The sequence below is a fragment of the Prionailurus viverrinus genome, chromosome B1 (assembly GCF_022837055.1).
Source record: "Prionailurus viverrinus isolate Anna chromosome B1, UM_Priviv_1.0, whole genome shotgun sequence".
Classification (NCBI taxonomy): Eukaryota; Metazoa; Chordata; class Mammalia; order Carnivora; family Felidae; genus Prionailurus; species Prionailurus viverrinus.
In genome coordinates, this window is record NC_062564.1 from 119,694,139 (window position 1) to 119,746,609 (window position 52,471).

Here is a 52,471-nt window from a genome sequence, read left to right on the forward strand (position 1 = left end):
AACATTAAACCTCGTAATTGGCTGTCGGGCCTGCACTCCCGACTCCAGAAAAGCCAGCGCTGCGCGTCCTCTCCAGAGTTCTCGTCACCGCCGGGGTCCGCGCTCGCTGGGCGGCCTTTCCTGCGAGTTTCCCGGGGCAGACGCGCTCGTCCCGGCACCGGGAGCCGGCCGCCCAGCCAGAACGCACGACTGAAACACGACGGTGAGGCGCGACATCTCGGCAAGCGGGCGGGTGGCCCGCCGGGCACCCCCGCCCGGGAAGGCCGCGCGCCGCCAGACCCCGACCCGGCGGAGGGCACGTGGGGCGGCCGCCTGGGGCCGGGCCCCTCCCGGGCTCGCTCACGGTATTACTCAGGCGCCGCCGGACCAGACGGCCCTCCCTCCACAGGGCCGCCCCGCGCGCGCAGAGAAGGCGGAGCCTCGGAAATCCGCGGCGCGCCCAGGGCCCAGATATAAGCGTATTTCACAGCCTCCGGCTCCGCCTGGGGCGATGCGCGCGCGTGGCTGGACCAGGCTCCCCCGGAAGATATTTTAGCCCGTCTCCCACTCTAACGGCGCTGGAAACCGCCAGGTGAGTAGCCCTCAGAGGACACTGAGTGTCCAGAGCGTGTTTTTCTTGTTTGTGTTTTAGTTCTCGAACACCAGAGGCTGTGGCTACTGTGGGCTACGTTAGCACCACCAAGATGCTGAGAACCATCAGATCCCACTGGCTGGAGAACCACCACATGCTGAAAGTGCACACTGCCTGTGGCTTTTTTTTACTTACCAGGCGGCAGCTTGTTATCTCATCCTTGTTGCATCCTTGGTATCTCACCGAAGACTTTGGTGATTTGTTGCCCTAAAAAATTGATATCAGAAAGCCACCATTGACTTTAGCCTCCCTTCAAGAAATGGACAACACCAGTGGACAGAGAAGGCGGTACCTTCCTTAGCCACATTAACCTCTGTTTTCACTGAAAGACAGAAACCCTATTCCCCTACTCTGTAATGGGGCCTCCACCTGACATTGTTGCTGCTACAAACTGCTGTCATGAAATTCTGGCTTACTGTTTCTAAGTTCAGAATGAAACATTTAACTTTAGCAAATATCTGTTTGTCTTCTCTGGGCCAAGCAGGCATGGGGACAGGAAATACAAATATGAACTAACTACAGTTTCTGCCATTCAATACCTCAAAATCCAATGGATCAGAATATACTTAACAAGTTACTAGGTAGAGTGATTCATGCTGTACTAATGACGTGAGCAAAGTGACTGATTCACAAATTTATATTTACTAGAATATTAAGATCTTTAGAATTCTAACCCTATTGAGTAGATGTTTGCTTTTTTTAAATTTTAATGTTTATTCTTTTTTACTTTTTTTAAATGTTTTTATTTATTTTTGAGACAGAGAGAGACAGAGCATGAGCAGGGCAGGGACAGAGAGAGACACACACAGAATCTGAAGCAGGATCCATCCAAGCTCTGAGCTGTCCGCACAGAGCCCAAAGCGGGGCTGGAACTCATGGAGTGTGAGATCATGACCTGAGCGGAAGTCGGATGCTCAACCAACTGAGCCACCCAGACGCCCCATAATGTTTGTTTATTCTTGAGAGAGAGAGACAGAGTGTGAAGAGGGGAGGGGCAGAAAGAGAGGGAGACATAGAAGCTGAAGCAGGCTCCAAGCTCTGAGCTGTCAGCACAGAGCCCGACACGGGGCTCGAACTCATGTACCGTGAGATCATGACCTGAACCGAAGTCAGATGCTTAACCTGACTGAGCCACCCAGATGCCCCTTGCCCTTTTTTTTTTAAAGGATTTCTGAAAAAATGGGAAGAACTCAGTGATACAGGTCTGTCTTGGAGTCTACTCCAAAAGTTGCTGTGCTGGATATAGAAGGTTGGCACTCATATCGATCCCTACCTGCTTCCAGCATGCCTTATTGTATAGGAGACACTGGAGAGCTAAAAACACTTCCTTAGACTCCAATCCAGCCAAAGTTCTAGATGTAACATTAGTGTCTGGCAAGTAGATGAACTTGTCTGAGCTTTTGAAGGCAGAGGTGAGACAGAGGCCATCTCCTTGCTACTTTTTGCTGTTTTCTCTTGGCAAGGAAGGTCCAGGATTTGCCAGTCCTAGTCTCCACAACTGTGGGTGTGGGGAGGGACTTACAACAGTGGTGACAGCCAGACTCAGCATCATCATATTGAATCACCAGCTCTGTGGCCATCAAGAAGCAATTGAGGGAAGTGGTGAACATAGTCTGTGTTCCCTGCCCAGGCAGCTTCCAGATCCCAGCTTCTCGGACTCATAGCTACAATGGTGTCCTTGAACTCTGTAGTCCTTGTGGGGCCTTCTGATTGTAGCAAAAATAGTACATTCCTCAACCGTTCATTTACTACTGTTCTAGAAGTCATTCCCGGAGGCCCAGTCTAGAACCTACTCTTCTAACCCTTTCAACAGTCTCTAGCCTTTAAACAATTCACTTAATTCCCTGTGTAAAACCTCTTCCTGATTAAAATACCTGAAGTGGTTTCGATGTTCTGCACTGACTGATGAGTATGTTTGCTATGTGGCCTCTAAGAGTCACATAAACCTAATCCCTTCCATTTCTTTTTTCTTTTTTTTCTTTTTTTTTTTTTTTTGAGAGAGTGAGAGAAAGCACGTGCATGAGCAGGGGAGAGGGGCAGAGGGAGAGAGAATCTTGATCCCACAACTCTGGGATCATGACCTGAGCCAAAATCAAGAGTTGAACACTAAATAGACTGAGCCACCCAGGATCCCCTAATCTCTTCCATTTCTTTAGAAGGGAAATGAAACCAAGAGATTAGATTCAGGGGCTTGCAATGATGTGAATGCTTTCATTTGGGCTCTGCCCTCAGCAGTTGCCGTAACTATCTGTTATAACAGATAAACTCCAAACTCTCAGTACCTTAACATAGTAGAGGCTTATTTCTACTCAGGTAAAGTCCAATCAGGTGTTCAGTGGGTGTCATTCTACTCAGTGAGGAACCCAAAGTCTTTATATTATGGCTTTGTCATCCCCTAAAACCTTAAAAGTTCCTAGTTTTCAGACATTAGACAGGGTATGTTGTAGAGGGAGGTATGTTGTAGATTGCATGAAAGTTTCTTATAGGTAAAAAATGGAAGTGGCAGACATTACTTATGCCCACATCCCATTGGCCACACCTCAATGACTTGCCACACTAACATGTAAGGGAGACTGGGAAATGTCTACTATCTGTGTGCCTAGACCGCACAGGAAACTGGTTTGATGAACATGTATCAGTCTCCTTCTGTCCCTCAAGAACAGACTGCATCTCAGTAATCTTTGTATCTCTTGTGCTTTACACACCACAGAAAATCAGTAAAAGTCTGATGAACTTCACCAACTGTAAAGGGATAGAGTTGTTATCTCATGTGCCTAATATCGAAACTTACCACCCTTTACTATGGTTGTTTAAGGAATGAGCTATCATTCTCTGACTACGTTACAGCCTTTGAGTGTGGGAACTATGTCAGACTGGTCACTTTTTTGTGTGTTTTTTTTTATTGAAGTATAGTTTACACACAATGTTATGTTAGTCTCAGGTGTACAACATGGTGATTCAACAAGTCTCTATGTCATGCTATGCTCACGACAAGTGTGGCTATATCTGTCACTGTACAACATTATTATAATCCCATTGACTGTATTCTCTATGCTGTATCTTTCATCCCTCAGACTGTTCATTCTTGAATCCCTGGAACAAGGGCTAAAATCTGGCAAGAGTTTAATAGATGTTTGTTAAATAAATGAATGAATGACTCCACAGAGAGAAAAAAGAGGTACAGAGTTAGTCTACATGAAGTTAAAAAAGTACTAATTGAGAAGGTGACATTTGAGTTAGATCTTGAATGACTAGTAGAATTTTACCAGATAGAAAAAGCAAAAACTGAAACCTCAGGCGGTAATAGCAGTGCTGTTTTGTTGTGGTTGTAATTGCTTCATGAATAGACATTTAGAAAACCATCTTGTTTATAAGCCCAACTTGTTATTATTCACTATTCAAATATTACAAGCCCAACTTGTTATTATTCACTATTCAAATATTTATAAGCCCAACTTGTTATTATTCACTATTCAAATATTACAACCAAACTTCAGGGGTAGGGAAGGAAAAATATATAACCTTACAATCTCTGTAATCTCTATTGACTAAAAGAATGGCACTAAAAACCTTGGCACTGATTTTTTTTAGCTACTTAAATATTCTTTTCTGAATATTTTTGATAAATAGCAACACAGAGGCAGTATTCTGATTGTTCATCCTCCATGAAGATTTTGCACCATGTCAAGAAGCTAGGGAAACACATATGAGCCAAAGGTTCCCATTACTGCTCATCAAAGCTTCTCTGAGCTGGCTCTGCATCAAAATCACCTGTTGTATTGGTTAGGCTGCTTTTGGCTGCAGGTAATAGGAAATTCAGCTAAAATTGTCTTCAAAAATACAAATTTACTTTTCTTACACAAGGTGTGTGGAGGTAATTGGATCCAGGGTTTGTTCCGTAGCCCAATGATATCAAGATTTAGTTTGCTTTCCATGAGCTAATTTTGTCTTTTTCTTCATGGTAAATGATGGCTGCTAGAGTTCTAAGAAACAACAGTTGTCATCCTTGGCCCCATCCCCTCCCCCCGCAAACACACACAGATACACAGTTTAAAGACAAAAAGAAGAGAGGAAAAAATAAATAGTAACTAAATAAATAGATAGATGCAATTTTAAAAATTAAAATTTTGGAGCACCTGGATGGCTCAGTCGGTTGGGCATCCAACTTCGGCTCAGGTCATGATCTCATGGTTCGTGAGTTCAAGCCGCACATCGGGCTGTGTGCTGACAGCTCAGAGCCTGGAGCCTCCTTCAGATTCTGTGTCTCCCTCTCTGTCTGCCCATTCGCTACTCGGTTGTGTCTCCCTCTCTCAAAAAAAAATAAAAACATTAAAAAAATTTAAAAAAAGAATAAAGGTACTGCGAAATTGTTAAAAAAAAATTAAAATTTTTAAATTAAATAAATATTTTTTAAAAGGAGAGGGTTCTTGCCTCTTTTTGGGGGCTGAGGGGGGAGGAATATCATATCCAGTGGTCCCCAACAGCCTTGCCCACAGATTTCATTGATGAGAAGTGAATCATGCCCAGCCCTAAACCAACAGCTGGCATGAAGGAATGGTGTTACAGAGATTGATTTAGACCAATAATGATTTATCCCTAAGGGTGGGGAAGGTACACACTGACATACCTGAGTAATGGCTCTTAGGTAATAGGTTGGGTTGCCCCACTTGAGGAGATCGAATCTTTGGAATCAGATTTAGTAGGCCTAGAGGTAATATTTTAAATTTTAATTAAATGCATTTGTCCTTGGGAGAGAGATTAGAAAGGAGAGAAGCAAGTATTGGGTCCCTTCTTACCTAGGAGTAATTTCCTTATATTTGTATCTCATTACATAGTGTTTTACTTCACGATGATTCAACCAAATCACTGTATCAGTTAACCAAATAGAACAGTACTTGTTTTCCTTTGATTGCTTGGTCTCATATGGTCAGCACACCTAGCACTTTCAGATAAGGTTATTTTGTTCAGGGAAACATTCTTAGTCATTTCAGTTAACTAATTCAAGGAAATTTTAAGTCCCACCCTTCACTTGACCTGAATTCCTCACTGCTGGGTGGGTCTCCTTTTGGGGAATGAGCATTAGATCTGCAGTTGATTAGCAGAATCCAGAAACTGAAAGTTTTCTATATGTTCTACATAGACATATCAGACTGAGCTTCCACTTCCAACACATGAATGGTTGAACACCAAAGGTAGGAGTTTTTGTTATAATCATTATAGAGTACTTAATGGATAGTCATTGAGATGTTCTTTCAAATGTATAAATAACACATACAGTACTCCAGCCATATGTGTAAATTCTCATTAAGATTACCCCATTAAGTGTTGGTCTGTCCCTACCTCAGACAGAAATAAGAATAACCAGCCTTTATCTATGTAATGATCCTTTAGCAGTAATTTGATAGCAGTAAGCATATTTTACTTGACCAAGAGTCTATGGACATTCACAAATTGAGAGTTCTTTTATTTCCTCTGGAATATTACAGAAAGCACTTTTAAACATTTAGATTAATAAGATAACCTGAAAAAGAGAAGGCTGATTTAACAGCCTTCTGTATATGAGAGCATATTTACAAAAGTGATTTTCAAAGTGTCCTTCACTTGCCAGGAGAAATAGGGGTTAGTGGACACGGCTCCTGCAGTCCCCTTTATTTGTCCCATTTGTTGGATTTCAGGGTAGGGTTTTATTTGATGAAAGATTCTTTTTTGACCTAAAAAATATTTGAAAACTGCTGTAGAAGATGCTAGGCAGTTCCCCATCATCTCTGAAAACCCCCAAAACAAAAAATTAACTTAAATTGTAACAATGGGATTAAGTTATCTAAAGGGAAATTACCAGATTTTATCTCTGAAAAATATTATTACTGAGGAAAGCTGTATCATTTTCTTTTCTCTAAAGCTTTAAGAATTACATAACGTTGTTTAAATGTATTTTGAATTGCATAAGAAAATCTTATTGTAAAAATCCTAACTGCAAAAATACAGAGAATAAAAATGATATTCCAACCACTCTGATTCCATTTCCCTCCCCAAAGGCAACTACAATTTACAGACTTTTTTTCCTATTTATTTACCTGCAAATGCTCATACATAATGTTCATATTCTTTATCCGTGATTCTTCATCTGCAATTTTCTCTCAAATTTGGAGGAAAGACTTAGGAGACTGTTCTTTTCAAGTCCACAGCTCTATGATTTTGGTGGCATATGTTCCTAGTATTGCAACATGAAGCTCAAATTAAGCCAAGATGGTTTCTAAGCATGTAGATCAGTCCTGTAGGAAATTCTGTATACTGGGAATGCTAAAGAGAGGCATGAATGACCAACAACCTTTGAATATGTTTTTAGAACTTGATCTACTAACCTTCTAGCAAGTGGGTAATCACAACAGTCATAACAGCCACATCCTTTGGCTTAGGTCAAACCACATTCTTCTGTTGAAATCTATATTTGAGTCACATAACTTTGATTAAATTAACATGATTGAATTATGAAATCTGTAAAATTCCACCATTTGATGTGAGATAAATTTGTTTAATGTAGTTTATTGTTGTGTATCAATCAGAATAATACAACATCTCGATTGAGAAGCAGAAAAAAAACTGTTGCTTCTGTATATAGGCACTTTTAGTATTTATCTAAAATGTGCTTTGCCTTCTTATTTCTTAGTGTCGTATTTTTATATACAAAAATCTCTCAAAGCATCATAGTCTAACTGGATTTTTTATCAGATAAGATCAGGAGTGTTCAGGGTGGTATGACAGTAGACTAACTGGATTTTTTAAAAAGAGAGCTCCTTAATCCCTAGAATCTTAAGGCATATTTAAATGGCAAGTTGTTGCTTAGCCAATTAACTAATAATTTCAGAATATATAAGCAATATTTGTCATGAGAACAGAATAAAATTCTTGTTTCATTTATTTTGTCACCAATGTTGTGCAACCTAAATGGACTAATAAAATATTTTGTTTATAATAAACTCTATCACAATCATAACAATGGGAAAGAATAAAACTGAAGGTGATACAAGATAGAAAATAAAAATATTTTCCAAACTTATTATGAAATGTGTTTTCAAACTTATAGTTAATTATGACTATATGTGAGTGGGATTTTAAACAAAATATTACAGCAAAAATATATAAAAATATAATGCAGTGATTTGGTAGAAATAACCTGAAATCAAAGATATAGATTAAAGAATTCTCTCATTTCACAAATATTTATACAGTTTTACTATGAGGCTTGCCTGATATTGGCTATGTTAGTTGAAAACAGTCATTTAGCTTCTCTAGGCTTTAGTTTTCTTATGTGAATATTAAAGAGATTGTACCAAGTAATTTCTAAAAACCTTTCCAACTTTTATTATTCCATTAAACTATAATTCTTAATTACTAGGAAATCAACTAGTTTCTCCATATTTCCCCACTTTTTAATTTCTCCATTCCAGACACCCAGTATCTCAGTTTAACAGCCTTCATGAAGTTTTACTGGGACAAAAGATTTTAAAAGACTTTTATGAACACAGTAAAAAATTATTCATCTCATTTAAATACATTTATTACTTAAATAGCATTATTAAGTAGCATCTTGGTGGCTCAGTCAGTTAAGCATCCTAGTCCTGATTTTGGCTCATGTCATGATCTCATGATGGGCATGAAGCCTGCTTGGGATTCTGTCTTTTCCTATAAATAAATAAATAAATAAATAAATAAATAAATAAATAAATAAATAGATAGATAGATAGATAGATAGATAGATAGATAGATAGATAGCATTGTTGAAAACAAAGCATTTCACTTAACTTTCTGGATAACTGACATCTATTTTATTGAATGCCACATTTTCTTTAACATTCTTTTTACATTGGTAAACCATGCTATGTACTTTAATGCCTCTTAAAACCAAAAGTATTAGTACATCAGTTTTTTTTTTCTTTTCATTTTCTTGGAGATGTAAAATCACCTTCCAAACATTTGTTATTATACAAGAGATCCTTCAGGGCCAATTCAGGTATGAAGGTTCTTACTGAGGATTCATTTGGTGGCAAATGACAGAAACTCAACTCTAACTAGTAAGGACTTTATTAGCTTACCTATAACTGACAAGGAGCTGCTTCCTGTTAAATCAACAATGTGGTTATTAATTTGGGACTTTCCTTTTTTCTCCTTCCATATTAAGGATCTGCTTTGCTCTGTGGTCACTTCATTCTTTGGAAGGCTTTTCTGTATGTCACAAGGGTTGTCAATAGTGAGTCTGGGCTTAGCAACCCCAACAGAAAGAAAGCTCTTTCTCAATGGTTCCAGTGAACACCTTAAAGTTGACTTTCACTGGCCAGGTATGGATCACATGCTCATGCCTAAAACAATCAGTATGACTGGGGAAGAAGTTCTCTCATTGGCCAGGCTTGTCCTCATCTCCAGAGCATTGGTAGAGCATGGAGATAAGGAACGTGAGGAGGACATGAGTCTCATATGAACCACATGGATGGAGAATAGAGGAGATGTGGATTCCACAAAAGAAAATTAGTATGCTGTTATCAAAAAGCTTGTTGGGGGGGGGAGATGTTTGGGAGGGCAAAAATACAAATATGGAAAAGATAGATATCCCCACATTTTATAGCCTTAAATTCCTATCTTTCCATCTCCTTCCTGTCAGCTGTCACTTATGGTGCTTTCAGTTTGCCTCTATCACAATTTCTTCCTACATGTAACTTTTAACATCTTTTCTTCTGAGGGTTTGGAAACCAGATGAGGAGAGTCATTTGAAATGTTTTTATTTTTGTTTTTTTTTTATTTAATTTATTTTTTTAATTTACATTCAAGTTAGCATATAGTACAACAATGATTTCAGGAGTAGATTCCTTAGTGCCCCTTACCATTTAGCCCATCCCCCCTCCCACAATCCCCTCCAGTAACCCTCTGTTTGTTCTCCATATTTAACAGTCTCTTATGTTTTGTCCCCCTCCCTGTTTTTATATTATTTTTGCTTCCCTTCCCTTATGTTCATCTGTTTTGTATCTTAAAGTCCTCATATGAGTGAAGTCATATGACATTTATCTTTCTCTGACTAATTTCACTTAACGTAATACCCTTTAGTTCCATCCATGTAGTTGCAAATGGCAAAATTTCATTCTTTTTGATTGCTAAGTAATACTCCAGTGTGTGTGTGTGTGTGTGTGTGTGTGTGTGTGACTTGATATGTATCAAGTCATTTGAAATGTTTTAAAAGTTAGTGGGCTCTGAGTGAGGACTTGAGAGCTTCTCTACAAGAAGTATAAACTTCCCACTTTTTAATGGACTTCATGATATATCTTATCCCCTTTAAAAGGTAATTTTTGTGTATGTTCTGATTTATTTGCTGAAACCAACTTACTGGTAGGGGATATACTATTGTAATTTCAAGACTCAATGACTATGAACAGTAAGTGCCATGAACATGGTTGCTATTAGAAATAGTCGTTTATACTTGTTGGTTATTTTAAAATATTCTTCATAAATGGCAGAATTGGCTGATTTTAGAAATTTGATAAAGGAGATGATTCTAGTAACACTGCTCAAGAGTTCCTATATGATTCTACTAATGAGCAAGTGAAGAACTGACAATGGTGAGTGTTCCATCCACCTTATCAAGAAGTTGGCCTTGAAAGAAAGAGGTAAAGGGCATTATCAAAGAAAATCAGTGGGATTAAGTAGTAAATTCTTCAACATGGGGCTGGGGGTACCTTGTCTTGTTTAATAAGGAAGGCAAAAAGAATCTTAGAGATTTATGTTAAGTAAGGAGAAGGAACAGGAGTGGCTCATAACCAACACTATTGAATGTTTACCAGGTGCATGGTTGGAACCACTCTTATCTCTGTTTTATAAATAAGGAATTAGTTACAAAGAGGCTAAGAAATTTGGTATATAATAGAACTAGACTACAGACCCAGCTTTGTCTAACTCCAGACCCAGCAGATCATCACTTACTATATGAGGGGGTTATTCTCTACATAGGGTAAAGGGCAAGTGCCATGGTTTGGGAAATGATATCCTAGCTCTCCCACTTCATTTGCCATTGCTTTCAGCCTTACACCTCATGCTCCAACAAAGTTTCCCCTGACATCCCACTGGATTCCATGCCTCCATACCTTCAAGACAAGGGTTCTCTGAGCCCAACATTTTTCCTATCAAATGCCATTCTTTCTCATTATGAGTCTAAATTTTGGAATAAATTTATAAACTTAAAAAATTATATCTACATACATACACACATATATATTATTATATGTACATGAACTTATTATATGTAGTATAAAAACCAAACTGAAGGTTTTTTGAGATACCACCCTGGCCAACATTGTATTTTGTAAGGAAGAAAAATGGTGATGATGGTGATGGTGAGGGTGGTAGTGGTAGAAAGGATATAATTTTCTTGGAAATATTAAATGCAAACATCTTGGCACTTTTTTTAACATTTATTCATTTTTGAAAGTCAAAGAGAGACAGAACACGAATGGGGGAGAGGCAGAGAGAGAGGGAGACACAGAATCAGAAGCAGGCTCCAGGCTCTGAGCCATCAGCACAGAGCCCGATGTGGGGCTTGAACCCATGAACCGCAAGATCATGACCTGAGCCAAAGTTGGATGCTCAACCAACTGAGCCACCCAGGTGCCCCTCTTGGCACTTTTTTAAACAGAAAATTATTCCTTGAGGCAGGGGTCTTGTCTAATTAATCCTTATCTTTATAGCCTAGCATAGTGTATGGCACATATTAGACACTCAAATGTATTGATTTAGATTTTCCCTTCTCTCACATAATTTTCCCTTTGCTTATACCAGGGTTTGTAGTTCGTGCTTCTATTATAATATCATTATACTTGTTGCATTAGAAGTAAGTTTGATTACTAGTAAAAATAACACTTGACTAACAGTAGCTTCAACAATTAACTTGAAGCTTGGCATCCAAGACTGATGGAGCAATTAAAGGGTATCGTCAAGGAACAAGCTCCTCCTATCTTAATTTTCTACTCTCCTTAGTATAGGGCTTTTTCTTCTCATGGTTGAGAGATGGTCACTGGCCCTCCAGGTAGTGTATCTACATTCTAGGAAGAAGAAGAAGAAGAAGAAGAAGAAGAAGAAGAAATGTTAGAGGACAAAGAATAAAATATGATCTTCAAAAAGCCTTGCCTTATAGTCTGGGAATGAAAGTTCTCCCTAGGGACTCTCACTTATATCTCATTACACAGAACTGTGACACATGGCTATCTATAGCTACAGAAGTGGCCAGGAATTGGAGTATTTGGTTGTTCAGCCTATATAGCATGAGAAGCCAAGAGAGAGGAGATTGAAGTAGTTTACAGAGTCAAGCTATAGGTCTGTCCTACAGGTTTTTTAGTTACTTCATGTAAGTTTATTTTTCCTGGTATATCGTCAGCCTATAGAGAACAAAAAATATGTTTTTGTAATCTTTGAATTACCTACAGTGACTACCAACATGTCTCAGTTGTCTAAGACATTGTGGCTACTCAACCAATGTTATTATTTTAACTTTAATTTATAAATATGAACCAGACAAGAATTAGTGATTCTAATTTCTCTGAAAATGATGGAATCCATAGATTTTTCTTTGGCGATTCATTTTAACATTGAAAAATTGCCTAGCGCTTATGAAGGAAATTGAAGAAGACACAAAGAAATGGAAAAACATTCCATGCTCATGGATTGGAAGAATACACTTGATCTTAGCCAAAAGGCCAAGAAGCAATGGATTGGAAGAATAAATATTGTTAAAATGTCAATACTACCCAAAGCAATCTACACATTCAGTGCAATCCCAATCAAAATTGCACCAGCATTCTTCTCGAAACTAGAACAAGCAATCCTAAAATTCATATGGAACCACAAAAGGCCCCGAATAGCCAAAGGAATTTTGAAGAAGAAGACCAAAGCAGGAGGCATCACAATCCCAGACTTTAGCCTCTACTACAAAGCTGTCATCATCAAGACAGCATGGTATTGGCACCAAAACAGACACATAGACCAATGGAATAGAATAGAAACCCCAGAACTAGACCCACAAACGTATGGCCAACTCATCTTTGACAAAGCAGGAAAGAACATCCAATGGAAAAAAGACAGCCTCTTTAACAAATGGTGCTGGGAGAACTGGACAGCAACATGCAGAAGGTTGAAACTAGACCACTTTCTTACACCATACACAGAAATAAACTCAAAATGGATGAAAGACCTAAATGTGAGACAGGAAACCATCAAAACACTAGAGAAAAAAACAGGCAACAACCTCTTTGACCTCAGCCACAGCAATTTCCTACTCAACACATCTCCAAAGGCAAGGGAATTAAAAGCAAAATTGAACTTTTGGGACCTCATCAAGATAAAAATCTGCACTGCAAAGGAAACAATCAACAAAACTAAAAGGCAACCTACAGAATGGGAAAAGATATTTGCAAATGACATATTGGACAAAGGGCTAGTATCCAAAATCTATAAGAGCTCACCAAACTCCACACCCAAAAAACAAATAATCCAGTGAAGAAATGGGCAGAAGACATGAATAGACACTTCTCTAAAGAAGACATCCAGATGGCCAACAGGCACATGAAAAGATGCTCAATGTCGCTCCTCATCAGGGAAATACAGATCAAAATCACACTGAGATACCACCTCAGACCAGTCAGAGTGGCTAAAATGAACAAATCAGGAGACTATAGATGCTGGCGAGGATGTGGAGAAACGGCAACCCTCTTGCACTGTTGGTGGGAATGCAAACTGGTGCAGCTGCTCTGGAAAACAGTGTGGAGGTTCCTCAAAAAATTAAAAATAGAACTACCCTATGACCCAGCAATAGCTCTGCTAAGAATTTACCCAAGGGATACAGGAGTGCTGATGCATAGGGGCACTTGTACCCCAATGTTTATAGCAGCACTTTCAACAATAGCCAAATTATGGAAAGAGGCTAAATGTCCATCAACTGATGAATGGATAAAGAAATTGTGGTTTATATACACAATGGAATACTACTTGGCAATGAGAAAGGATGAAATCTGGCCATTTGCAGCAACGTGGATGGAACTGGAGGGTATTATGCTAAGTGAAATAAGCCATACAGAGAAAGACAGATACCATATGTTTTCACTCATGTGTGGCTCTTGAGAAACTTAACAGAAGACCTTGGGGAAGGGAAGGGGAAGGGGAAAAAAGTTACAGAGAGGGAGGGAGGCAAACCATAAGAGACTCTTAAATACAGAGAACAAACTGAGAGTTGATAGGGGTGGAAGAGAGGGGAAAGTGGGTGGTGGGCATTGAGGAGGGCACTTGTTGGGATGAGCACTGGGTGTTGTATGGAAGCCAATTTGACAATAAATTTAGAAAGAAAGAAAGAAAGAAAGAAAGAAAGAAAGAAAGAAAGAAAGAAAGAAAGAAAAAAGGAAAGAAAGAAAGAAAGAAAGAAAGAAAGAAAGAAAGAAAGAAAGAAAGAAAAAGAAAAAGAAAGAAAGAAAAATTGCCTGGAGATTTCCTGTTTCATCAAGCCAGACCATTAGAGAGAACGATTTAACAGTAGTATTGCTTGGAATATTTGAAATATAACTCAGAAAACAAGGTGGGAAAGACATCATATAAAAATATGATAAACAAGGGCTTTTTCAGGAGCAGTAGAAAGTAAATAAGAATTAGTATAACATATTGTAATCAAAGAAAAGGTTAGCAATTGAAAGTTAAGAATAGTCTAATTTAAAATATTTTAGACATTCACAGTTCCAAGGGAAAAAATAAGTACAATTCATTCATTTAAATTGTTCAAATTGCTGCTTAATTCAGCAATGCTGCTGAATTATCTGAATTAATGCTGCTACATATCTGTACTATTTCTCCTTCAAAACAGTTCCCGTTCCTCTCCCTTGTGTCATCTTATTTTTAATTATAAATCATGGGAGATGAAGATAAAGCAATTGAACATGAAGATCTGACACCATCCACAGGAATGGCCCACACAGCCTCTACATATCAAGAAACACAGGTAAACCTACGGTCAAATATAGAGCATTCCAACCATTTCCTTAAGAGAGGGACTATATATTTCCAAATCTCTGATACAGTTGTGTTCTCTTCATGCTCTATCACTCAATTAACAGTTCTTCCCATTTTTAATCCCCAAATTTGTACAGTAGGTGTGACTACCAGTTTTCCCAGATTCATTAGCAGCTGGCCCTACGTGAGGCTGGAAAAATAGAGAGCCTGTGAAATGCTTTGTGTTCCCAGCCTCACCCCTAGAATGGTTGTGATTACTTCCCTCCCTTTTTATTGCTTAAATTCAAGTAGATGAATGAATCTGAATTCACTTTTACCACAAATAGTTATTTTTTCTGAACCACTTTAATATATTAACCAACTATTGCCTTGAAAAATATCTTAAGTAGGCTAATTTTTAAACCCAGTATTGTAAAACAAAATGAAATAGTATGTGTACCCCAAGGATTTATAATGCTACAAATAGTGACTCAATGGTAAATATTCCTCTAACATAATTCTTGTTCCAAGCATTCACTGATTAGCTATTAGTATAGCTCTGCATTTCCACTATAAAGTGTTAGCCTTGATTCTAGCAGTAAAAATTTGATTTGTGATTTGATGACTCGATAGCTATAAAAATGTACAGCAGATATAACCGTTTTAAGTATTCTTAAATTGTTTTAAACACAGGAGGAAGCAGTTATGAACTCTAAAGGAATAGATGCAAAAGAACCAACAGAAGGAAGTAACCTCCTGAATAGCAGTGAAAAAAAGCTACAAGAAATACCAACTGAATCAAATAATTTGCGAAGACTAGGACAAACATTTGCTTGCCCTCCACATGGCTTGCTGGCTAGAGGGATAACAAATGGTATGTAAATGGTAAAAAATAATTCAGAAAGAGACGGTAAAAGATGAAATTGTTTTAATGAGAGATTCCAAAATAATATGGTTTAAAGAACAAAAAGAAGTTTACTTCTGTATACATAAAAACTAGAGTGCTATTGCTACTACCATTCCAGCTAGCAGGAAAAGAGCAGAGATCAAAGATATTTTCCTTTTCTGTCTGTGAGTAATTTCACAGGATTACATTAGGCCTCCAATGAGAAAAATGAGAAATCACCTGTAAACAGAAAGGCACTACATAAATGTTGGGTTTAATCGTTATTAAGTAATGCAACTAATGTTTGAACAAACAGCTTAATTTATGCTTCCAAATGAATCCATCATTTTGTAAGAATCTTGGTTTCCAATCCAACTTACTCCAGTACAACTACTATTACCTAAAATATTTGGAAGATTTTTCTTTTTTTTAATGTTTTATTTATTTTTGAGAGAGAAAGAGCACATGAGCAGTGGAGGGGCAGAGAGAGGGACATAGAGGATCTGAAGCAGGCTCTGTGCTGACAGCAGAGAGACCACTGTGGAGCTCGAACTCACAAACCATGAGATCAACAAACCATGAGATCATGACCTGAACTGAAGTTGGACACTTAACCAACTGAGCCACCCCGGGCACCCCTGGAGGACTTTTCTTTGGGAGTTTATCTCAGCACTATTTCACATACTGTCTTTGAGGAACGGATTTGGTTTTTGGAGGGAGCCAAACATTATTATGATATCAATTTGAAGAATAGATGGATATTCAGATTCAGTAATCCTGTTTTTTTGTTCAGAAAGGAAATTGTGTGTGTGTGTGTGTGTGTGTGAGAGAGAGAGAGAGAGAGAGAGAGAGTGTGTGTGTGAAGTGTATGTATTTTGTACATTGGAGGAAATGTAGTAGGAAAAAGAAGGGCTTTGAAAATTGCCTATAAATGCTGACTTTTTGTTAATTTTTTAAGTTTATTTATTTATTTTGAGAGAGACAGAGACAGTGCGAGTGGGGGAGGGGGGAGAGAGAGAGAGAGAGAGAGAGAGAGAGAATCCCAAGCAGGCACTACATTGCCAGCACAGAGCCCGATACAGGGCTTGAACTCATGAAACCATGAGATCATGACCTTGAGCCAAAATGGAGAGTTGAACACTTAACTGACTGAGCCACCCAGGCACCCTATAAATGAGAATTTGAAGACAATTTCAAAATGATATTGAGGAGCAACAGCACTACTAGAGTAAATACATATCTTCTCAAAGTAAATATGTTGAAGAATATAATACAGTTGATCTAAAAGTTGTGTTTACTAAAAAATCAGACTCAGTTATTGTTATACTTCATTTGTGAGCTCTGAAAAACATTTTTACCATTCTCAACTGGGACAGTTGAAGCCCAGTTATACTCTAGGCTCTACATATGTTTTTAATAAAATTAGGTAAGTCTGTAAACTAGCATGAGAAAAAAATCTCAAACTTTATTTAAAAAATGTAGAGAAAAACAGGTTCCAAAATATATACCAGTTGATAAGACAACATATAATTTAATACCTTTTCTGTCCTATTTATTTTTTTGAAATTTCACCATTCAAATCATGGCACATTTCTAGTTAAAACATTTACAGTAAAACAGATAGTGATTGCATTAGGGAAAGGGTATAAATGAATGATGTGATTTGGAGACTCATTTTTTTTTTTTTTTTTTTTTTTTTTTTTTTTTAGAGAGAAAGGGGGTGGGGGACAGGCACAGGGAGAGGAAGAGAGAGAATCTTTTTTTAAAAAAATTTTTTGGGGGGCGCCTGGGTGGCTCAGTCGGTTAAGCGTCCGACTTCGGCTCCAGTCACGATCTCGCGGTCCATGAGTTCGAGCCCCGCGTCGGGCTCTGGGCTGATGGCTCAGAGCCTGGAGCCTGCTTCCGATTCTGTGTCTCCCTCTCTCTCTGCCCCTCCTCCACTCGTTCTCTGTCTCTCTCTCTCTGTCTCTCTCTGTCTCTCTCTCTCTCTCTCTGTCTCAAAAATAAATAAACATTAAAAAAATTTTTTTTAAATAGCCAAAGGAAAAAAAAATTCCTAAAAGACACTAAAAACAGCAATAAAAGCCAGAAAACCAAGGGACAGTATTTTAAAGGAACTGGAAGATAGTAACTCTCAACCTAGAACTGTATACCCTGAAAAACTATCTTTTAAGAATGAGAATAAAGATAATTCCAGATCAATAAAACTAAGAATTTGTTACCAACAGATCTTCATGAGAAATATAGCATGCTCTGGTGCACTGTTTCTGAATTATGAATTAGTTCATATATGATGGTAAATGAGGAATTGTGTTAGTGTAACATGAAAATTTGCATTTGTACATAATTTCTCCTGTCATGTTAATATTTTACATCACCAAACAATAGCATGTGAATACAAAACGCATTGAAAAACAAGAACAGACAAAAAAGATCAGATATATGATTCCTTACAATTAAAGATAAAGCCTTACTAAAATGAAGACTTTTTAAAAAGCTGAACTCCCTATAGAAGTACTTTCTTTTTTTTTCAGACAGTTAGTTGCTGGTTTAGGGGTTTCAGAGGCTTTTTAAACTTTCTAGACCATTAAACTATCTAATGAAACCATATATGGATGTAGAAGCTGACATTACAAACAAAGTAGCTGCCAACACTTTCCCTCAGTTAAAACAACAACAACAAATATTTGATTGATGGAGAAAGCTATAATCTGGATCAGATTTGGACGGAACTGCTTACTATTTAAAGCAAATGCTTTCAAGGTTCTACATCTCGAAATAATACATGTGGTTCCAAGGGTTTGAGTCTGCCAAAAAGAGACTGTGAAATGCAAATGCTAGTGGAGATTTAACTGCACTAGCACTTTTATTAGGATCATTGCTGTTTTTGTCAATACTTTGGTCACAGGATTTAAGCTTTGAGTTGTCTGCCCAACTGTTTTCCCATGAGTCTTTGTTGTTTCAGTGTAAACTTTAGTACAACACAAGGTTTTCAAACAAGGAAACATGTTTCACCTTCTAATAGAAATACCTCTATTAAAGGAAATACTTTAGGCAACAAAATAATTGTCCCAGATAAAAAATTTGAGTTGCCATAATGAATAATGATCAAAACGGAAAATAGGTGAGTATATGGATAATTCTAAACTGACATTGACTATAGAAAAGAAACAATAATAGTGTTTAATTCAAGACAGAACTAAAATACTAGAATGTGATTATTCAGGTATTCTCATGTTCCTATGAAGAGAGTGAAGATAGCCAGTGTTTCCCTTTTTATTAACGAGTGAATATTTATGGTAAAATTATAAAGGAAAAACGAGGAATGATAAAAAAAAATTCAAGATTGTAGTTCCTTCTGACAGTGTGAAAGGAGATGGGAGATGGGATTAAGAGGGGCACATGGGTGGATCCAAAGGCACTGGTAATATCCTATTTCTTAAGATGGTTGGTAATTATTACCCAATTGTCCATATTACTGATGCTTTCTAAAATTTACACATGGTTATAAATACTTGTATGTATGTTCGATATTTTTAAAATTTTTATATTATATTGAAACCATATGACAACTTACTGATAGAAACTAGTTTTCCTGGTTTATTTCAGTTACCATGGTTGTTCTTCTCTGGGCTGTAGTTTGGTCAATTACTACCAGCGAATGTCTTCCTGGAGGAAACCTATTTGGAATTATAATCCTATTCTATTGTGCCATCATTGGAGGTAAACTTTTCGGGCTCATTAAGTTACCTACATTACCTCCACTGCCTCCTCTTCTAGGTAAGTGCTAAATACTTTCTGACTTCAAGAGTAAATCATATTTTAAAAACTGTAGTTTGGGAAGCTTTGGGAAATAAATATAAAATATTTCTGTATTTGATGTGTTGGAGACAAAAGCCAATTATTAAATTTTGAGTTCGGTAAGCCAGTTGTTAAACACAGAAATTTTTAAAAATTAAATTATATATATTTACAATTAAATAACTTGCATTAAAAATAAAACCAATAGAGGGGCGCCTGGGTGGCTCAGTCGGTTGGGCGTCCGGCTTCGGCTCAGGTCACGATCTCGCGGTCCGTGAGTTTGAGCCCCGCCTCGGGCTCTGGGCTGACAGCTCAGAGCCTGGAGCCTGTTTCCAATTCTGTGTCTCCCTCTCTCTGACCCTCCCCCATTCATGCTCTCTCTCTCTCTGTCTCAGAAATGAATAAACATTAAAAAAAAATTTTTTTTTAATAAAAAAAATAATAAAACCAATAGATACTCAAAACTAATCACTTACGGCATTTTCCCCTTATCTAGGCTCTTGAAATTATGGAAACAATATATAGTGGTGTGCCACTGGCTCTCTCTTCCCAACTGCACATTCATTGACATCGTGTTGGTAGCTTAACATCAACCATGGTAGAAGTAACTGTAAGACAGAAATGCTACAAAACTAGGGCTCAATGTATTGTAAGTCACTCACATCATTGACAAAGGAGTGAATGGGTCGTCTGCCAAATCAGTATCAGGTGGCCATATCAATCCAGAACATCCAGAAACAGTGTCCCAGGGAAGTTGTTGTCACATTCATTTGGAGAACAAAAAAATGCTTCCTCTTGCGCCCCACCCCCCAAAACTCCAAAAAAAACTCTTAACATATTTTTGAGTCCTTGTTAGATTATTATTTCTTTTGAACTCTGCTCATTTCAGCACTATTTGTAATGAAAAATCTGAAAAGTTCCTTAAAGTCCATTAATTGGTTCAAAAAATTACAGTACTTCCAAACAATGAGATACTATTTCTACTATTAGAAAATGAGGCACACGAACACACATACTGAGGCATGCTTACATAGGTATACAAACTTTTCTGGAAAGGCAAAGAAAACCCTTAAGAGTGAAAATCTTTGGAGAATGAAGATTGAAAGTTTGCAGTTGGAATAGAACATGTACTTGTCACTGCCTACTTGTTGGTGGTGTTTTAATTCACCATGAGCATGTGTTATCCTTATCCTTTAACATCTTTAAAAAACAACTGTGGTTGGCTAGTTCCCACTTTCAAAAATTCTGGAAAGACCGTAACTGCAGAATTCAAAACTTTACGAGACCTTCTTCTAGATTAAATGGCAGTGATGCTTCCTGGCCTAGCGGTGTCTGGAGCAAGTCACAAAAGCTATGCTTGTCATTAGTCTCCATTCTCATAGCTTACATACAGAACATTGCAACAATAGTAAGTTTATTTAGTCATTTAATGTGTAATGCTTGTAAGGTCATGCTGAGAAGAGGGTACTGCTAGAGAAGAACAGTCTGGAAGCCCAGTGTCTGGTGGAGAAGTCTCTTTCCTGTTGTAGGGGCATGTGGTATCAGTGAGGGCAGGATTCTCTCGCAAACTCCTCAGCTCCCTCGGTCACTGTCAACTACTGACACTTCCAGAATGTGTCATACTTCCTCTTCATACCTTGGAAGAAACTGCTAACCCATCCAGAAACTTCTTGACTCTCCACCCGGTTCTTCCCCTTGTTTGGATCCATCTGACTTACTACTCTTCTCTCACTCATACAACACTTCCTTATGCTTCCATAAAATTGAGGTTGTCAGTTTATCTCACTCCCCTAGAGGCTGAAAACTTGTTGAGATGTAGTACCAAGTTTTTGTTCATTATTATACTTCTACTACCTACTGTACTGTCTAAAATACTGAAGGCCTTTGGTAAACAGTAAATGGCTGAATGAAAGAAGAATCAGAAGCTGACCTGACAGAGCAATGTCCATTTCTTCATAACTCACAAGCCTTTGGAAAGCAAGGATTTTTTTTTTAATGTTTTTTTCATGTTTATTTTTTTTATTTTTTTTATTATTTTTTTTAATGTTTATTTTTTGAGAGAGAGAGAGCACAGGTAGGGGAGGGGCAGAAAGAGAGGGAGGCCTAGAATCTGAAGCAGTCTCCAGGCTCCGTGCTGTCAGCACAGAGCCAGAAGCGATGCTCAAACTCATGAACCATGAGATCATGACCTGAACCAAAGTCAGAATGCTTAATGGATTGAACCACCCAGGCGCCTCGTAAGTTATGTATTTTTTGTTAAATTACCTGGCTTGAGGGTGAAATAGAATCCACATAGGTATTTGTTGATAATTCAGGTAATCTGACATAGCAAATAACTTCAGGAGCTGTTTACTATTTGCACATAAAAGAGTGACTGAATTAGGCATTGTATTAAAACATTTTATATTTATAATTTGATCACATTTCTATCTGAATACTCCATTACTGATTCTAATGATTTTTATTTGCATATTAAAGGCTTTTCTTAGCTCCTCTAATGTAGTATATTATTTTAATTTTTTATTGAAAATTTTATTTAAATTCTAGTTAGTTAACATATAATGTAATATTGGTTTCAGGAATAGAATTTAGTGATTCATCTTGCATATAACACCCAGGGCCCATCATAACAAGTGCCCTCCTTAAGACCCATCACCCATCTAGCCCATCTCCCCACCCACCTCCCTCCATCAACTCTCAATTTGTTCTCTATCATTTAGAGTATCTTATGGATTATGAGCAGGTAGATGGGCTAAATGAGTAAGGGGCATTAAGGAAGACACTTGTTGGGATGAGCACTGGGTGCTGTACATAGGTGATGAATCACTGGAATCTACTCCTGAAATCATTATTGCACTATATGCTAACTAACTAGGATATAAATATATATATATAATATATATATATTAAAATAATAAAAAAAGAAAAAGAAAAAAATAAAATTCAAAGAAAAAAAAAAAGAGTATCTTATGGTTTGCTTCCCTGTCTTTTTTTCCCTTCACATATGTTCATCTGTTTTGTTTCCTAAATTCCACATGTGAGTGAAATCATATGATATTTGTTTTTCTCTGACTTATTACACTTAGCATAATATACTAATATTATGGATATGGCTATATAATATCCATCCACATTGTTGCAAATAGCAAGACTTCATTCTTTTTGATGGCTAATAGTCCATTGTGTGTGTGTGTGTTTGTGTGTGTGTGTATATATATCATATCTTCTTTATTTATTAATTAGTCAGTGGACACTTGGGCTCTTTCTGTAGTTTGCTATTATTGATAATGCTGCTATAAACATCAGAGGGCATGTATCCTTTGAATCTATATTTTTGTATCCTTTGGGTAAATACCTAGCAGTGCAATTGCTACATCATAGGGTAGTTCTATTTTTAACTTTTTGAGAAGCCTCCATAAGTGTTTCCCAGAGTGGCCACACTAATTTGCATTCCCACCAACAGCATAAGACGGTTCCTTTCTCCACAGCCTCACCAACCTCTGTTGTTTCTTGTGTTAGTTTTAACCATTCTGACAGGTGTGAGGTGGTATCCCATCATGGTTTTGATTTGTATTTCCCTGATGATGAGTGAGATTGAGCATCTTTTCATGCATCTGTTAGCCATCTGCATGATGGAAAAGTGTCGATTCATGTCTTCTCATTTTTTCACTGGATTGTTTTTTGGGTGTTGAGTTTGGTGAGTTCTTTATAGATTTTGAATACTAACCCTTTATCCGATATGTCACTTGCAAATATCTTCGCCCATTCCATAGGCTGCCTTTTTGCTTTGTTGATTGTTTCCGTTGCTGTGCAGAAGCTTTTTATCTTAATGAAGTCCCATTAGTTCATTTGTGCATTTGTTTCCTTTGCCTCCAGCAATGTGTCTAGTAAGAAGTTGCTACAGCCAAAGTCAAAGGGGTTGCTATCTGTGTTCTCCTCTAGGATTTTGATGGTTTCCTATCTCACATTTAGGTCTTTCATCCATTTAAACAAAAATGTTAAACAAAAGAATATTAAAGAGACATGAACTCAAAAAGTAAAAATGCCAAAAATATCTTCTCTATTTGAAAACCAACTAAGGAGTTGTTTGACTTCTCCATTCTAGGCATGCTTCTTGCTGGGTTTCTTGTCAGAAATATCCCTGTCATCAGTGATAATGTACAAATCAAGCATAAGTGGTCTTCCTCTTTGAGAAGCATAGCCCTGTCTATCATATTGGTTCGTGCTGGCCTTGGGCTTGATTCAAAGGTATGAAGTATAAATTTCTAATTGTTGACTAGGAATTGAACTCTTCCAGTACTGCTACTATTCAGAATCACTGTGCTTTAGGCACTTTGTGTGACAGTCTAAAGAAGAGAATGGAGGGGGGCCTGGGTGGCTCAGTTGGTTAAGTGTCTGCTCAGGTCATGATCTCACAGTTCGTGAGTTTGAGCCCCACATCAGGCTCTGTGCTGACAGCTCAGAGCCTGGATCCTGGTTCGGATTCTGTGTCTCCCTCTCTGTACACCACCCCCGCTTGCGCTCTCTCTCTGTGTCTCAAAAATGAATAAATGTTAAAAAAAATTTTTTTAAAGAAAAGAATGGAGTTTATTTCATGGAGGACTGACTATTCCCAGAAGATGACCCTATATTCGTTCTTGGAGGAAGGTGGAATTACTGTCTGGGGACAGCACTAACAATAAAGGCTCCCCTTTTCTCTGACAGAGATATAGGTCATCCTTATAAATAACAGGCTAGAGAGAGGATAGCACATTTATGGCATGCAAAGCCTTATGCAAGTGCTTAGGCTAACTATACAGCTCAAGAAACTGCTTGATACATAGGACGAGTCTCAAGTATGCCTTTTTTAATGCTTTTACTAACATATATTTTTGAATGAGAGAATGAGTGTTCTTGGGGATGAAGGTTTTCACCCTGGCCTCGTTCTGGGGCCACAAGTTATAAATAAAGCTAACACCGAGAGGGTTAAATCAGCTACTTTGGGGATTAATGAGCACAGACTACAGAACATCCTGCTTGAGTTCAAACCTAGCTGCACAATTTACCAATTTCATGATCTTGGACAAATGACTTTAACTTGTATCTTTTTAGATGAGGACATCTAAATATAATGGGGATAGTAATTTCACCTATATCATAGTGTTGCTATGAGGACTAAATAAGCTATCTCCAAAACACTTCAAACACTGAAATGTTTGTTAAATAAAACTCATTACCTGGCAAATTCATGATAATCCAAACATGGTCTGAATACTGAAGAAAAGTGTCTGATGTCATAATCTCTTTCTGTCTTTAAATGATTATTTTTGTATTTCTGTTTGCATATTTCAGGCCCTGAAGAAGTTGAAGGGTGTTTGTATAAGACTGTCCATGGGTCCTTGTCTTGTGGAGGCATGCACATCTGCACTTCTGGCCCACTTTCTAATGGGCTTACCATGGCAATGGGGATTTGTCCTGGGGTAATGGTTTTTCTTTTTCGTATGAAAACAATGCAGGGATGTTTGGGGCTTTCTCTGATTCCATACCAGAGAATGCATAATAGCATTTTCTTAAGGACATCAGAAAATACAACATGGATATTCCAGTGTAATCTAAATATTATAACTTCAAAATATACTATTTATAGAATACATCTAACTTTTACAGGCATTATGATTTAAACAGTTGAAGAATTAATGGTGTTTTACCTACACCTTATTCCATGCTGGTGAGAGAGATGCCATATCTCACCTCAAAGTCCATACAAAGGGTAATAAACATATCAACAGTAATGAACACCTAATACTCTTTTCTCCTTCTTTTGTCACCAGACAGTTATGATTGGGTGGTTCTGCTGTCTCTTCCTTCCACTGCCACTTCTTCTAATGGTTAACAGCCATAAGAAGTAAATAAATAAAGGGGAGCCTGGGCGGCTCATCGGTTAAGTGTCCGACTTTGGCTCAGGTCAAGATCTCACAATTCATGGTTTCGAGCCCCACGTTGGGCTCTCTGCTGACAGCTCAGAGCCTGGAGGCTGCTTCAGATTCTGTGTCTCCCTCTCTCTCTGCCCCTCCCTCACTCACTCATGCTCTCTCTCTGTCTCTCAAAAATAAATAAACATTAAAAAAAGAAGTAAATAATTATGAAAGTACTTAGTAAGAATTTAGTACTAATTAGTAGGCAAGAAGCAAGAAATCCTTACTTCTGGTTAAGACGGTAGAGCTATACGGCCTGGATTTAAATCCCAGCTCTGTGACTCCAATATGTGAACTTTGGCAAGTTATTTAATCTCTCTGCATCTCGTTTGCAAGAATGAAGTCTCCTCATTTGCAGAATGAAGACAATTATTGTAGCTACCTTTTAGAGTTGTTGTGAGGATTAAATTAATTTATGTAGAGCACTTAAAATGGTGTTTGGCACATAGTAAACACTGTAAAATGTTTTCTGCTGTTACTGCTGCTGCTAGTGTTAGTATCACTGTCACTGCCATTATGGGCTTCTTCTAATCTGTGGTCTTATTCTACTTACCAAGTCCCAACAGAAGGCCTAATATCAGTCAGTTCCAATTTAAAAAGCCTGCAGCTGTGTTTTTCAAACCTCATACCATAAATGTTTCGTCTTTATTTTTTTTAATGTTTTATTTATTTTTGAGAGAGAGCAAACGGGGGAGGGGACAGAGGATCCAAAGTGGGCTCTGTGCTGATAGCAGCAAACCCGATATGGGGCTCGAACCCACAAACTATGAGATCATGACCTCAGCCAAAGTCAGATACTCAACCAACTGAGCCATGCAGTCGCCCTGGCTTGCTTGCTTGCTTGCTTTATTTATTTATTTATTTTTATTTTATTTTTTTTTTTTTTTAAGGCAGATTCCTGCAACCTAATCCCATTAGGTCTTCTGTGCCACCCATAACTATATATTTCAGGGCAACCTAAGTGGTTCCAATATAGCCTGTCTGCAGCCACACTTTCAAAAAGTGTTCTGTAGAACTTGTGTGTGTGTGTGTGTGTATGTGTGTGTGTGTGTGTGTGTGTGTGTGTGTGTGTGTGTGTGTGTTTCCAGTTCGGTGCTTCACTGCTATTTGAAAGACAGTAGTTGTCTAAAGTGTAATCTCTAAAAGAGTAGATGTTATTATAATTTCAACAGTAATAATAATAATGAGTAAGCTGCTATCACAAATGTTTAAAGCGCTGCCTACTTAGTTTTGTTTTAGGTGCTGTATCTCCAGCTGTCGTAGTGCCTTCAATGCTCCTTTTGCAGGAAGGAGGCTATGGAGTCGAAAAAGGCGTCCCAACCTTGCTTATGGCTGCTGGCAGCTTTGATGATATTCTGGCTATCACTGGCTTCAACACATGCTTGGGCATGGCCTTTTCCACAGGTAAACTGGTCAGTTCACGATGTGCTGTTCCCTTGCGCTACAGAGACATAGATTATGATGTTCCAAACTGGGCATATTTGCTTGATAACTGAATACGGCAGATTAAAATGGAGAAACCAACTCCACAGGTTAGTTCTATACCTGAGGAGGGACCAGTTGCTTATTTTACTCCCTTCACCCTCTGGACATGGACTGTTCCAATGGTCTGGTAAATGCATTGACAGGGATCCAGAGTAGCAAAGTTTAAGAAAGGATTAGAATAGCTTTTGCATGGAGGCTTCTGAGAAAGCTCAATCTTGGAGACTTCACACAGAGATGAGTAGGTTTTTCAAAGACAACAATGACACAGAGCAGTCCAAGTGAAAGGAACAGCATTCTTCTAAAATAGGAACAGTTTCTGCTCTCTGTAACATTTTATGGGTAATAATGGCAATGATTTTTCACAGGTATCTTACTTCCTTACTGAGTGTCTGACATGGATGTATTTTGTGCTAAGCAGTAATAAAAGAAGAGTGTAAAACATTTTTTGTCTCCCACTATTATTTAAGACTTTTACTATCCTTTGGCACAGCACAAGTTTATTTTTAAACCATGTCCAAGATTCAGAGATAAGATTTGCGATCCCATGCGATTGACAAAATGTAATTGTAGAGTGAGTTTAGCTTCCAATTATTGTGGAACACATTTTCTTGAGAAGTCATATGTTCTCAGTATCTCTACTCCCATAGTTATCTAGGGATAACATTTTAGGATTTAGGCTGATTACCTAGAACCTCAACTCTTCCCACTGCCCCAAGTTCCTTATATCCGGTCACCCTCCATACACTGCTGTGCATCACTGGTAAATTAACCTTGTCAAAACATGACTCTCATAGTATTACTTTTTGGTACAAGAACCAGTGAGGATTCTCTGTTACCTGTTAGGTCAAATCTACACCCTTGTCTTTACTTTAATTTTACTGTACCTATCCAAACTTATGTTCTCACTGCCTTCCTGGTATACACCTTTGAAACCATGGTTCTCAGCCTCAGCTGCATACTAGAATTACCTGGAGAATTTTTAAAAATACTTGTAAGTGAGCACTACCTTAGACCAATTAAATCAGAACCTTTGGGAATAGAAACCAGGCTTTATGCAAGAGTTTGCATTAGAATCACACAGGAGGAGAAGAAGAGGGATGAGGGGGCAAGAGGGAGGGTGTACTGGGGTTTCATAATCTGGGGAGTATGGGCTATGGATAGTTTAAAGAACTTTCCTAGTCAACAATGCTGTGTTCCCTCTGCCCTGCTCCACTAAATGTGGTCCTTAGACGTTTTGGATGGGAACTACCAGGAGTCTCTTTAAAATATGGATCCCAAGCCCTGCCAGGCTTACTGAATCAGAATTTTTAGAGGTGGGTCCAAGAAGTCTTTTTTTTTTCCTTACATACTAGAGACTGAAACTAATTAGCTACTTTTTATACATTTATAATAAATTATTTATTGTAATAGCTTGAGACATTTGCTACTGTCACAGCTAGATGTTTCTGACAGTCACACCATTATCTAACATAGAGCTGCTCTGGCTAAATAAAATTACTACAGAGGTAATTCTTTTTTTTTTTTTCTTTTAATAAGAGAGATGATTAAAACTGTAAGGAAGGAAAAACTGTTGCCCATCTACCCACCTTAAGTCCATTGGCTGGGCCCTGTAAATCAGAATGACAAAAGACAAATTAACAAGAGAAAAGCATGTGCACCCTGTTGTGCATGTTGTTAGCATGTGCACCCTGCTTACCTAGGGGAGTACTTACTCACTGATGCCTAACTCAAAGAGGTGGTTAGAATTTGGTATATAAATATATATGTAATTTGCATGTAAGTGAACCATGCAACTCAAACCCGTATGTGATGTATATATCACATCTTAGCAAAAAACAGTAATTTTGGTGAAATGCAAGACAAAAGAAAAGAACTTTTAGAGGCAGCAAATTGTGGAAAGGCAAATAGGGTAACCAATGGTATCTAGGGATGCTCTTAGTAGAATCTGTCTTTGGGATGATAAGAGTCTGAAGTTGTCCCAGTGGTTAACTTCTGTCCTTCTGGTAGAGGAAAAATTTATGCCCTTAAAAGTTTATGCTCTCCTTTTAGGCAAATAGGAAGAGATAGATACCTTTTCTTGATTCTGTTTATTCTCAATTGCCTTCTGCTCAAAATCATCTTTATGCCAAAGTGGCATACCTTGGTGTGGCATATTATTACCCTAAACTACAATAATAAGAAACTACATACTAGTTGCATTTTTTTAAATGTTGTGTTTATTTTTGAGACAGAGACAGACAGAGAGAGAGAGAGAGAGAAAGGGAGAACATGAGTGGGGGAGGGGCAAAAAGAGAGGGGGACAGGGGATCCAAAGTGGGCTCTGTGCTGAGAGCAGAGAGCCCTATGCAGGGCACGAACTCATGAACTGTGAGATCATGACCTGCGCCTAAATCGAGAGTTGGACGCTTAACCAACTGAGCTACCCAGGCACCCCAGTACATATTTTCTTTGAATAGTGTGGAAGGAAGGACTTCATGTGTTGAGCAATTTACTATGATTTTGTGTACAATGTGCTAACATATATATACAATGTGCTAATATATATATATTATGATACTTCAAAGAAGCAATCCAACAAATAAAGGCTCTTCTAAGAGCGGTTTCAAAATAATTTGTTTTTGGGGGTGCCTGGGTGGTTCAGTCAGTTAAATGTCCGACTTCAGCTCAGGTCATGATCTCGGGGTTTGTGAATTCGAGCCCTGCTAGGGCTCTGTGCTGACAGCTCAGAGCCTGGAGCCTGCTTTGGATTCTGTGACTCCCTCTCTCTCTGCCCCACCCCTGCTTGCACTGTGTCTCTAAAAAATGAATAAACATTAAAAAAAAATTTTTTTTAGTAATTTGTTTTCAGATTTACTTTTAGAAATAGCTTTTGAGAAACAGTAAGTCCCCTACACTCCTTGTAGTAAGAAAAGATTCTTGGGGTACTTGGCTGGCTCAGTTGGAAGGGCATGTGACTCCTGACCTTGAGGGTCATGAGTTTGAGCCCCACATTGGGTATAGCGATTACTAAAAACAAAAAAATAAATAAATACATTTTAAAAACTTAAAAAATAAAAGATTCTTGATTTAACTGCCAAATTTTTAAGTTACTGTATTCTTTACATATCAGAGCTACCGTAATCAATTATTAGTAAAAAATCAGGCTCTTAATTGGCAATTTGAAAACTAGATATGTCTTCTCACCCAGCCTGGGCCTATAGTATAGTAGAACAAATTAGCTCTGTTCATGAATTTTATCTTTCATATTTTCTTAGGCCATTTAAGTAAACTTTTATTGATGTAAGCATAAAAGAAGGGCACAAATCATAGTTTATACCAATTTTGAAATTTATCTGCAATAATATGCATAGGTTTCTTATAATATAGGCCCATCTTATTAGAAATTTTACATCACATATATTTAAGAAAGTGGAGAGCAGGAAATACCTGTATAACTTTCCTTCTATGTAATTAGATGCTTTTTATGTTGATAATTAAAGTCTAAGTATTTACAGATTTAGAGTTCTGCCTGAAGTTTTTCTTTTTATGTGTTTTTAAGGCTCCACAATTTTTAATGTTCTCAGAGGAATTTTAGAGGTGGTAATTGGTATGGCAACTGGATCTCTTCTTGGATTTTTTATTCAGTACTTTCCAAGCAGTGATCAGGTAAAAGAAATAATCTATGGGAAAGTCATGCTCTAAAATGTCATTGGAAAAACATTCTGGAACAGTCCCCTGAACGTGAAGAACACGATTTAGAAAATGGCCCCCCATTGTAAAACTGCTTATTCCCAAATCAGTGCTATCCATGAGATGTATGAACAAGGCTAGATGTGCAGTTGACCCCCGAACAATGCAGGGATTAGGGGCACTGACCCTGTGCACAGTCAGAAATCCATGTATAACTTTTGACTCCCCCAAAACTTAATTACTAATAGCCTGCTGTTGACTAGAATCCTTTCTGATAACATAAACAGTTGATTAACACATATTTTATATGTTGTATATACTATATACTGTATTCTTATAATAAAGTAAGCTAGAGAAAAGAAGATATTATTAAGAAAATCATAAAGGAAATACATTTATAGTAGTGTACTGTATTTATCAAAAAAAAAAAAAAATTTGCATGTAAGTGGACCATGCAGCTCAAATCTGTGTTAAGGGTCAACTGTATAAGGTTTTAATTAAATCCTAAAATTTTTACTCTAATGTATATTCTATAAACTTACATTTCACTGAAAAATAAATAACATCATTTCCAGAATATGCAAGCAATCCTTTCTTTTTGTTTTTATTTTTTATTTTATTATTATTATTAATATTAGCTAAGTCAAGATGTAAAATGGCTTTGGGGCCCTCTTTTTAGTATCAGCATATCTTAGATTATAATGCTACCTATACCTTAACATCTCATTGTAATATAGTCTAGTATTTGTCACCAAGATGATCAAAGTTCTTTACTCATCACAATAATTTCATAATATTCACAGAGAGTTTTTTCGTTTTGTTTTCCTTTACCCTCCTAAGTCTCTTGGGATAGACAAACATATAAGAGTCTTTGTTTTCCTATAAGAACTGGCATTATTTTGAAATTTCAGAGAATTTTGAATGGAAATATAAATTTAACTAAAGTAGAACTTTAAAAAAATTAATATTTCCATTATAAGAAAGTATGATGAGTTGGATTTTACTATGCTCCAAAACCCTCCAACTAAAATTATAAAAAATTTTATGAATGCATAAAAGAAAATTATAGGATTTTCTAATTACACAACAAAATAAAGAAAAGAGTGATGGCTTACATTTTGTTGCTTACTGTATATAAAATGATATAGTAAGTACAATAAAGTGCCACTACATTCAATATGGCAGCCACCAGCTACATGTGGCTATAGCAGATAGAGAACATTTCAGTGGAGCAGATGTAGAAATTTCCATCATCACTGGATGTTCTTTTGGGAAGCACTGATCTAGTACAATCATATAAACTCATGTAATCTAGTGTAAACCACATAAGACCCATGAAGAGAATACTATTAATAGTATTCATCAGTACCTTTCTACTGATGAGGAGATTGAGATTTAAGAAGTAACTTGAACGAGTTCATATAGCTAGAAAGCAGCAGAGCTGGGAGTGAACTCTAGTAATCCTGAGCCTGGATGCTTCCAAGTCAAGCACTTCTAAAGACCTACTTGCCTTCTAAAGTGATCAAGAAGTTTAGGCCATGGCAAACATTTTTCTAGATATGTCTTCTAAGGCAAGGGAAACAAAAGCAAAAATAAGCTATTGGAACTACATCAAAATAAAAAGCTTTTGCACAACAAAGGAAACCATTAACAAAACTAAAAGACTAAAACCTACTAAATGGGAGAAAATATTTGCAAATGATGTATCCAAGAAGGCTTAGTATCCAAAATATATAAAGAACTTATACAACTCAACACCTATATATATATATATTCTGGTACTCTGCCCATTTTTAATCGGAATATATATATATATATATATATATATATATATATATATATATGTGTATATATATATGTATATACATGTATATATGTATGTATATATATGTATATACATGTATATATGTATGTATATATATATATATTTCGATTAAAAATGGGCAGAGTACCAGAATGGACATTTTTCCAAGGAAGACATAATATATGGCCAACAGACACATGAAAAGATGTTCAACATCACTAACCATTAGGAAAATGCAAATCAAAACCACAATGAGTTATTACTTTACACCTGTCAGAATGGCTAACATCAAAAAGATAAGAAATAACAAGTATTGGATACAGAGAAAATGGAACACTGCACGGTTGGTGGGAAGGTAAACTGGTACAGCCACTGTGGAAATCAGTGTGGCGGTTCCTCAAAAAATAAAATATAGAATTACCATATGACTCAGTAATTCTACTACTGGGTATCTACTCAAAGAAAACACTAATTTGAGAAGATTATGAACCCCTGTATTTATTGCAGTATTATTTACAATAGCCAAGATATGGAAGCAACCTAAGTGTCCATCAATAGATAAATGCTAAGGAAGGTGTGATATATATACAATAGAACATTGAACAGCCATAAAAAAGAATGTGATCTTGCCATTTGCAATAACATGGATGGATCCAGAGGGTATTATGCTAGTAAATAAGTCAAACTGAAAAAGACAAAGAGCATATGATTTCACTCACATGTGGAATCTAAAAACAAAACAAATGAATAAACAGGAAGGAGAATCATGTTTAGAAAAAAAAAATGAGAGCATGGCATTAAGGAGTAAACAGCCTAAAAATACTAAAGATATCACATCTTTAACTTTCACAAAAACACTGTCACAAAACTGCTTTCAGGGAGGAGAAGAAAAAAAGCCTGAGGAAGCTAAGTTATGTGACCACTACATATGCCAGTAGTGTAAAAGAGCTAGAATTTTAACTCTGGTCTGTCTGGCTCCGAAGCCCATGCACTTTTTTCTACTATTACATTCAGCCCTGTGAAATTCTGCTTTGATAACTGCAGGAGAATACAACTAGTGTTCTTGGAAGAGGAAGCTGCATTTGTCCATGTGTTGACTCTACTTTTATTAAGGAAAAGAAAGTAAATGTCATGGCATGCATTTATTTGCCTAGACAGACATTTTCATTTTCCACTAAGTCCTGAATATAGAAAAAGCAATCATTAAAAATCAGTTATAGGAAATAATTGAGCTAATCAACCTTTCTTTTTCTCCTCAAGGACAAACTTGTGTGGAAGAGAGCATTCATTGTTTTGGGGCTGTCCATACTAGCTGTGTTCAGCAGCGTGTATTTTGGTTTCCCTGGGTCAGGAGGATTGTGCACACTGGTCATGTCCTTCCTTGCAGGTTTGAGATGGGCCGGCGAAAAGGTGAATTTCAAGTTCTTCTTCTCATTTAAGTTCTTTCTGATCAGAGTAAATTTTTTTCTGTACAGATGTTTCCTAATATCAAGTTAATAAAATTATTTAATCACAAAAGCTATTTTCTATGCATATGTAAATGTATGCCCAAGTGTACACACATACATCCTTTTCCCCCTTATATACCAATCTGTAATTTGATGACTTAAAATTATATTATGGTCATATTTCCATGCTGCCTCCCTATTCTTTGTAAGGGCTACGGCTACAGAGTATTGCATGGTATAGCTGTCCTATATTTAACCAGTCTCCTGATAACAGATTTTAAATTGTTTCTGGTTTTCTACTAAGACAAAAAGTATTTCGGTAAAATATCCTACCTATGCCATATTTCATTAACTCTAAGATGCTATCAAATCTAAGAAGCACCATTTTACATGCTACCAAGAAAGAAAAAAGAATACTGCCTATTAAACTATGACATGACATCCTAATTTCAGAAAATTTAAAATGTGAAAAAAAATCAACAAAATACGACATACATTTGAGTTTATCTATAGGATAAATTTCCAGAAACAGGATTGCTCTATGAAGGAGTATATACATTGATATTTTGATAATATCAATTTTCCCTTTTAAAAGACTGTGCCAGTTTATATTTTCACCAACAGTATGTGAAGATCTGTCTTTCTGATCTGAGTATTTTCAATCTTCAGATATTTTGCTAATCTGATAGGTTAAAAATGTATCTCATTATTGATCTGAATTACATTTCTTTATGAGTAAAGCTAATCATCTTTTCCTGTGCTTACTAACCGGTTTGCTCAAAAGCCTGTGCCTATTTTTTTAAAAGGTTGTTTTGGTTTTTCTTATTGATTTTCATGATCATTAAGATTATTGATTTTTTTGATATGTACTATGGAAATTAGCTGGTTGTTATTTACTAATTTTAATTTCAAGTTACATCCTTATAGATTTGAACTTGACAGCAGCATATGCTATTCTGTTTAATGGAGAAATTAGATGTAGGTGACCCACCTAAATGCAGCTATATCATTTTGGACAACCTGGAAACAACTGTTCAAAATAATTAAGCTTAAAATAATGCCACATGGAAAAATATGTGAGGGTTAAAAAGCTGGAGGTTAGGTATATAATCAAATTCAATTGAGTGAATCTCTGCAGAGGTAGAATAGAGACAGAATTTCCCTGTGAGTAAAGAACACTCAGATAGGAGGCTCTCACTATGTAATCTATGATTACAAAGTTAAGACAAGTATAACTGAATTGTCTTGCTTCAGAGGAGACAAATGGTAGGGACAGCCTGGAGCATTGTGTAGAGAACGGTACTGAAGCCACCAGAAAGTACATGGAGATGGATTGGGCTTCGAAGAAAGTAGAGAGTCCCTTTGAAACTCTGCTCCATGCACTAGATGCACCCCTTCGTTTGCTGCCTTGCAAGACTCTTGGCTACAAGGCTTATTTCAGGTCTACTTTTTTCTTTCCTAGCAACACCTATATTACTCAATTCTACTTTCTGATTTCAAGTAACCTAACATTTGACCAGAGCAGAGCTACAGAATAAACAAACTTCCTAGCATAAATCAGGTACTCTTATCATCCCTTGTCTCCCATAAGCATTTGCTCTTATCAAAACATTTGTTTTTCCATGGCTTCACTTTGCTTGTGGGCTGAAGCAGAGTTATCACCTATCACTGGTCAGTCTTCTATCTAATCTCAGCTCTGGACTTGAGGGCTATACTGCCTCCTTTGCTTCTCTCTGTGGATTCACTGCTCTCTGTCTTGGGTCCTCCCCAGGGCTGCTGACAAATGTGCCCTACTCTTTGAAGCGCTCTGATCTATTCTCTGCCCCAGGACCGAGGTCACAGTTTCACTTTAGTGAAAGATGCTGCTACATTCACGTTGTGAATGTAGCACACTTTTCTTTGTCCAACACTTGGGAAGTTTGCCTGCATTGGCATTTTACAAATTGTCCATTCACTTCTTAATAGTAATCTTTTTTTCAGCATTAAAAACGTAAATTACCAAAGACAGTAATTTTTAAAATAAAATTAACTTTATTTTAACTTCTATGAAGGTACTATATGCTCACTTTTTAACTTTGGAGGTGGAAAATCTGAAAGAAAAGGAAAGAAATCATTTGCAGTTCCTCCATCTAAAGCCAACAGCTCTGTAAACTATTTAAATATTTTAGTGTATTTCCTTTCACTTATTCAACAAGAAAACTCTCAAAAATGCTCATAATAAGCTTTTTCAAACTGAACTTTATGGATAACTGTTTTTATGTTGTCACCCCCTTATAAATCTTCAAAAATGACAGCCAACTCATTATTTCATACTGTAACAGGTAAAAAGAGGAAAGGGAACTAATAGTTTGTTCTTTTTTAATATTTCTTTTTATAATCTTAATTTGATAATTAGATTATTTCATGTTTTTAAGTTTTCATTTAAATTCAAGTTAGTTAACATACAGTGTAATATTATTTACAAGGGTATGATACAGTGATTCAACACTTCCATATAACACCCTGTGCTCATCACAAGTGCACTCCTTAATCCCATCACTTCTTTTACCCATCTCACCACCCACCTCCCTCTGGTAACCATCAGTTTGTTCTCTATAGTTAAGAGTCTGCTTCTCGGTTTGTCTCTGTCTCTCTTTTTTTTCCCCTTTTTCCTTTTGTTTTGTTTCTTCAGTTTCATATATGAGTGAAATCATTTGGTATTTGTCTTTCTCTGACTGATTTTGCTTAGCATAATACTCTAGCTCCATCCATGTCATTATAAATGGCAAGATTTCATTCTTTTTATGGCTGAGTAATATTCCATTGTATATATACTACATTTTCTTTATTCAGCCATCTATCAACAGACACTGGAGCTGTTTCCATAATTTGGCTATTTTATATAATGCTGCTATAAACATCAAATTAGTGTTTTTGTATTCTTTGGGTAAATATTTACTAGTCCAGTTGCTGGATCATAAGGTAGTTCTACTTCTAACTTTTCAAGGAACTTCCAAACTGTTTTCCACAATGGCTATACCAACTTGCATTCCCACCAACAGTGTAAGAGGATTTCTCTTTCTCCACATCTTCGTCGACCCCTGTTACTTCTTGTATTATTGATTTTAGCCATTCTGACACGTGTGAAGTGATATCTCATTGTAGTTTTGATTTGCTTTTCCTTGATGATGAGTGATGCTAAACATTCTTTCATGTGTCTGTTGGCCATCTGTATGTCTTCTTTGGAGAAATGTCTATTCATGTCTTCTGCCTGTTTTTTAGTAAATTTTTTTGGCCAGTCTGTATGGCTGTATGCTGGGCACTAAGTGGATGTTCTCATTTATTTTCACACACACAAAATAAACTTTAAAAAGTATTACCATTTCTATTTTATAGAGACTATAAATCAGAAAGACATAAATAACGTGTCCAAAATCACAAAATTAGAAAATGGCACTGTGATTTAAGCTCAGGTTTACCTGACACCAGAGTTACTACTCTGTGATACAACTGTAGCATTGTTGTTCAGGGCACATTTTTATATTTTTGACATCTATTTGAATAACACATACCAAGTACCTTAGAAACATTATATTTCTACACTTTGCACTTCAAAATTAAGTCTCTAAATCCCTAAGTGATAGGATAAAAAATAAACAATGAAAGGGGCCATATCATTTGGAATGGAACATATAAGAGTAGTTTTAGCAACAGGGAAATCAAAGGGGAGATTAGTGCCTGTTGCAAGTGGGCATTAGCTATGGGCACAGAAAGACACAGCAAGGCAAAGGAAATTTTGACCAGTTCCAGTTATACCACTCTTCTCAAAAACTGGGGATTATAGAGAAAAGATCATTCTAAACCAAAACACAGCATCTGTTAGTCTGCGTTTGTCATAATTTTGCCTGAATTGCCTTCAACCCAGATGAACATAGGTCCATGTAATCCTACAACCCAGTGGAAGAACTAGGAACACTTTTTTCATATGTACCTCTGGTAACTCTCATATATGGATCTCTTTACCTTACACACACACACACACACACACACACACACACACTTTTTTTTAACCATTATACTCTATACAAAGCTAAATCCTTAGCTGTAGAATACACTCAGTAAATAATAATATAATCCTTATTATTTTGTAACTACTTTGTAGAACAATACAATATAATAAAAAGAGCTTAAAATTTAAGATAAAGTAATTGGGATTCCAATCCCAATTCTACTGCTCTGTAGCTGTATAATCCCCCCAAACTTACATGCCTTCTCTATTACTCTGTTTTCTCAAACTGTAATAGGAAGAAAATAATAATAATATCAAAAGAATAGTGACTACTATGTAGGAAAACAGATACGAAACAATTGTAAACTCAACAGTGCTATATCAAGGCTGGTTTTGAGTTATAATTTGAAAAGCTAAAATATGTTATAAAACTTTGTTTATGCTATAGTTTTCTGACATTATTTCATACTTCTTTACTTGGTTTTTCCATATATCATTAATCTTGCCATTTATTGTATTCAAATACGCTCACCTTTTTACAGCCTCTGTCATTTTTTTTCATCTATTTTCAAATCCAGTGCTTCTTCTGAAGACCTTTGTAGCTGTGGGATGGTTTTTCTGACATATTTTGAATCTTCTGAATCTTGAAATACTCTTTCTGAGAAGGGAGGTATCAGCTTATGTAGGTATTTAAGTCATGGTAAAACTTCCATTTCTGCTCATTTTCTTCCTTTGTCCATCCTTGAAAGTGATTTCTGTTTTTGAAGATTCTTGCTACTGCTACAAACAGATGTATAAAGTAGTCTTAAACATTTAGTGTGGACAACATAGTTTTCATTCCTCTGCTCTCTTTTACATTTAGCCTATTCGATGACTCCATTTTCTTTATAAGCACATTCATTTTGAAGTTATGAAAAAGCATTAAGAGGGTACATTTTGGCTCTTCTACCATTTTTAAGTCTTACAATATATAAACCTATGTCTGATGTTCAACTAGTCTAAAGCATTACAATCAAAAAAACAAATGGTGGCCTTTGTCTACAGTTTAGAAATGAAAATAATTGGATGGAGAAAGCTTTTTAGGCCATCTGCTTTCATTGGAGTTCTGAGTACATTAAATATTTTTGAGGCCTTCCCTTAAATAATTAGTCATGGTAACAAAAGGCTAAGTAACCTAAGATTAATAGAGTTGATTTTTGTTCTGCACTAATGTGGATAGCAACTAAAGTCTGAGCTATACCTATGATATACTCTAAAAACTAAATTAAAAAGTAAAATTTAAAGGTAGGTAGAAAGGTGGGCAACTGGACTCCAGTTTTGGTAGGACAATTTAATTGTCATTAAATGATAAAAGATCTTGGATGTTATATAAACTTCCCATTTTACAGATGAGAAGAAAATAAGGCACTGAGGGACAAGTGGCTTGCATTTAGCAGGTGGCAGTATTTGACCCTAAGTTATTATCTGATTCCTTATGATATGAAAACATAACTCTTTGCATGATGTAGGAATAGAACTGTATAAGTAAATCAACCAGCCCCCTCACACATGAGCTCTTTTGTAAGCCAAGAGGAAACAGAATCTTCACCCTAATAAACATACCAGAATTTGTTTAAAAATAAAGAAAACAGAGACACAATGTAATCTTCCTTTGTTAAACTGCTGAATATAGATATAGAAAACCAGATCCTCAAAGGTGTGTAGTTATAAGTGTAAAAGTGTTGTCTAAAAATAGATTCTTATTAGTTGACTGGAAAAATCTGTTCAATACAAATTTTTAGATACTATGATGGGTACTGCTAAATTGCCCTCTAAAAAAAAGCACTATCAATTTGTTCTCCTACCAATTAGTGAGAGTTTCCTTATAATCACAGATACTTGACATTATTAAAACTTTTTAGTAGTTTTTGTAATGTAATGCCTCCTCAAATGTGACGTATCGTTTTAATTTGTGTCTCACTGATTACTGAATTTTAACATCTTATGTTTTTGGCCATTTGTGTTTCTTCAGCTATGAATTACTTGTATATATACATTGCCCATTTTTTTCTTTTACTTTCTTTTTCTTTTTGCTTAGATTTTGCTCCTTATTCTGTTATGCACAGTACAAATATTTTCTCCTGGTTTGTCATCTTTTTGTTCTTTGTGTGTGGTTTCTGTTGCCACAAAACATTCTAGCCTTGCTATAGTCAGTTGTGCCCATCTTCTTTTAGGATTTTGGCAGTATGTGTTATAAAGTTAGTGCTTTTATCAGTTAGGATCTTATCAGGCAAGGGAAATCACATGATAACTGGAATAGGGAAAGTTAATTATTAACCATACCAGGGGATCAGATAACAAGAGATTGGCTTGTAAGATGTAAAGGACCCCTGAAGAATATAGGAATAAGCTATAAACTCCTAGCGCTCAGATTGAGCATCCCCTAAGACCTCCCCACTCCATCCCACCTTCTCCCACCCCCAGGGCTCAGAATCCAGATCATGTTAGAAAGCCTTTATTCCCTGGATGGTGGAGAAGGCAGCCATGGTGCCCTGCTTGGACAATTTGCTGGAAATCTATACTCCAAATTCACCTTCTAGCGTGCGTGGGGAGGTATTTTGCCCAAGGGAATAGGCTATGAAACTCCCTTGCAGTAAGCTAGGAGCGGCTGCTGGCCACTGGGTGCTGCTGGCTGCCATGCACTATAGAAGCCCAGCACTGGAGAAGATACCTGGGTGCTGAAGAAACCCAGGTGTGTTATAGGATCCTGCTGGGAGGAGCCCCAGAAATCAGGAAGGAGAGTATCTTCCTTGCAATATCTCTTCAGCACTCTCTACTGACAAAATTTAATATGATGCCAGCTGGCAAAAGAGAAATATTTAAAGGCTTAGCTTAATTTTCTGCAGAGCAACAATGAAATGTGGATTTGGAACCAACGGGTAAAAAATTAACAAGTGGCACAGCATTTTACTAGACCTGAGTTATATTTCTGTGCATGATTTGAGACAACCTTAAATGATGTTTTCTATAAAGATAAAATAAAATGGGAAACAAGGGGCCATCAATAAAGACATGATTGAATAAACTATGGTACTACCATACTATAGATTACTATATAACAATAATGAGATGTGTATCTAGATATATGTGCTACTATTATGAGATCTCAAAATCATATTGTCAAATGAAGATTAACATAAAATTTTAACTATAAAATCTAGGTATTATATTTGTACATACACACATATCATATATTCAGAAGTAGAAACCCCCCTAAAATTATTTTATTAGACTTTTTATAATTAACATCCACTTGCAAACCAACTCTAAAGCACCTCATATAATAACTGTGTTAGAAATATCTTTATGCAGTTTTTTGTTCTATTTTAGCTAACCTCTTATTTATAGGTATCACAGAAATAGGGACACCTGGGTGGCTCAGTCAGTGAGCATCCAACTTTGGCTCAGGTCACAATTGCACAGTTTGTGGGTTCGAGCCCCGCATCGGGATCTGTGCTGACACCTTGGAGCCTTGAGCCTACTTGGGATTCTGTGTCTCCCTCTCTCTCTCTACCCCTCCCCTGCTTGCACTCTCTCTCTCAAAAATAAATAAACATTAAAAGAAAAAAAGATGTCACAGAAATAAAGCCTATCTCAGGTCAAATTGACTCAAATTTCAAATTAGTAAAATTCTTAGAACTTGTAACTTCATGTAATAAAAATCTGTGTGTGGGTGTTTGTGTATTTCTTTTAGGCAGATGTTGAAAAAATTATTGCAGTTGCCTGGTACATCTTTCAGCCCCTTCTGTTTGGACTGATTGGAGCAGAAGTATCTATAGCATCTCTCAGACCAGAAACTGTAGGTAAGAATTTCAAAGTAGTACTTTTGTTAGAATCAACTTTTATATTCAGTGGAATACCTTTATTAGGTATATTTATTGTCACAATTATATAAAAAGCTAATAATGATCTAAGTCTCTTACAGGAGTTGGCTATAAAGTAATATTTGTCAGTCTAAGGCATAAATTTTATACCTTTAATATTATTCTTTGTAAAGAAAAGTAACACTGCTAACTACTATCTAGAAAATTCAGGTCTTAAAAGTTTTTTCTAAGGATAAAAATGTTCAATTAGACTTGTTCTTATCAAGGGCCAGAATTGCAAAGATAACTACTCAGTTCTATAATATACACCCATGGAACAGAAATGTCCATTCGAGCATTCATTCATTTATTTATTCATATATTTGAAAGCCATCGTATTAAAACTTTTTATTCATAACACCACATTTAAAAATTTATTGGTGCACATGTACACACTATTTCTTCTTTCTGCTCATTCCATATTCTTTCATCTTTACTAGGAATCCCATGTCCCTGCTACTTTCTTCTGGATCTCACACATCGATTCTTCCCCTTTTCTCATATATCTCCAAATATCCATGTCATAGTTCTTTCCTCTTCAGAATTTAAACGAACTCTAATCTCTCCTATCTCAGTGTCTTTCCATTCCAATACATACTACAACATGGATGAACCCAGAGGACAAATACTGTATGATTCCACCTATATGAGACATCCACAGTAGTCAGACTACAGAAACAGAAAGCAGACTGGTGCCAAGGACTTGGGGGAGGGGAAATGAAGTGTTAAATAGGTCAATTTGCAAGATGAAAAAATTCTGAAGATTTGTTGCACAAAAATGTGAATGTTTAACTTAATGCTACTTACCTTGTACACTTAAAAATGGTTACAATGCGGGGGCTCTTGGGTGGCTCCGCCAGTTAAGCATCCGACTTCAGCTCAGGTCTTGAGTTCGAGCCCCACTTCCAACTCTGTGCTGACAGCTCAGAGCCTGGAGCCTGCTTCAGATTCTGTGTCTCCCTCTCTCTGTCCCTCCCCCTCTCGCACTCTCTTACTCTCTCAAAAATAAACATTAAAAAAAAAATCTTAATAAAAAAATGGTTATGATGGCAAATTTGTTATGTGCATTTTACCACAATTTATATTTATATATAAATATGTAAACACATAAAATTTCCTTTCTTCATTTCACTTCCCCCCCCCCCATCTACCATGCTTCTTCTTTATTCCTCTTTTCAAACTTTTCCAAAGAGGTAACTGTATCTCCTTTTTCCATTTCAACTCTCACTCTGTTCTTCAAAACATCTCTGCCCAGCTTTCACCCATCGTACAACCATCCCTGCTCTCACCAAGGTTATATTGCTAAATATACTGAATACTTATCAGTCTTTTTTTTTACGTGATCGTTCAGCAGCATTTGATGCTATTGACCTCTTTAAAATACATTTTACATTGAATTCTGAAACTTCATATTTTTCAATGCCCTTTGAGTCCTCACTTACACTGTATATGACTTAAATTCTACTCTTCATCCAAGTTCTTCCAAAGCATTCTGTGCTTCTCACTCTATGTCATTTTTCTGGGCTCATCTATATTCAGTAGCTGTGATTATAAACTATATAATTCCAAAATTTTTATCTCTAAATCAGTGTATCTAATTGCTGATTGGAAATCACCACTTGTAAATCTCACAAAACTTCCAAGTCAATATGTTCACAACTTCTAAATCATCTTTTCCCCAAACCTTCAATGTTTCCTCCTGGAAATGAACCAAATCATCCCTTTGGTTTCTTGTACTTCAGGCAACAAGTACTTTTGAACCCTACCAACCTGATTTGCAACAAATGATGATAAGAGCAATGTCCTTCTATAAAGAGCCACAACACTTTTTTGTAAAGAAGCCATATTGCAGATTCACAGTAGATCCTCCAGCAATGTCTATCTGGTGTTTTACTAACCTTTGAACTTGAGAAAGTCATTGATCCTTTCTAAACTTCATTTTTTTTTTTCAACTGTAAAATAAGAAACATTTCCCCACAGGTTGTAAGGATTAAGTAATGAGTGCACTTAAAGCTGAATGCAGAACCTAGCACACAGTAAACACTCAACAAATGTTACTTTTTAGAAAATCACCCTCTTAGCAGCCGCCTTAGCTCAGGTTAGCACCTTTCTCAGGTTCAGTAGCCTGTAGCAGCCCTAGTCACAGTTCTTGTTTTGCAAATCAGGATGAACTTATCTCTGAGCAAAGGATTCTAAAGGACTGAATGAAGTATCTGTGCACGTTAACCAGGGCTAATGGGCAGTCAGTGTATACACCAATATGGTGAAACAGATGTAGACTGCCAGTGTCTATTCTGATAGGTCAGTACCCAGCCAGCTCTGTTCTGATTGGCTAATTGCTTCCATACTGGCTGATAAGTATCTTTAATGTCACCTCTGGTTTATACTCTGTAAATAGTTCTCAACCATTTTGATGAAGACATTAATGTTTTCCTCCTCTATGACCTCTTACCAGTATGTTTATATTGCCCTTACCTTATAGCGTATTAATTAGCTGTTTATGCTTCTGTTCTCCTCTGACTTTGAATATCGTAGAGGCAAAGTCTGCACATTATGCATTTTTGTATACACAATACGTAGTCCAAATCCTGTCATGCATAGTTATGATTTAATGAATTCTTGTTGAATAAACACATGGAAGAAAGTGTGGTTCTTGCTATACAGCTTAAAAGAAATAACATTCAAATCTCCTTTGTAATATACATCAAATCTCTCTCTCTCTTTTTTTTCTTTTTTGCTATGGAGAATTTGTGCTCAACCTTTTTCTTTCTTTTATTAAATTTTTTTTTAAATTTACTTATTTTTTAATTTACATGCAAGTTAGTTAGCATATAGTGCAATAGGGGCACTATATGATTTCAGGAGTAGATACCAGTGATTCATCCCCTATGTATAACACCCAATGCTCATCCCAACAAGTGTCTTCCTTAATGTCCCTTACCCATTTAGCCCATCCCTCCACCCACAACCCCTCCAGCAACCCTCGGTTTGTTCTCTATATTTAAGAGTCTCTTAGATTTTGTCCCCCTCCTGGTTTTTATATTATTTTTGCTTCCCTTCCCTTATGTTCATCTGTTTTGTATCTTAAATTCCTCATGTGAATGAAGTCATATACTTGTCTTTCTCTGACTAATTTTGTTTAGCATAATACCCTCTAGTTCATCCATATATCAAATATATTTAATTAATTTCTGGTTTAATCTAGGAAAAATAACTTCTTTCAAACATGTGGTTTGATCCTTAATGTTGATGTTTTGATAAATTATGCCTAATCATCTTTGTCTTTTTAATTTTTTAATATATTTAGACAATTACAGTTGATAGTATTTTGAATCAATAACCATGAGTTTCATTTTCTCCCTCAGTATTTCATTACATCTAAAAATTAAGTATTTCTTACAGGCCTTTGTATTGCCATCCTCGGCACTGCAGTATTGATACGAGTTTTGACTACATTTCTGATGGTGTGTTTTGCTGGTTTTAACATAAAGGAAAAGATATTTATTTCTTTTGCATGGCTTCCGAAGGCCACAGTCCAGGTAATAATGGATAGGATGGCTTAGCATCTTAACTCCTATTTATATATGGTATCTGGAACTTTTGAATAAGAGGGCTAATTCAAATTTGGTGAAAAAATGTAATTGAAGACTGATTTACAAAAAGGGTTTATACTAATCTACTGTTTAAAAGTTTTATTTTGAGTATATTGATTTCCTAAATATGATGGCTCATTTAAATTTCTCTAGATCACCAGATTTACTTAAATCAACTAAAAATCCAATATATCCCTACACTAAGCAGAAAGTAGTAGTCACAGGAAGAAAGTGTTTGAATTTTTATCAGTCAGAGTTCTCTAAATCACCCAGAAAGATAGTTGTCAATCTTTTGACAACTTTGCATTTCAATATCTTCCAAGAAGAGAGTGAAACAGAAATAGCATGGCCCATCTTAGTATTTGGAAATACTTCAGTGTCCATATGACTAATGATCAGTTATGCTTGACCACAGTCTTTATATATAAATGAGAAAGATTTATTAAAAACAATTAAGAAAATGCTTTATTGCCTTCCTAGATTATTGGTTGATATTAAAATTTTCAAACTAGCCGAACCTCCTGTCAAATGTATCAATCACATGACCCCAAAACTGTGCACTCTCATGAGCAAGGCATGAATATAGGTGCTTGAAATTACTGACCACGTATTTGATAGAATTTAATTACTAATTAAATTACAACTGTGTAGATTATTATTTGTTGCAAATGTAATATATTTCTGATTATGTTCCATATTTTCAAACTAAACATAGCACACAAGATTTAACTGTCTCTTCTCTGATTATTTTGCAGTTGTTTAAATATGCACATTTCTGTTTCATGAAATGAAAATCAGATGTTCTTAATTTAGGAAGCTTTTGGGGATATGTATGCTCTATAACTATGCCAGATTTTGTGTGGCTGTGAGCTTCGGCATTATTCCAGAGGAGTTTTCATTTCCATCAGACTTTCAAAGACATCTGAGACATAATGGATAAGAATACTGTGAGGTTAATAGTACAGTAAGTGAAATAGTTTCTCCCTCAGAGTGTCTTCAGCTTCCTCACTACCTTTGGTAACTTTAGTGGGTAAATATCAAATAATCACTCTAGTAGCTTTGGTATGAAAGATTTGTTTCTAAACATTAACATTTGGAAAATGACACTTTCCTGCTTTCAAAGCCAATTTTAAAATAAGGAAACATTATCCAGAACCTGTTGAATAATGTATGTTCTGTGAAGTAAGTATTGTATAAAAAATTTTTTCTCCTCTTGCCACTGCACAAGAAACAAAACTGTCGTATATGTTTTTTCTACATTAGTGTTTTTCAAACTTTTTTGCTCATGTATACTATAAGAAATATATTTTAAATCACAACTCAGCATATGTACAAGCCCCAAAACACACATGCATACTCACACACACAACAGAAAATTGAAAACTACACATCGTAGTATGTGCAAATCTTCTCAAGAATTCTTGAAATGTTGTATTAGTTATGGTACAAGGTAAACTGCAATAACCAAGAACCTTCAAATAAATTATCTGGGCGTTCCAGAGCTGGCAGGGTGGCTACTACCCTCAGCGTGTGCCTTCCATCCATGAGTCCACCTAGAGAGCAGTCTACTAATAGCATTTATCACTTCTGCTTGCCTCTCAGTGGCCAGAACTTAGAAACATAGCCTCATCTAGTTGTAAAAAAGGCTGAAAAAAGTCTATTTATACGGTAATTGACCAGCTGAAACTCAAGAGTTTCATTATAGAAGGATAAAGGGGCATTCAGATATTTGCGGGCAATTAGTAGTCTCTACCATGTCTCTTATGCACACTGATATTTTCTCTTCTATTTGATTATCCTCCAGGCTAACATTGTTGTGTTCTGTGGAATAAGGGAATAACCAGATCGTTTAATATATTATTTTGCCATGTGCACTGATAATACTGTATTTTGCCTGTAAAAAAGGAAACAAAAATTGTGTAAGGCTTTTCAAAAGCCAAATCTTAAATAAGACATTTTACAAACTCCCAAGGCAAAAATTAACTAAATACTGAATAACATTAATTTCAAGTTTTGAAGGTGCCTAACATTTTCAAGTTTCATGATGTTTAATAATTAGGCTCTAAAGCAAAACATATTCTTTTGTTTGTTGTTTAAATTTTTTTATATAATTTATTGTCAAATTGGCTAACATACAGTGTATACAGTGTGCTCTTGGTTTTGGGAGTAGATTCCGTGATTCATCGCTTACACACAACATGGGCTTTTATTATTGTTGTTGTTATTTAAAACTTCACCATCTTCCAGTATCACTGCATTTTTTCATCTTGCTTTTTTTCTTAATTCAGAATTCTAAAGATAAAAGAATGAGATGACCAGTAACATTCAGCTTTACTCAGGAGGAAGTTAGTATATAAGATCATGTTATATTGTGTAATATTTGTGATTATGTGATAATCAATATTATCACATGTAATATTGTGAGTCTGCATTTGCCTTTTGTTTTGAAATATATTTGCCTGATAGTTTTTGTAACCCTACCTTATGCAAATAGGTACATATGAATCACTATTCTTTCCCCAAGCAAGGACAGGGAGAGTTTTCAGACAAAACTAACTGCAGTATGCTTTGAAGGAAGACTAAGAACTTTCTTAGTTGAGCAAGAGAATAAGCCATTTGTTTTTGCAAATGAGAAAATAATTCACCTTTTTTCTGTGTGCTTGTCTTATGTTTACAATGTTACCTTTAAACTTGTATAGGCTGCCATAGGATCTGTGGCTTTGGACACAGCAAGATCACATGGAGAGAAACAATTGGAAGAATATGGAATGGATGTGTTGACAGTGGCATTTTTGTCCATCCTCATCACAGCCCCAATTGGCAGTCTGCTCATTGGTTTGCTGGGCCCCAGGCTTCTCCAGAAAGCTGAACATCAAAAGAAAAATGAAGAAGTTCAGGAAGAGACTTCTGTACAAGTTTAGAGGTGAAGAGAGAGAATGCTGAATATAATGATTAGAAAGCTGCTACCAGAAGCTAATTTTATCAACTGCCAGAGGCTACTTTATCTAGATGGATATTGAGATATGTAATGTTTAAACCTTAAATGTAATAGAAACAAAAGTGTGGCTATTTCTTTAAAGACCATTTTCAGCCATTATCCTTTCCATTTGTATGGTAATATTCTACAACTCCAACCTGATTTCTCGACCTTTTTTTTTTTTTTTAAATAAGTCTTCATCATATATCTTAATTTGTTTAGGGACATATACACTAAAATGTACTACCACAATTTAAGATTAACGTGGAAAACATCAAGTGCAGTAAGTATCCTATTCTATTAGCCAACAGCTTGTTCTAACTTACTGTAACTGTCACAATTTCATGATTCATAGTCACCTGACCTTTCATGCCTTGACATATTTTTGGCTCCTCTTCTCTTTTTTATTTTTAAATACCATAATGCAATCCCCCATTAATTTCTACCCCCACTTTATGCAATTCCCCATCAGTTTTACCCCCACTTTCTGTGCCAATCTGCCTCTACTCCATTTCTACCTCTCTTGCTACCATTCTGTGTAGTATTGTAACTGATTGGTCCCACCAAAATTTCAAGTATGCAGAGTATCTCCATTGGCTCTTCCTCTTGCAGCTATGCACCTAGACAGACCTTATCCTGTCTCCTAGGTGGCAACATAGAGTCTCCCATTTTAGTAGCCCATCTGAGTTTGCCTTAAGGAGTGCCCTGATTCAGCCCTTTCTTATTAAAGGAATAGATTGTGTTAAATGAATAGATTACAAATATTCTGATCCTACCAAGCTGATCTGCATAAAGCCTATCCATTCCTCTCTTGTCCTTAGACTACTGTTCCAGACCCTTTCTCCATGACTTTCACCTCTGTTCAAAACCAACTTAATTTTTATTAAGCTAACATAATATGAAGCCATAATAGCTTCAATTTTTATATCAGCCTGACTTTGGTTACTTTATGGAACTGTGTTTCCTTCTAGTTTTTGCTCTTTATTTGGATTGGATTAATTTATGCCGAAATTCAGATAAATATTTCAAACTGAACTTCATTGGTTAGATGCACCTTGGTGGTAGCAACATAAACTTAATGCTCATCTGTTCCTCTACTTTTGCAGGCTCTGAAACTAGATTCCTTCAATAAATACTTAGTGGAAGGATTTGATGACCTATGGACATCATCAAAACTATTATTGCTCCTGTCCTTAAGGATCTGACAGTCTAGTAGACAATTAAATAAGAGATTTCAAAGCAATATGATATGTGCTATGATGCAGAAAATACAGGAGTCCTGGGGGGCTCATAACAGGAGCACCCACACAATCCAGGGGTGGTACAGTTCAGGCACAGCTCCCAGACAAAGTAAGGCCTGGGCTAGGATATGGAGGATGCTTAGAACATAGACAGCAAAAGGCATGTGAGGCAAAAGGGCGCTGTAGTTAGTGCTAGGTCCCATGTTCTCCAGTAGTTTTTCTCCAGTAACAGCTTTGAATGCTTGTTAATGTATAAAAATTCAATTAGTATAAGTAAATGAGAATGTTGTTATAAATATTCAAGGCTCCAAAGAAGAATTAGAAGTGTAAATTCACAGTACAGAAATGGTGCAAGAGGCTATTTGGCCACTAGCAATAGCCTATACCATTTTGGAGGGCATAAAACAGGTTCTGTCCTCCCTCTCCTTGGTAGGCAGCCACTATCTAAGTGCCTATAACTGTCCAGTATGGGCCTATGCAGGGTTTGTAACTGAAGTCTCAGGCTTATCACCACATCATGAGTCACAGCTATTGACTTGGTTGAACTCAGAGTTAACTAGATACAGAGTGTTGACTCAGGCTAACCAAACTTACACCACCCCAACACAGATAGAAACAATTACCCTGACCTCTGAGTTCCTGAAAAAAGGATGTAAGTACCCCATACATACTTCTGTCAAAGCATTTATAATCTTTTTTCAGTTTGTTTACATGCTTGTTTCCTATTACATGAGCTCCTTAAGTGTGGGAGCTTTGTCTTGGTCATCTTTGGATCCACAGTACTTTGCACAGGGCATGAAACACAGTAAGCATTTAATAAACTTTCATCGACTGAATCACTGAGGGGATCCTATTCCAATATAGAAAACTACCTGCCAGGGTTGCCTGGGTGGCTCAATTGAGCTTTCAACTCTTGAATTCAGCTCCAGTCATGATCCCAGTGTTGTGGGATCGAGTCCCCACCAGGCTTCATACTGAGTGCTGAGAGTGGAGCCTGTTTAAGATTCTCTCTCTCTCTCTCTCTCTCTCTCTCTCTCTCTCTCTCCCTTTCCCTTTCTACTCCCCATCATGCGCTCTCCCTCTCTTAAAAAAAAAAAAGAGAGAGAGAGAGAGAAAGGAAAACTACCTGCCACATAACAGTTCCGATCTTAGTCTTCTTGATCTATTTTATTCTGCTTGGGCGGCTATAACAAAGTATCATAGACTGAGTGACTTAAACAACAGACATTTATTTTCTCATAGTTCTGAAGGATGGAATTCCAACATGAGGGTGCTATCATGATCAGGTTCTGCCAAGGGCTCTCTTCCTACCTCATTTATGGCCTCCTTTTTGCTGTGTCATCATGTGATAGGGAAAGAGATGAGAATGGGTTGGGGGAGGGGGAGTATGTAAGCTCTCTGGTGTCTTTTCTTTCCTCATGACCTCATTTAAATGTAATTACCTCCAAAAGCCCATCTCCACATAGCATCACATTGGGGGTTAAGCCTTCAACATATGAATCTGGGCGGAAAACAGTCCACAGCAAAGGTGTCATACTTCCAAGGCACTGCTAAGAAATCTATGATGTCTTTTTCTTTTCCTAAGGTTGGTGCCATCCATCTCTCCTCTGAGAGGTATTGTTTTTTAAGAGAGGCTTATTACATTTCAGGTCAAAGTAATTTTCACATTCCAATATTTTCTCTCTGATATTAACTCCAGATAACCTTGATTGAACTTGGATGTCCTCAAAGTTTCCTCAACCATACATCTGCAAATGATCTCATCCTTTACACTCTTTAAAAATATTATTTTTTTCTGATTATAAAATAAGACCTTTTCATTACAGAAAATTTAGAACACAGAAAAGCACAAGGAACAAAACCGAAACTACTCTTAACATAAACATCCATTTTATTTTGATTCTTTTACATTTTACTCTTGCACTTCTAGGAGATGTCTTATTTTCAGAAAGATACATCATCCACTGAATTCGTTGGGTGAAAAGGAACAAACACTTTATATTTGACTTCTGTGAAGATATAGAGATTGAAGAACTTTTGTTGTATATGATGAATACTGAGACTTCCAAATAAGCATGTGTTCACCTGGTAATATTAACATATTCATTTTGCAATGAATAAAACAGACAAATCCTTGGAGATTATGGAGATAACCTTGATGGAGATTATGTTTTAAAATCCTTACATACACTCACTCAAAATACACATAATATGCTTGCTATGTGCCAGGCATTATGCTCAATGCCAAGAGATACAATGACCAAGATGTGCAAGAGCCCTGTTTAACAGAACTCGAATTCTACTGGGAAATTGACACTGTGGAAAATACAAATACGAATAACACATACTTGCCTTCAAGAATCTTACAAGGAAATAAGATATGTACAAATAGCTGTAATACAAATGAATGATTCAATAGTGTTCTCAATGGGGAAAATTAAAGGAGGATAAACGTGAATTGGACCTTCAATTTGAATTGATGGATTAATATTAGAGAGTAAGGTGAAGAAGGAAACAACTAGATAAATGACAAGCATATTGGAAAATTTGAAACAGTAAAGTCTGGTATACAGTAAACATTTGGCACTTAGGGTTGATAAAAAATTAGTGACAGGTAGGACTAGAAAAGAAAATTGGCAATTAGGGGAGCCTGGGTGGTTCAGTTGGTTAAGTGTCCGACTTCAACTCAGGTCATGATCTCACAGCTTGTTGAGTTTGAGCCCTTCATCGGGCTCTGTGATGACAACTCAGAGCCTGGAGCCTGCTTTGGATTCTGTGTCCCCCTCTGTCTCCGCCCCACCCCTGCTTGTGCTCTCTGTCTTTCAAAAATGAATAAACATTAAAAAAAAATTTATTGGCAATTAAATCATGCCAAATAGATCACTGACCACACTTCTATTTCTATTAGTTGACCATCTTTCTATTTATTGCTCCCCGAACTACAGAGAGATTTTTTTTTAATATGAAATTTATTGTCAAATTGGTTTCCATACAACACCCAGTGCTCATCCCAACAGGTACCCTCTTCAATACCCATCACCCACCTCTCCTCCCTCCCACCCCCCATCAATCCTCAGTTTGTTCT

General features: G+C 36.7%; 1 protein-coding gene across 5 annotated transcripts; it reads left to right on the forward strand.

The window, feature by feature from the left end:
• The first annotated feature begins 405 nt into the window (after window positions 1-405).
• SLC9B2 (solute carrier family 9 member B2) lies at window positions 406-50,320 on the forward strand. 5 transcript variants are annotated; one of them, XR_007151749.1, is made up of 13 exons: window positions 406-571; window positions 14,514-14,648; window positions 15,332-15,512; window positions 19,134-19,304; window positions 23,431-23,573; window positions 24,657-24,784; window positions 26,508-26,683; window positions 30,303-30,409; window positions 33,498-33,647; window positions 41,407-41,515; window positions 44,978-45,114; window positions 45,924-46,132; window positions 47,868-47,955. XR_007151749.1 is itself a non-coding variant. In XM_047857083.1 (12 exons), exons 2-12 carry the CDS (start codon window positions 14,559-14,561, stop codon window positions 48,087-48,089), a joined length of 1,614 nt encoding a protein of 537 aa, XP_047713039.1. In that variant the 5' UTR covers window positions 407-571; window positions 14,514-14,558; the 3' UTR covers window positions 48,090-50,320. The 5 variants fall into 5 exon arrangements, 4 of the variants coding, with proteins under 4 accessions (XP_047713042.1, XP_047713043.1, XP_047713039.1 ...); XM_047857083.1 differs by lacking the exon at window positions 45,924-46,132 and having other exon boundaries at window positions 407-571; window positions 47,868-50,320; XM_047857084.1 differs by lacking the exons at window positions 406-571; window positions 45,924-46,132 and adding an exon at window positions 8,935-8,967 and having other exon boundaries at window positions 47,868-50,320.
• The last annotated feature ends 2,151 nt before the right edge of the window (window positions 50,321-52,471 follow it).

Excerpts from the sequence above, each read along its gene's own strand:
- SLC9B2 (XM_047857083.1), top strand. The coding sequence starts at position 14,559 with ATGGGAGATGAAGATAAAGCAATTGAACATGAAGATCTGACACCATCC. Across the intron at positions 15,513-19,133 it reads GGCTAGAGGGATAACAAATG|TTACCATGGTTGTTCTTCTC; the intron begins GTATGTAAATGG and ends GGTTTATTTCAG. Across the intron at positions 33,648-41,406 it reads TGAGATGGGCCGGCGAAAAG|GCAGATGTTGAAAAAATTAT; the intron begins GTGAATTTCAAG and ends TATTTCTTTTAG.